Raw genomic sequence first — 60,617 nt, 5'->3', positions numbered from 1 at the left:
AACTCCCAGAATTCCCCAACCGGCATGTGCCGGCTGGGGAATTCTTGGGAGTTAAAATCCACAAGTCTTAAAAGTTGCCAAGATTGGAGAGCCTTGCTTTAATACTGTCAGAAGCCAGGACCTCCTCTCCATGTGGGAAGTAGAAAAGTGGAAAAATCATTATCAGAGTCCAGGAACGTATCCTAACAACCCGGAGGATATTGTCTTCATCTCCAAGCATGGAGAGAAAGGAAAGAATAACTTGCAAGCACATCCAGATTGGGGAAATAGCACTGGCTGATCAAGCAATGCGTTGACAGTGATTTGTTATAAAATGGATGCAAATTTCCATGAAAAACCAGTAATTATATACGGGGAGGGGGAAGGGGGGGGGTAAGCAGGCCAGGCTTCAAGTCAGTCTCAACGCATGACTTTCCACAGTTTCCTGGGCAACACGTTTGGAAACTGTTTGCCGTTGCCTTTTTCCTGGGGCTGAGAGAGATGGACCAACTTTGTGCCAAGATCCCGGATTGTGATCAGGTGATTGCAAGCTGTTGTGAATGACACAAGTATGAGGACTTTGTCCTAACTACTTGTGCAGCATTGTTGTAATTCTGAATGGTCACTGAACAAGTGCTAGTTAAACAAGTGGCAGGAGAAGGAGAAAAAAAAAACCACCTGTGCCTGTGCCTACGTACCATAGTTGTATACCAAGACAACAAGATACAAGCACAGTTTTTGCCATCACTCTGCTTTACACTGAATTCTTGCAGTTCTGTCTAATGTCTATGTATATTAACCCATATAGTGTAGCCCCGTGGTGGCGAACCTATGGCACGGGTGCCACAAGTGGCACACAGAGCCCTCTCTGTGGGCACGTGCGCTGTCGCCCCAGTCCTAGGCCTTCAGCGGGGTTTTAGAAAACCTTTTCGCTTTAGGCCTCCGCCGCCATGTGCAAAAAAAAAAAAAAGGTTCAATCAATTTCAACTTCTCACAGGGAAAAAAAGATCTCACAAAGTTGGAATTGATTGATTGAACTTTTTAGTCTCACCCAGTTTGCTGTTACCACCGTAGCCATGCCCACCCAATGGGCCACACCCACCCGGCACCCGATGATACATAAGTGGGTTTTGGATTGCAGTTTGGGCACTCGGTCTCTAAAAGGTTTGCCATCACTGGTGTAGCCATAGTATTATTTAACCTTGTTATATACTACTTCTCCCTTTTGTTAGTTTTATGATGGTGATTCTCTCCATTGATTTGCATGTATATTGAATGCTTCTGGAGTACCAGACACAAATTCCTTGTGTGCTTCACCACACTTGGCCAAATAAAGTATCCAATTCGATAAATGAGGATCACCTATACAACTCACATTCTTCTGTTGGTTTCTAATCTGGCACAATTAACCATTACACCTAACTAGCTCTCGATATGCTAATTATAATATTCCGTAATTTGACATTTTATCTGAATAACAAATACATAAATAGCATTAATAAATACATCTTTATACTCAATTCATTTTTTTATAGCTGAATGGAAATAGTCACTACAATTTCAAGAGTCCCTGAGGAGGTATCAGAACATAAGATGTGTCTTGCTGGATCAGATTCCTGATTCTTCCAGTCCAGCAGTCTGTTCTCACAGTGGCCAACAGCAATCACGTTCTTGCTGTTCTTAAGGGTGGAAGTGCAACTTTTGCTCTTAACATTGAGTCACTTCCACCACTATCATACTTAATCCTGCATTTAGTAGTTAATAGCATTAAACTGTTCCTGAAGTGGCAGCAGGTTTTAGTCTCCATCCAGCCAAGACACTGCTTTGTGAACAGGCCATCTATCATTCCTTTCTTTAGGTAACTGAGAGGAAGGGATGAGAATTACTCTATTGTACCTCTCTGTATGGCTACGTTCTCCCCAATATACACCCCTTCTCTCATGAAGAAAATTCTCTTTCCTGAATTCAGACATGGGAAAATAAAACCAATAAAATAAAAAATAAAAGCAAATCTGACCTAGACTTAATCCTCCCAACAAAATTTCACTTATCAACTTGTTTCTCTCTCTTGCACGAGACCTCTTGAGTACTGTTAAGTGAGAGAAGAGTGCTTGAAGTATCTTATATGCCTTCACACGAAACGCAGATTCCTTTTAATCAAACAAAATTTTGGTTTTAAAAAGTATACTATGTTTTATTTCCACAACATGCTTACCCATTCATTACTTTACTCAACCCTTACTCAATATTTACCACATTTCTAAGGCTGCTTGACTCCATAATAAACACTCAGGGCAGCACACAATATTACAAAGTAGAATACATTATAACCAGAAGAAACATATGACAAATATCCGCAAGAGCAATAAAACCCTCAAGATCACATATGTTCTCCAAAAGGTTGACCAAGGGTGGGTAAAGAGCCAGGTCCTCAAGACTTACTTAAAACCAGGGTAGCAGCTGTTTGAATCTCTCGAAGGAAACTGTTCCAGAGAGAAAGAAATGTCTATTTTCTGGGTTCTACCAGGTGACACTAATTTTCTGGGTGTGCAATGCATACAAAATAAACGATATTAAATCATCAACCAGAGGCTTGATTTCCATATCTCGTTAGGCTAAAGTGGGCTTCAATTCAGTGTTGTATAAGCAAAACTTATTAGACCCATCTTCCTTAGAAGAATTCATTCCATTCTCATCCCCATGATGATCTCTTTCCATTCATAAAGGTAAAGGTTCCCCAGCACATGTGTGCTAGTCATTTCCAACTCTAGGGGCCGGTGCTCATCTCCGTTTCAAAGCCAAAGATCCAGCGCTTGTCCGAGGACATCTTCCGTGGTCATGTGGCATGACTAGACGCCGAAGGCGCACGGAACGCTATTACCTTCCCACCGTAGTGGTCCCTATTTTTCTACTTGCATTTTTCCATTCATAACACACCCCATTATTGGAGAAAGGGAGGACAATATATCAGCCTGATATCAATTTCATCAAAACTTCCAGCCAGCATGACCAACACTGTGCACCCTTGGGACAATCAGAGTTGCATCTCATCAAAATTGGGAAGACTTAAACAATGTTGAAATACAAAGATCACATATGAGTCTTTAAAAATAAACCAAAAAGAGCAAAAAGGAAAAGAATCCAAAGATCAATCCGCATGAATCCCTTGGAAGGATTCAGAGCAAATCTTAAAATGCAAACACTATGAAAATAATGTAGTGACATCTAGATATTAGCTTAGAACAAACTCTGGCTAATCTCATTCCATTCCTTTAATCTATTAATTCCTCAGCAAATTGTGAGAAAGCTGCAGATCTACTATATCTTGACTTCAGCCAAGCACCCAATAAAACACCCATGAAATTCTCATTAGCAAGCTGGATGTACAGTTTGCAAGTTTATTAGGTGGATCCCACACCTGAATACCATAGAAAACACTTCTCCATTCAACTTAAATGAATCTTGCTCTGCCTACATGACAACATTCTATTAATACCACAGAAAAGGAATTAACTTGGTGAAGACATAGAAGCGGGTTGAAAATAAAAAAAAATCACGCAAGAAAAAAAAATGTTTAAGTCACAGAGAGAAAATAAATAAATAAACCGCATGTGCGAAAATAGTGTAGAAAGCTGATTGCTAACAAGCTGGCTAAGTGTGAAAGCACGCAACCTGGCTACTAAAAAATAAAATGGAGGTTCCAGGCTGCATAAAAGAATACTTTTGAAATCATAAAATTGTATTTTGCATTGGCAGACCCCCATTCTAGTGTGGGAGCCATTTCAGGGTAGGGGTGCAAATAAGGGTAAGTAAGAACCATGGGGGAGTCCAGAAACAATACCCTGGAGCAGTGTTTCCTAACCTTGGCAGGTTGCAGATGTGTGGACTTTGACTCCCAAAATTCCCCAGCCAGCATTGTTGAAGTCCAACTATCTTAAAGTATGCTGCTAGAGAATTCTAGGAATTGAAGTCCCAACTATCTTAAAGCATGCTGGCTGGGGAATTCTGGGAGTTGAAGTCCCAACTATCTTAAAGCATGCTGGCTGGGGAATTCTGAGAGTCAAAGCCTACACATCTTCAACCTGCCAAGATTGAGAAACGCTAGCTAGACAGACTAAACTAAGGGTGGATGGGGAATAGATTAAACACCTTCAAAGCCCCACAAGGATATAGCAACAACCTGCCATTAGAGGACTGCAGGCACAACACTGCACAACTAGGTCTCTCAACCTCAGCAAATTTCAGGTATCTGGAATCGAAGAATTCTGGGAGTTGAAGTCCACCCAACCCAAAGCTGCCGCCAAGGTTGAGACCACTGTACAATACAGGTAGTCCTCGACTTCCAACCGTTCATTTAATGACCGGTCAAAGTTACAACTGCACTGGGAAAAATGACTTAGGACTGTTTTTTCACAATTGTGACCACTGCAGCATCCCCATAGTCAAGTGATCAAAATTCAGACCCTTGGCAACTGACTTGTATTTGTGACGGTTACAGTGTCCTGGGGGCATATGATCGCCCCCCTTTGCGATCTTCTGACAAGCAAAGTCAATGGGGGGGGAAGTCGGATTCACTTAACAACCACAAGGATATAGCAACAACCTGCCATTAGAGGACCGCAGGCACAACACTGCACAACTCGGGTCTCTCAACCTCAGCAAATTTCAGGTATCTGGAAGCGGAGAATTTTGGGAATTGAAGTTGGGGAATTCTGGGAGTTGAAGTCCACCCATCCCAAAGCTGCCGCCAAGGTTGAGACCACTGTACAATACAGGTAGTCCTCAACTTCCAACCGTTCATTTAATGATCGGTCAAAGTTACAACTGCACTGGGAAAAGTGACTTAGGACCGTTTTTTCACAATTGTGACCACTGCAGCATCCCCATAGTCAAGTGATCAAAATTCAGACCCTTGGCAACTGACTTGTATTTGTGACGGTTACAGTGTCCTGGGGGCACATGATCTCCCCCCCCTTTGCGATCTTCTGACAAGCAAAGTCAATGGGGGGGGGGAAGTCGGATTCACTTAACAACCACAAGGATATATAGCAACAACCTGCCGTTAGAGGACCGCAGGCACAACACTTGCACAACTCGGGTCTCTCAACCTCAGCAAATTTCAGGTATCTGGAAGCGGAGAATTCTGGGAACTGAAGTTGGGGAATTCTGGGAGTTGAAGTCCACCCATCCCAAAGCTGCCGCCAAGGTTGAGACCACTGTACAATACAGGTAGTCCTCAACTTCCAACCGTTCATTTAATGATCGGTCAAAGTTACAACTGCACTGGGAAAAGTGACTTAGGACCGTTTTTTCACAATTGTGACCACTGCAGCATCCCCATAGTCAAGTGATCAAAATTCAGACCCTTGGCAACTGACTTGTATTTGTGACGGTTACAGTGTCCTGGGGGCACATGATCTCCCCCCCCCTTTGCGATCTTCTGACAAGCAAAGTCAATGGGGGGGGGGGAAGTCGGATTCACTTAACAACCACAAGGATATATAGCAACAACCTGCCGTTAGAGGACCGCAGGCACAACACTTGCACAACTCGGGTCTCTCAACCTCAGCAAATTTCAGGTATCTGGAAGCGGAGAATTCTGGGAACTGAAGTTGGGGAATTCTGGGAGTTGAAGTCCACCCATCCCAAAGCTGCCGCCCAGGTTGAGACCACTGTACCATACAGGTAGTCCTTGAAAACTGGACAACTGCAGCAATTCGCTTGAACAACCGTGGCAAGCAAGGTGTCCTCAAAAGGAGGGGGGAAACTCACTTAACAACCGTCTCCAACTTAGCCACAGAAATTTCGGGCTGAATTGCGGTCGTAAGCCCAAGGATGGTAGAGGACAGGAAGGCCTGGAGGAACATTGTCCATAGGGTCGCCATGGGTCGGACACGACTTCGCAACTAACAACAACAACAAGCCCAAGGACTACGTGGTCATAAAATAGGCAGGAAAGCGAACGGCAGGAACCTCCAGAGTCGGGCCTCCCTAGTGGAGATGCTGAGGGACGGGAGGGGATGTTTGTGTGTGGGGGGGTTGGACTAGATGACCTTAAAGAACCCCTCCTCCGGAATCCCGGGGTCTTGCCCAGCTCCAGGATAGGAACCTCAAAGGGACCAAGGTGGCGTCTCTTGAGGGGAGGGGAAACGGGGCCTGTATGCAGGACAACCCCCCCTTCCCCCTTCCAACCCCGGCACTCTTGACCCGAGCGGCCTTCCTCTCCTCCGTCGGAGCTCCAGAGCTGCCAACCCCGCCGCGACGTGACTCCTTACACGGCTTTTTCAGTCAGGAGGGAAAGGCCTCGGCGACCCTCACGAGCCGCGGCACAGGCCGGGAGGAGGCGGCGGCGGAGGGCCCGCTGGCTTTCCCGCCCCCTCCCCTGAGGGAAAGCGCCCAGCCCTTGGACGAGGACAAGGCTCGCCTCACCGGTCGGCAGCGGCTCCCGCGTCGCGTCGTCGCGGCCTCTCCCGACTGGCCGCTGAGGGGAGCGAAGACGACGGGTGGGGGGAGGGGCGCCTCAGAAAACAGTCGTTTCCCTCTCCTCCCGCCTCCAACGGCCGTGCGGCCCCCGCCACCGGCCGCCGATTGGCTGGCGGGCTGGCGCGGAGGGACAGCCGGGCCACCCAACCGCAGCGGGGCCCTCGGGCGTCCTCCGCCAATGGCTTTAGCCCGCGCGCCGGCCCCGCCTCCCCGCTGGTTAAAGAGCTCCTTGGGGCTCGCGTCGTCTTTCTTTTCTTCCGCTCCGGCGCTCGGCATTGGTCGGGGACGCGACCAATCAAGAGGCGCCTGAGGGAGGGAGGGAGGAGGGGGGAAAAGGCGCCCACACCCCCCAAACACCCCCGATCGGGAGGGGCCGGATGGCAGCGCCGCTCGGATTGGTGGGGGACGAGGAAGAAAAGGTGGGCCGGGCCAGGCGAGGCCCGGCCACGCCCTTTCGCCCCCCCCCCCACTTGGGAAGGGAGGGTGAAGCGACGCGGGCGGCCTACGTGAGGACGTGCACAACAGCAGCAGCCGCCGCCGCCGCCGCGCGGGGTGGGCGGGGCTTGCTGGTCCTCGCGCACCAATCGGGGGAGGGGAGGGCGGCTTCTTTCCCGCAGGCCACGCCCTCGCAAGCTTTTTTCCCCGCCTCCCCTCTTCCTTAGACCTCACGCGAGTTGTCATACACACGTTACTCGGAAACCCTGGTGGGCGGAAAAAGGAGGAGACCCTCACAGCGGGGCAGATCCTCGGGTGGGAATTGGGGCGTGCGTAGCCTTGCCCCCTTTCGGGGTCAAAGGACGGCTAGATGGGGGGGTTCAACTTCCACACCGCCCATTGGGACTCCCCTCCTTGTGAGAACAGCTGAATAGACATTCTTTTTTTAAAAAAATATATAGATTTTATTAGATTTTTATAGGGTTAGGAATAAGGTGGGGTTGGGATTTGGGTTAGGGTTGCGGTAATAATAATAAAATAATAATAATAATAATAATAATAATAATAATAATAATAATAATAATAATAATGTTGGAAGGGACCTTGGAGGTCATCTAGTCCAACCCCCTGCTCAGGCAGGAAACCTTATACCATTTCAGGCAAATGGCTGTCCAGTCTCTTCTTAAAAACTTTCCAGTGTTGGAGCATTCCCAGCTTCTGGAGGCAGGTTGTTCCACTGGTTAATTGTTCTAACTGTCAGGAAGTTTCTCCTTAGTTCTAGGTTGCTTCTCTCCTTGACTAGTTTCCATCTGTTGCTTCTTGTCCTGCCTTCAGGTGCTTTGGAGAATAGCTTGACTCCCTCTTCTTTGGGGCAGCCCCTGGGATACTGGAAGACCGTTATCATGTCACCCCTCACCCTTCTCTTCATTAAACTACACATACCCAATTCCAGCAACCGTTCCCTATATGTTTTAGCCTCCAGTCCCCCGATCATCTTTGTTGCTCTTCTCTGCACTCTTTCTAGAGTCTCGAAACAACATTCTCAATATTTAGCATACGGCGTAATGTCTGGCGTCATGTGTTTACCAAACAATAATAGATGATAGTTATTTATTTATTTATTTATTTATTTAGATTTGTATACCGCCCTTTCCCGAAGGACTCAGGGCGGTTTACAGGGTAATTAAAACAAGAAATACAAAAGTAAAAAACGATTAAAACAAAAATTACAACAGTCCCTGAAAAAGTAAAAGCCCCCAATTATTAAAATTAAAATTAAAATTCCCAGCCTGGGCCAGAGAGCTCGAAGAGCCAGGTCTTCAGGTCCCGGCGGAATGAACGGAGGTCGGGGGCAGTCCTCAGCTCCATCATACACAATATGTTAAATTAATCACTCAATATTTATTATTTATTTATTTATTTTGGGGACTTATATGCCGCCCTATCTCCCCGAAGGACTCAGGGCAGCTAACAACAATAAATACAGCAATACAAAAGTTAAAAAGAATTAAATTAACAGCCCCAATAAAATAAATTAAAATTAAAAATTAAAAACATTTTTAAATCCCTATGTCAGTCCAGGTCAGCCTGATGGAAAAGGAATAGCCGCCTTCTTGCTAATATATATTCAAAGTTACCTACCTATCCCGTTCCTTTCTCTCTTGACTCGTTTTTCTAGCCATTGATAGAAATTCTCCCGTGTTCTAAACTACACTGAACTCTTCTTTCTCTTCTGTCTTTAAAGTCAACCTATCCACTTCTGCACACTCTACAATTTTCTTAATTAGTACGTCTTCAGCTGGCAAGTTTTCATTTTTCCAATGTTGGGCAAATACAATTGTTGCCGCCATTAGTACGTGAAGTATTAGATATCTGCCATCTTACTCATAATTGGCTCCTATTACTCCTAACCAAAATAACTCTGGGTTAAAGTCTAGTAGTTGTTTTTTAGTCATTTTCTCCAACCATAAATGTATTTTAACCCAAAATAGGCACCTGCCCTATGGAATCAACTGCCAACGGAACTCCGGACTGCCCCTGACCTTCGTTCCTTTCGCCGGGACCTAAAAACCTGTCTCTTTGAGCTATCTGGCCTGGACTGAGGGGTTTTAATGATTTTAAACTGTGATTTTGATTTTTTGGGGCTATATTTAATTTTATTTTAATTTTATACTGTATTGTTTTTAAATTCTGCCCTGTAAACTTGCTAATCTCACTGGTGTCATGTGCCATCTTGTAAAACATTTTGTTTTCTTTATATGCCACTGCTTTGGTTAATTTAATGTTTCTTTCCCATAACCTTTGCCAATCTTCTAAATTATATCCAAAGTTCTTTGCCCATGTTATCACTGTTTCTTTTACTTGTTCTTCCTCCATCTTTATGTTTAACAGAAATCTAGTTTCTTAAACAACTTTTCATCTGTTTTTGGCAGTATCTGGTCAAATTCTGTCTGTTTTTTATAAAATCCCACTGTTTTAACATCTTTTTCATATCTCGTTTCAATTTGCAGATATGGCCACCATGCTGGATCAATACCTTGTTCTTGTAAATCTTGTCTTTCAATTTTCCTTCATTGTCCAAACTATCTGTTGTTTTTAGCTGGGCACATGTTTAATTCTTTTTTAACTTTTGTATTTTTGTATTTTTATATATCTGCCCTGTTCACTGCCCTGAGTCCTTCGGGAGAAGGGCGGTATATAAATAAAATTATTATTATTATTATTATTATTATTATTATTATTATTATTATTATTATTATTATTATTATTATTATTATCTTTATAAGTCACAACTTTATCGTAGTTAAATTAAATTTGGGTAACCAAAAGCTTCCATTGTTGAAAGCCATCCAGGTATCTTAATATAAATTTTTTCTTTTTCTTTTTCCCCATTCTGAAAGAAGTGCATGCCTTATAAAATGATTTTGAAAGTATCTATGTATTTTATTCTTCCCATACCACAGAAAGGCATGCCAACCAATTTGTAGGTCATGCCCCTCTAGGTACAATAGTCTTTTGTCTCTAAGCATTATCCATTCTTTAAGCCATGTTAAAATAGTTGCTTGGTAGTATAACCTCCAGTCCTGCATTCCAAATCCTCCACTGTCTTTCGCTTCTTGAGTAGACATTCTTGTATTATTTGCTACAGGTAATCCTCGACTTACAACAATTTGTTTAGTGACCGTTCAAAGTTACAAGGGCACTGACAAATGTGAATTATGACTTTTTTCAGTTAGGACCTTTGCAGCATCCCGGTGATCATGTGATCAAAATTCAGATCCCTGGCAACTGGTCTACATTTATCACCTTGCTGTGTCCCAGGGTCATGTGGCCGGCATGACTAGACGCCAAAGGCGCATGGAACGCTGTTACTGTCCCACCGTAGCGGTCCCTATTTTTCTACTTGCATTTTTACGTGCTTTCGAACTGCTAGGTGGGCAGAAGCTGGGACGAGTAACAGACGCTCACTCTGCTACGCGGCACTCGGGATTCGACCCGCCAAACTGCCGACCTTCTGATCGACAAGCTCAGCATCCTAACCTACTGAGCCACCGCGTCCCTGCTCAAGGACTATCTGCACCCAATTTGGTTCCAGTAAGCAGGTAAAGTTTAATCAGAGAGCACTTTATTTAAAGACAAGAGCACTGACAGGTTTGTAAAACTCAGGGAAAGAATTGGACAATTTTAGGTTGGAGAAATGCGGGGGATTTTTTTATTTTTATTTTTTACTTATGAACAAGCGTACACAAAACCAGTTAAAAAAGCAAACATACCAGGCACGTTGGTTTCCAGCATATGCCCCCTTTCCCCCTGCCCATCCTCCTGATTTTGCTAATTAAAGGAGGCTTCTAGTTAATTACAGATTTCCACGAAGGCAGTTACGAAGGTTGCCTGTCATTTTGTGAAGGGATCCTGTCGGTTCTATGCTTTGGGGAAAGAAAAAGAAATGCAACTTTAAAATTAAATTTCAGCCTTTTAAAAGAAAGCTCTTTGTCCCAACTTTAAAAGGCAATTGGAAGAAATCATGGTCAGAACCTGGTAAAGCTACTAAATTTTGAAGTCTCAGTGTTACCTCCATGTTTGGGGCATCAGATAGTTTCAAAGGTTCATATCCTGGCTGTGATTGTCTTATGATTTTGAATGTCTCAAAATCCTAAATCGGCCATCTCTGTTTTCATGGTTTCGACTCCTGGCAACTGCCTGGACCAGTCCCTAAAGTTTTCTGGGAAAGATTTTTGGAAATAAATTTGCCTTTGTCTTCTTCTGAGGGTGGAGAAAGAGGGACTAGTGGGACTTTCAACTCCCAGAATTCCTGAGCCAGCCATGCTGAGGGGAAAGAGAGAGGTTTCCACGCTGAGCCAGGCTGGCTCAGGAATTCTGGGAGTTGAAGTCCACCAGTCATAAAAGAGCCAAGTTTGAAGACCCCCTGCTCTAAAAGTACAAACAAGTAATTCCACCGGATATAGCAGGGGTGGGGAACCTTGGCTCTTTTGTTACTCGTGGACTTCAACTCCCAGAATTCCTGAGCCAGCGTAGCTCAGCATGGAAACCTCCCTTTTCCCTCAGCGTGGCTGGCTCAGGAATTCTGGGAGTTGAAGTCCACCAGTCATAAAGCGGCCTAGGCCTAGGCCAGGGGTAGGCAACCTTGTCTCTTTTATGACTCGTGGACTTCAACTCCCAGAACTCCTGAGCCAGCGTGGCTCAGCTTGGAAACCTCTCCCTTTCCCCTCAGCATGGCTGACTCAGGAATTCTGGGAGTTGAAGTCCACCAGTCATAAAAGAGCCAAGCTTGCCTGCCCTTGGACTAGCCTAAAGTTGCCACAGAGTTGGTGCCTCCCACTTTCTCATCTGGCCTCTTATAACTATTACACAGAACTGATTCTCCCCTAACTATCTAAGCCCATGTTTTTCAGACTGGGCAACTTTAATAAGACACATGGACTTCAATTCCCAGAATTCTTCAGGCACCGTGCTGGGGAGTTGAAGTTACCACTTTGCCAAGTTTGGAAAACACTGATCTCAGTTATATTGTGTAGGAATCTTTGGTAATTAATAGCATAAAGGTGTAGGTAGCCTTCAGCTTACGACTGGCCACTCCCGTGATTGTTCAAAGTTTTTGGCAATGGACGCCGAAAAAAAATAAGTAATCCTTGTGGTCACAACTCTGCCCAAAGTTTCTGTTGCTCTTTTGAGACAGTTGTTAAGTGAGTTTTGCCCCATTTTGCGTCCTTGCTCGCCAGTTGTGAAGTGAATCACTGCAGCCATGAACTTAGTAACCCGGTTGTTAAGCTGGCTTCGGCTTGTCAAAAAGTTGCAGAAGGTGATCACCTAACCCCGGGACACACTGCAGCCATCATAAATCAGAGCCAGTTGGCCAAGCGTCCAAATTTTGATTACGTGACCCTGGGGATACTGCAACAATTGTGTGAAAAATGGTCCTAACTGTTGTAACTTCGAACGCTCCCTAAATGAATGGTTTTAAGTCGAGGGCCACCTGTATTACATTCTTGCAAGTCATTACATTGCCCAGACCCCAGCCACTAGGGGTAGGCAACCTTGGCTCTTTTATGACTCGTGGACTTCAACTCCCAGAATTCCTGAGCCAGCCATCAAGCTGCGCCATGCTGGCTCAGGAATTTTGGGAGTTGAAGTCCACGAGTCCTAAGAGCCAGGGTTGCCTACCCCTGTACTAGATGTATGAAATGGACTTGATAGAAACAGGATGACAGACTAACGCCGAACTATTTCAGCATCCAAGAAAAGGCACGTGCTCTTTTTGATAAGAAATCTATTTTATTTTGAGAACTTCTGTTTGTACAAAATTAGCATAATTCAGAAAGGTAAAAAAAAAGTTGCTTTCTTCTGAACATTATTATATACTTATAAAAATGCAAAACAACCCAAGTACATTTGTTCCAGTCTGTTCATCGTGAAGAGTGATTTATTAAGCAACCCTGGTTTATTTATTTTCTTACGTTGAGAGGTATTCACTGTAGAGTATTGTGACTGTTGAGGTGAGAAACAACCGACCGTTGAATATATAGTCAAGGTTTTCCATTCAAAAACTAGTTACAATATCTAGTTTCCCATCCTAAGCAAAACTAGAAGATTCAGAATTAGCAGGAAAAGGAACACACATGCGGACTGCAAGATGATTATCTAAAACTAGTGATATAGAATGCTAATGTTACAGCTGATAATTCCAAGAACAAAACTTTTCCCTGGCATCTTGGGAGATGGGTCTATTTTTTTTTTCAAGGGTTCAGAGATTAGTCTGATCAGCAAAGAGGACCATTAAATTGTCCTTTTAAATGGCTTTTATATATGTTCCCGTAAAGACATGACAAAAAAGAGAAAGCAGCACCTGGCTGGCAAATAGATACAAAGGCAGAGGTAGCCATTTTGCATAAAGGCTCTTAAGACAAACAGTTGATAAGGAAGAACTTGTTTAAAACAAAACAAATACACGCAAATAAAACAATGGAGTCTCAACGCAACCGCGGGAGAATGCTGAAGCCCAAGCCGCGTTACACACGAGCACCAAAAATGCTGCCTTAAAAAAAAGAAAACAATTAAAAACAGCTCAGATTTATGGCCCTGGATCCATTGCTTCAGATTGTTCTAGCAAAAGCGAGCTACATACAAGATTTCTGTTTCACGAGAGAATGCTTTGCCCCAATTTAATAGCAGGTTTGTGACAAGCAATGGGAGGTTCCCTTCAACCTATGCTCTGATCCGTTTAATATGCTAACCGACAATGAAAATGCTACCAAAAATTATAATATAATATTATATAATATTATATTATAAAATTATAATATATAATATTATATAATATATAATATATATATATGAGCAAGTTCCTCTATTTTAGCTTTCAGGGGCTTGGGAAGGGGGAACGGAGACAGAAGTTTTTTTTCCAAAAGGTTATTTATTTAAATAAAAACCCACCCAAATCACACAAGGTTTTGGGGGTTTTTTTGTTTTTTGTTTTCCGAAGGGGCAAGACAAAAAAAACAGAACAAAACTCCAAAAAAAAACAACCCGGAAATGAGAAGTGCTTTTACAGAATCACCGTCCGCTGCCGTAACCTGGGAAGAGCTGATTTAGAAGATCTTGCAGTGGCTGGTTGACTTCCATCGTATAGTTTTTGCCGAGATCGTAGCGGCAGGCTGGGCAGCTGTACACTTTGGCTCGAAAAGATCGATCCAGGCAATCCTGGGGGGTGGGGGAGAAACAGAGAAAAGCTAATGGGACGTCTGCTTAAACAACAACTTTGATCAACCTAATTCTTCCTGGAGAAGATTTGGTCCAAAGCAGATTAAAAATGGTAAATCCAGTGGAACAAATCTCTTTAAAATTTTAATTGTGGAGGATCTGCATAAACTGAAGAAGCCGGGATGGAAAAGAGCAGGATTAGGATTCAAGTACTGCTCTGCAAAACGTTATGTATGTATGTATGTATGTATGTATGTATTTATTAATAAAAGCATAAAAATAGATATCGGGTAGAAAGTAAAAATTATATGTTTTGGGCGGAAGAGGTATAATCTAAACCTTTTTGTTGTTATGTTTGAATTCCAATACTTTCCATAACGATTTCTAATTTGGGTGTAAAATTAGTTCCATGTACAGGTAGTCCTCAGCTTACCACCATCATCGGGATGGGAACTTCCGTTGTTAAGTGAGGCAGCTGCTAGATGGGTTGGATCCCATTTTTTACAACCTGTTTTGCTCCAGTTGTAAAGTGAATCTTGCTTTCCCCATTGCCGTTGGGACCTCCTGCCTCTCACGTCTGATTGGTTTCCCAGTCGCTCTTCTTCTCATACCCCCAAATCCTCCATACATTCCATTATAGTCATTAAGCGGAACCACCACAGTCATTAAGTGAACATGGCTTCCCCCGTTGCCTTTGCTTCTTGCAAGCCCCCCCCCCCCCGGGAAGGCCGCAAAGGGCAATCATTTCATCCCAGGATCCTCTGAGTGTCGCAAATGCCGTTGCCACGCGCTCAAGATTTTGATCGCTTGACCCTGGGGACGCTGCAACGGTCCCGAGAGTGAGGACCTGTCACAATTTGAGGACTACCTGTAAAACGCGTTCAGGTTTATTCTAGCAAAACCAACCAGAACAAGAGTGTGTGTGTGTGTGTGTCTGGTGCGCGGTTGGGATTCACTGCTTGTAAGTAAGTAAAGGGATGAACGGAGCACGGGTTCAAGTTCTCTCAGGCATACCCTCAACTTAGTTGGCCTGTAGTAGCCGTTCTTCAGGGGACCCTGAAGCCAACGAGGAGCAGAGAGACAAGAAGTGTTAGCAGCCCCTCGGCCAAGCTCTCCTGCAACTCTCCTTTCAGTGAGACATGTTCATGACCGTTGATGGTGCTCAGCCATCCCAAAATAAACAGCCGTAAACCAAACCCCTGGACAACTGGTCTTTCAGCTTTATTCAGCTACTACAGTAATTTAATTCCTTAAATAAATCAAAACGGGAATAAGTAGTAGAGCTGGAGTACTTTGTGAAATGGTTCCTTTAAGCCTTTTTTATTACTTCCTGGAACACAGCTAGAACTATAAAGGGGCCCTCTCTCTCTCCTTTCCATTTTAACCCACTCAAAATCTTCCTAATCTTGAGTTCTGGTAACCAGGTACGGGATGTAAGCAATAAAATACTAGTAGTCAAAGCCAGTCGTGGTGAAGGCAGCAGCCTAGAAATTGGGGGACAGTGAATTCTAGTCTCACCCTAGGCCAGGGGTAGGCAACCTTGGCCCTTTTATGACTCGTGGACTTCAACTCCCAGAATTCCTGAGCCAGCCACGCTGAGGGGAAAGGGAGAGGTTTCCAAGCTGAACCCTGGCTGGCTTAGGAATTCTGGGACTTAAAAGTCCACAAGTCGTAAGAGCGCCCAGGTTCTCCACCCCTGCGTATAGACCAACTCTACATCCAGTGGAACTACTGGTTTGTACCTTTAGAGAAGGGGGTCTTCAAACTTGGCTCTTTTATGACTCGTGGACTTCAACTCCCAGAATTCCTGAGCCAGCCACACTGAGAGGAAAGGGAGAGGTTTCCAAGCTGCGCCACGCTAGCTCAGGAATTCTGGGAGTTGAAGTCCACAACTCATCAAAGAGCCCAGGTGGCCTAACCCTGCCCTAGGCACAAACGCCATCTGAGCTGGTCACTTTCTCTCAGCCTGAGGAAGCAGGCAATGGCAATGGCAAACCACTTCTGAACTCTTTTCAAGAAAACTGCAAGAGCTAGTCCAAGGCCAAATTTAATCTAAACATCTGGCTGATTACGTGACCGCCATATATATATTTAAAAAAAGCTACAATAGCCATCTCTGGGGAGACAGCGTAGCTAAACTGAGGGGCGGCAAGCACTCTCTCAAACCTATATTGATGAGATGTTTGACAGTGGGAACAATCAATCCAATAAGGTAATTAATTAATCTAATAATCTAACAAGGAACGATTGCTGGAATTGGGGATGTCTAATTTAATGAAGAGAAGGACGAGGGGGGACATGATAGCAGTCTTCTAGTATCTCAGGGGCTGCCCCAAAGAAGAGGGAGTCAAGCTATTCTCCAAAGCACCTGAAGGCAGGACAAGAAGCAACGGATGGAAACTAATCAAGGAGAGAAGCAACCTGGAACTAAGGAGAAACTTCCTGACAGAATAATTAACCAGTGGAACAACCTGCCTCCAGGAGCCATGAATGCTCCAACACTGGAAGTTTTTAAGAAGAGACTGGACAGCCATTTGCCTGAAATGGTATAGGGTTTCCTGCCTGAGCAGGGGGTTGGACTAGATGACCTCCAAGGTCCCTTCCAACATTATTATTATTATTATTATTATTATTATTATTATTATTATTATTATTATTATTATTATTATTATTTTTAAAGAAAAGAATAGGGGTGGCCCTAATCAACATAAAGGTAAAGGTAAAGGTTCCCCCGCACATGCGTGCTAGTCGTTTCCGACTCTAGGGGCCGGTGCTCATCTCCGTTTCAAAGCCGAAGAGCCAGCGCTTGTCCCAGGACGTCTCCGTGGTCATGTGGCCGGCATGACTAGACGCCAAAGGCGCACGGAACGCTGTTACCTTCCCACCGTAGTGGTCCCTATTTTTCTACTTGCATTTTTACGTGCTTTCGAACTGCTAGGTTGGCAGAAGCTGGGACGAGTAACAGGCGCTCACTCTGTTACGCGGCACTCGGGATTCGACCCGCCAAACTGCCGACCTTCCGATCGACAAGCTCAGCGTCCTAACCCACTGAGCCATCAACATGGATAGGTGTAATCTGGTCAGGGAGAAAAGCTTTTCTTTCCAACACCACCAGAAATGCCCTAGTGACTTTGCTTCTCCTATATCAGGGGTTGTCTTCCAACTTCGCCCTTTGACTACTCGTGGACTGGTGTTGAAGTCCACAAGTCATAAAAAGAGCCGAGGTTGCCCACCCCCTGCCCCAGGCGATCGAAGCCAAAGTGCTCCACGAATTCGGTTGACTCCTCCTTCACCCCCAATTTAGTGCTGACCGTTGGTGGATAAAGATTCTTGTGTAAAGGCTTGAGCAATGTATGGTTTTAACTGGAACTCGATGTGTGGTCACAATACTTCACACTTGACACTTCCTCTCTCATGAAGACACCAGAGGGCAGGCACATGTGCCTCCGATGGAAAAAGAACTGTGAAGGGCAGCTTTACTGTGCAGTGGAAAAGACTAGCAAACTCAACGGGGGAAGCCAGATTTGATTAACAACCCCGGGGGGGGGGGGGGAGGGAAAGAGGGAGATGATAAAATCGGTGCGACTCACTTAACGGCCACATCCCTCAGTGAGGAAAGTTGTGGGGGGAATTGTAAGTTGAGGACTGCCTGTCCTTTCCATCATCGCCCCCACCCCACTGCTGCCCTGCCTACCCGAAGCTGCTTAAGCAAAAAAAAAAAAAAAAAAAAAAAAACCTGGACCCCCTTTGCAGAACAAAACGTGAAGGACGGCAACTCGCTCACCTTACATACGTTGTGCTGGCACACCGTGGTGATTGGTCGGAAAACCACCTCTTGACAGCAAATGCACAGGAAAGTTTCCTCCACTTTGCTCAGGAATTTCTGCCAGGAGAGAGAAGGAAGGCCATTAAGAGTGCTCTCCTCAACTTCCTCCTGCCTTATCCATGGCTGGAGGTGGGGGCAGCGTGCGGTGCCAGTCGCCGGGAAGGCGGCCTTAGCTTCGGCTGAAGAACGCAGCACCTTATCCCTGAGGCAGGAACTGTTGGGTTCAGCCTCCCGGCCCTGGAGAAGCCGGCCTTTCACGTTCACCTCCATGACTGCAGAGAGAACTGCGCTGGCCGCACGGTGTAGTGTCGTCTTACGGCCATTGATTTAGGGGCCGTTCAAAGTTACGACGACACTGAAAACCGATGACTTGGTCCTCGCGCTTACAACCGGTCACAGGATTAAAATTCAGGCATTTGGGCAACCAGCCTGGAAGGTGGTCCTCAACTTAGGACCACAATTAAGCCCCAAATTTGTGTTGCTTAAGAGTACAGAGAAGAGCAGCAAAGATGATCAGGGGATTAGGAGGCTAAAACATATAAGAAACGGTTGCTGGAATTGGGTATGTCTTAGTCTAATGAAGAGAAGGACGAGGGGGGACATGATAGCAGTCTTCCAGTATCTCAGGGGCTGCCCCAAAGAAGAGGGAGTCAAGCTGTTCCCCAAAGCACCTGAAAGAAGGACAAGAAGCAACGGATGGAAACTAGTCAAGGAGAGAAGCAACCTAGAACTAAGGAGAAATTTCCTGACAGTGAGAACAATTCACCAGTGGAACTACCTGCCTCCAGAAGCTGTGAATGCTCCAACACTGGACGTTTTTACAAAGAGACTGCACAGCCATTTGTCTGAAATGGTGTAGGGTATCCTGCCTGAGCAGGGGGTTGGACTAGATGACCTCCAAGGTCCCTTCCAACATTATTGTTGTTGTTGTGAGTTTTACCCCATTTTACAATCTTTCTTGCCGTAGTTGTGAAGTGAATCGCTGCAGTTGTTAAATTAGTCCCACGGTTGTTAAGTGAATCTGGCTCCCCCCCATCCACGTTGCTCGTCAGGAGGACACAAAAGGGGACACACACACACAGACACCCCGGGAGACTGCAACCGTCATAAATATGTGCCAATGACCCAAGTGTCTGAATTTGGATCATGTGACCGTGAGGATGCTACAAGTCATTAAGCGTGAAAAATGGTCGTAAGTCACATTTTTCCCCCCAGCGCCGTAGTTAACTTCGAACAGCAACTAAACCAACGGTTGTAAATCAAGGACCGCCTGTGCTGATGCAGCCGGAGGATCCGTTCCAGAGACTTTGGGCACTTAAGGGTTTGAGTGAGTTGGAGCGGAGAGCACAAACAGCTCTTTCAACATGGCAGAAAAGGACAAGAGGAGGCAAGCAAGCAGAGCCATCTCAGTGAAGCAAAAGAGCAGCCTGAACTAAAAACGTGGCATTTTTTTTTCCTGGGGGGGGGGGGGAGAGAAATGTCCTTGCTGCTCTGTAAGTTTGTCTGTTTTCATGCGGACGTTCATTACCCAACTAGATAACAACGTCAGTGTTAGAAGGAGTGGGGTTTAGGAACTGAAAGAATTGGAGGACTTGAGGGGGACCTTGGTGCTCTCTGAGCTTAGCTGTCTTCTTGGTTCAGAGCCTAATCGTGTTCTCTCCAACAAAAGCCTAATCAAGGAAACACCAAGAACAGCCCCCACCGACTCTGGCAGGGCGAGCCGCTTGCATACAAACGGAGAGCAAACCACACCTCCTCCTAGAACTGAGGACATTGCCTAGTTGGGTCCTGAAACTTTTGCAAGAAAACCACCCAGCTCAGAGAGCACCAAGCACCCCACAGTCATTGTTCTCCTCCTCCTCCTCCTCCTCCTCCTCCTCTCCACAAACCCCATTGACTTCCTTCTAGCACTGATGTTCCCTAGTTGGGTCCTGAAACGTCTCCAAGAAAACCAGCCAGCTCAGAGATCACCAAGGACCCCACAGTCCTCCTCCTCCTCCTCTCCACAAATCCCACTCCCTTCTAGCATTGATGACATTGCCTGGTTGGGTCCTGAAACTTTTGCAAGAAAACCACCCAGTTCAGAGAGCACCAAGCGCCCCACAGTCCTTGTGCTCCTCCTCCTCCACTCCACAAACCCCACTGACTCCCTTCTAGCACTGATGATGTTACCTAGTCGGGTCCTGAAACGTCTCCAAGAAAACCAGCCAGCTCAGAGAGCACCAAGGACCTCACGGTTCAACCCTGAGCTACGAATATTCTCTTCCGTTGGTTTTTCTCCCTGCGCGGTAAATTCATTGACCGGCAGGTTCTGGTTCCGATGGGCTTTTGCAACGGTGCCTTCAAAAATCATTTCCTCCAGTCGATAACGATCCCGTCATTTCATTCCACAGCCCCCCCGAAGACCGGGCCGTTTCCCCGCCCCCCCCCCAAGCCCAACCACAACAGCCATCGGTGACCATACGTTAACGCCCTCTCTACGCACCGGTCCCTCCTTCAGGGCTTCTAGCGCTTCATTCCACAACTTGAGGTTGGCTTCGTCGTCTTTGATAAGGGCCTTCTGCTGCGGGGTGAGTTTGTAGACTTCGACTTTAGTTTTCTTTGGCGTAGCGGCAGGAGAGACGCAGAGGTCCGAATCGTTTCCTGGAAAGCGCACAAGCGTACAGGATTTACTTCACTCGTTCGTTCATTCAATTCATTCGTCAAAGAGAGACTTCCCCCCCCCCAAAAAAAAAGATGCCCGGGCAACTCCATTCAATAAGATCCCTTACCAGATTTCCTTTTCCTCTTTCCTTCTCCTGGAGTTTCTTCTTCTATTTTCTTGCTGTTTTCTTTATCTTTGTTTGCAACGGCTTCCAGGTACCCTTCGGGATACTAAATCAGGGGCGATGAAAAAGCTTTAAGTTTGTCAAAAGGGTGGATGGAGACACGGGGCCACCCATCACAAGACGCCGCTGTGTGCGTGTGTGTGTACCTGCATGGCCAGACCAAGTTTCTTCATCCTCTCCTTGCCTTCTCTGCTCCAGGGGGCTGGCTCTTCGTCATCTCTCCTGAGCATGTAACGCCAGACCAAAAAGCCAGATTTCCCCGTTTCGGGCCAATACTTAACTACCTTTACAAGGGAACAGAGAAAGAGGTTTCAGTTCTAGAAAGGCAATTTGGCAGAGCGGTTAAGGCGCCCGGCTAGAAATCAGGAGACAAGTGAGTTCTGGTTCCACCTTAGGCATGAAACCATGCGTAGTGACTTTGGGCCCATCACCAGGAGAGGGTGAGTTCTAGTCTAGTTCCGCCTTAGGCACGAAACCCGGCTGGGGGACTCTGGGCCCATCACCAGGAGAGCATGAGTTCTAGTTCCGCCTTAGGCACGAAACCCGGCTGCGTGACTCTGGGCCCATCACCAGGAAAGGGTGTGTTCTAGTTCCGCCTTAGGCACGAAACCCGGGTGGGGGACTCTGGCCCCATCACCAGGAAAGGGTCAGTTCTAGTTCCACCTTAGGCACGAAACCCGGCTGGGGGACTTTGGGCCCATCACCAGGAGAGGGTGAGTTCTAGTCCCGCCTTAGGTGTAAAAGCCGGCTGGGTGACTTTGGGCCAGTCCCTCTATCTTAGCCCAACCCCACCTCATTGGATAGTTGTTGTGGAGCAAAGAAGTAAGGAACATTAGGTTTGTGCACCGTCTTGAGTTATTTGCAAAAATAATAAAGGTGGGATATAAATAATAATAATAATGAAAAAGGAAAGGAAAGGTAAGGGTAAAGTAAAAGTAAAGTAAACAAGTAAAAGTAACCAGCCACACGGTACCTTATAGATCCCATCGTAGCGATTTCCATCTGTGGGGGCGTATTTGCTGTATCGGCCTCCCTTCATGTTCCGTACCACCCGAACGGGTTTCCCGGCTCGCCAGTCCTTGGCTTCGGCACCCTCTTTATCGTTAATTGGGGCGCTGCAGTTCAGGGCCAGGGCTCTGCCAACCGTGAAGAAACAAAGGGGGCTTTTCAGGGTCTTCCCTGACCTCCCCTTCTACAGGCAGGCCTGGAACGTGCAGTGATCCGTTTAGCAGCCGTTCAAACGTACGACGCTCAGAGAAGTGACTTACAACCAGCACCCGTCACATTATAATGTGGTATTCTCAAGTGAAAATAACGCATTATAATGTCGTGGTTAAGGCCACATGTGGAAAATCGCATGGTTTTGGTTCCCATATTAAAAAAAAGAGGTCGAGACTCGAGAAAGAGGGCAGAGAAGAGCAACTTAGGATGATTAATGTTCTGGAGACTAAAATACATAAAGAACAGTTGCTGGAATTGGGTACGTCTAGTCCACGGGTCGGCAACCTGCGGCTCCCAGCCGCCCGGTGCGCGCGCACCTCTTCGAACGGGCAGTGGTGCGCGCACACCTCTCCAAATGCAGAGTGGCACCGCCCGTTTGGAGAGGTGCGCACACACCTCTCCGAATGGGCGGAGGTGCGCGTGCACCTCCCCAAACCTTTGGAGGTGCACGTGCACCTCCGCGCGAACGGGCAGCGGCGCCGCTCTTTGAGAAAGCTGCCGCGGCACGTTTCCAGGCTGCCGAAAGCGGCAGCTCTGCAGACGGGCCGCGGCAGCTTTCCCAAGAAGCGGCGCCGCTGCCCATTCCGAGAGGTGTGCGTGCACCTCTCCGAACGACCATAGGTGCGCATGCACCTCCCCAAACCTTTGGAGAGGTGCGCGCGCACCTCCGCGCGAACGGGTAGCGGTGCCGCTCTTTCAGAAAGCTGCCGCGGCACGTTTGCAGGCTGCTGAAAGCGGCAGCTTTGCAGACGGGCCGGCGCCAGCGCGCAACCAGGAACTAGTTCCATCACACATAAAAAAATGGCAACCGCGCGCGTCCGCGCATGAAGAGACCGTTTTGCGCACACGCGTGCATGGATGCACGCACGTGGCTCCCACTTTTTTATGTGTGATGGAACCGGTTCCCAGTGGCTCTTTTCCTTTTTCAGGTTGCCGACCCCTGGTCTAGTCCAGGGGTCAGCAACCTGAAACAGTGAAAGAGCCACTCGGAACCGGTCCCCTCACAAAAGGAAAAACTGGGAGCCGCAAAAAATGTGTGCGCATGCGCATACATGCGCACATGTGCAGAACAGGGTTTGACTGAAGTGTGGAGCCAAGGCGAGATATGCACCTACCCTGCATATTTGAATTGATTGGTTGAACTTTTTTAGTCCCACTTTTTTTTTTTTGGACTGCACATGGCAGAGGACTGGGAGCCGCAGGAGACGGCTGTAAGAGCCGCATGCAGCTCCGGAGCCGCAGGTTGCAGACCTGTGGTCTAGTCTAATGAAAAGAAGGACCAGGGGTGACATGATAGCAGCCTTCCAATATCTCAGGGGCTGCCCCAAAGAAAGAGGGGGGGGGTTCAACCTAATCTGCAAAGCGCCTGAAGGCAGGACAAGCAGCAACAGGTGGAAACTAACCAAAGAGAGAAGCAGCCTAGAACTCAGGAGAAACTTCCTGATAGTTAGAACAATTAACTAGTGTTACAACCTGCCTCCAGAGGTGGTGAATGCTCCAACACTGAAAGTTTTTAAGAAGAGACTGGGCAACCATTTGTGCCTGGCTGAGGAATTCTGGAAGTTTAAGTCCACAAGTCATAAAAGGGCCACATTTGAAGACCCCTGCTATATACGGTCTCCCGCTTCTGCAGAGTTGGACTAGAAGACCTCCAAGGTCCCTATCAGTTATTCTGGAAATATGGGTGTCTGGCAACCGCTATGCATTTACAGATGTTAGTATATTCCTAAATCAGTGTTCCTCAGCCTTAGCAATTTTAAGACATGTGGACTTCCAACACCCAGAATTCCCCAGCCATCCTGGCTGGCTGGGGAATTCTGGGAGTTGAGGTCCACATGCCTTAAAAGTTGTCACGGTTGAGAGATGCTGGTTTAGTCTCAGGTGCATATTTGTAAACATTAGGTATATAATATGTCAGCTATTTGGCTAATTTCCATCCAGCTGCAGTTTTACTGGAGAGCTGTATCTAACACTGGTGGATGTTCACGAGCAAAGAACATGATTCCAAGAACACAAAACAGGTGTGCAATGGCACAGTATCAGGTATGTGAGCACAGAAGAATAATTGCATGAGAATGGAAAAGTACAAAAACGATGTCCACAAAGGTACAACAATTTAAGTGACTTCCCCTGCTGCAGACAAGCCACTGAGCAGCCACTGAATTATAAATGCGATTCTAAAAACTGCTCGGAGAGATCAAAAAAGGTTTGAGCTCTGTTCGCTTCCCACCTTTTGCGGAATTCCTCGCGGGGGTTTCTCACCTGTTCATTTTTGTCAGTTTTTGATCGCAGGACTGCTCAGCTGTCCGTTTGTTTCCCGAAAGGTCACGGCCTCCACTCCCCGTGTAAGTGAAAGAATTTCCGTGATCCTGAAATACATTCAGATGAATTCAATCCAGGGGTGGGGAAAGATTCCACTCCGCCAGTCACTCGAGCACACGAATAAATGGATTTGGGCGCTGGTTTTGGTTTGGATATTTAAAGGTTAAAGGTAAAGGTTCCCCCACACATGCGTGCTAGTCGTTTCCGACTCTAGGGGCCGGTGCTCATCTCCGTTTCAAAGCCAAAGATCCAGCGCTTGTCCGAGGACGTCTCCGTGGTCATGTGGCCGGCGTGACTAGACGCCAAAGGGGCACGGAACACTGTTACCTTCCCACCGCATTACTTGCATTTTTGCGTGCTTTTGAACTGCTAGGTTGGCAGAAGCTAGGACGAGTAACAGGCGCTCACTCTGTTACGCGGCACTCGGGATTCGACCCGCCAAACTGCCGACCTTCTGATCGACAAGCTCAGCATCCTAACCCACTGAGCCACCGCGTCCCTTTTGGATATTTGTTGGCCTGCAATTAATTGGTAGGTGATGTGTGTAGCAGGGTGCCTTGTGGAATACTGAAATATTTCTCTCCGACTCGGCATGGTTCAGGATTTGCTTGGCAAACTGCTCTGAGCTCCTCCAGTTGTGAACGTTTGCAAAGCAGGTTTTGATCCCGAGTTCTAGCTTTGCTACCCCACAGCTTCACCTCAGTCACTTCCCAGCCGTTCCAAGTTACAAAGACATCCCCAAAGCTACTTATGGCCCAGTTTCAAAGTTCTGGTGTCGGTTCCTTCCCAACGTCACCTGACCACATTTTCGATGGTCAGCAAATGGGATTGTGCCCATTTGCTCTGGCCCACGGTCACATGACTGAGATTTATGGCGCTTTTCTCGAAACCGGTTTTTACTTCTGGTTTCGGGCAAAAACAAGCCCCTAAGCAAATGACTGGTTCGTTTAACAGTTGTTGCAAAAAAAAAAAAAAGATAATAAAGTAGAGTCCAGGTCCATGGTGGTCTGCTTTACAAATGTCATGGCTTATGACAGTAATTGCCAGGCTTAATTATGGTCTTCACTCGAGGACTACCTGTATATAAAATTATTATCAATACAAATGAGTAGCCTTTGGCCTGAGCACTGGTTTATATATTTTGGGGCCAGCCCAGACGATCAATTTTATTATACACACACAAAACCAAAAAGATGCAACAGCACCACATGACACATTCCTTGCACTCAATGGCTTTAAAAAAAGAAAAAAGAAAAAAAATAAGAAATAGCACCTCTTTTCCACTTTGGAAGACTCCATGTTGCTCTGATCCAACTCCCTCAAATCAGAGCTAACTAAGCTAGATCAGCGTTTCTCACCCTCAATTTTTAAGATGTGTGGACTTCAGATCCCAGAATTCCCCAGGCAACAGCCGCAACTGTGAGGGACCGTTGTTTCAAACTTGCTCTTATTAGCAAGTAACCCAAGCCCTGCTATTCTCTTTTTAACTTCGCCATTTCTTACATTTATTTTCATTCAAATAGCGTAATCACATACGTGGACATATTTTCATTCCAATAGCGTAATCACATACGTGGACGGCTCAGAGTGGAGCAACATCTAAGCCCAGTAAACAAATAAGCCATCTTTGTCCGTGAGCAGGCAATTCTGCTTCGCCTTCGTACTAACTAGAACAGAAAAGCTGACAATTTAATTCCAACGAATGCAGAGCTGAGCAGCCCTCCCTAGCCCACCCTTAGCCTTTAGTTATGAAATCAATTTTCTTGACCCAAAGAACCAGTTTCAGAGATTGACTGTGCGCTAAGCAGAAGCTCAGGGGAAATGGCACATGTGGCTAATTTAAGAGGTGATGCAAGGGAAATGTCAGCAGAAGAACCACAGGCCAGGTTATCTTGGCAGTTACCTAAGTAAAGGGGCTCTCGAGATGGCTCGGAGGCAAATAATTCAGTTCTGGAATCACCAATTAATTATTCAAACTTAAGTAATTCAAGTCAACTAATTTAATGTCAACTTGAAACAAAAACATCTCATTTGCACTGGGACTTTGAATAACAAGGAGGGCAGACCTGAGACACAACAAGGGCACTTACTACATCGTCTTCGTATCCGCCCGCCAGGACCAAAGAATAGGCACCATCGTTGCTCCTGCCATGAATCCCTGCGACGTGAGGGCGGTGGACACCCGACTCGCTCACCTGATGGGATAAAGGCAAGGTCACAGGTCAAGGCATTACTTTTAATAGCTGAACAGTCTGTATCCCTTTAAGAGCCCGAGTATAAAAGGGAAGGCTTTTGCTGATCTCTCTCTCTCTCTCTTTCCTGCTGTAAGTGCTGTGTGTTGGAGTTTGCAGTATTACCACGTGTGTGATGACCCAGGGCACAGTAGAGGCAATGCAGTTCAGCTGACAATTCAAACCATCCTTTAATTGCTCCAAATTTTCCTCAAATGCTCCCACGTTTCTGGCAAGCCCCAGAACAAGTTAAGTTTCAGAACCTACTTCACCCACATCTTAAGAAATCAGGTGTCAATGCTGCAAACATTGACATATTTTTGCACTGACAATATAAGAGAGAGTCTGTTACTTTAATTGCTTCCCTTTGGTGGGAAAGATTAACCGGATGTTTTGAGAAGATAAGAAAAGCCCGTGTACAGAATGGGAAGTGAAACTTCATATGTAAAACTAATTGGATAATGTGATTTATGACGTGTAGATAAGGGTGGAAATTGTGTGTGTTACGATGGGTTTGGGGAGAGGAGATTTCAGATTCTGGCATCCCTCCATGAGTGCCAATAAAAAATGCCTGCATTTTGTTTGAACTATCTCATTTATCTGAACCATGACAGCAGGACTCTCGGGAGACAGTTTCTTCCAAGCAGGTACTTTTACTAAGAATAAGAGATAGCAGGCATAATAGACAGGATCTGAGAGATTCCCTTACAGATTGATATTTTTAAAGTGTCCCTAAGAAAAACCCCACCCCACAGTTCATCCGGGTAGTTCCAGACCGGCCAATCCCCATGTGGCAAGTCCATCATGGGAAAGGGAAGATAACATCAATCCGGGTTACGTTTGCAGCACCGTTTGCAGCACCGATCATTCCACAGCTCTTCACACCTTCTTTGGAGAAATAAACCAGATCCCGGAGGTTTGTGTCTCTTCCCCCACCCCTTTTCCTAGTTGCCCAGTAAGGGAGAAAAAAATTCAAAGAGATGCATACTATAGAAAGCAATTTGTTACATTGTAATAAGGTGAATAAACAAAAGGTTACATTGTAGTTCTTAGAGGAAGTGAAAGCAATAAAACCCACGTGCATATCCCCTCTCCCCTGTGGGAGCATGGCAGAATCCAAGGGAAGACCTTGCTTTAGATCAGAGACGAGAGTTAGAAATGAAATATAAACGGATTCTGACAGTAAGACACACACACACCCCTTCAGCAATCTCTGGCTGCAAGTAGTTTCACGAACAGTTAGATTAGAAGAGTAATTTACTCAAGGCCACGTAGATAACAAGGAATGAAACATACATCCAAGGCTGCTATGATGAAGCCTTAAGAACGTACAGAAGATCTTACTGGGTGTCAGTGGGTAAAGTGTTCGAATCTGAAGGAAAAGGGAATAGAAGAGGAAAACTGTTGGCCAGCACTGTAACATTTAAAGCAGGGGTCTGCAACCTTGGCAACTTTGTGGACTTCAGCTCCCAGAATTCCTCAGCCAGCTTCTCACCTGGACTCTGAATTTCCACAGGGTTCCCACTGGAACTCCAGGGATGGGCCCATAATGGTTGGATGGTACAATGGTACATTCCCTCGTGCGTCCCACACATGCCATGCCCTTAAAAAAGGGGGAGAAAAGGGGTCCACATTTTAAACATAATTAACACAAATCAGCCAAACAGTGGAATTGAGAATTGGCTAAATCTGCTTGCACTTTTCCAATCATCTAATAAAGCAACACCCCCACCCCAAATCACCAGAATTAACCCACCGGGCCGCTCAGCTGCAGTCTTTGGTGGGAGAAATGGATCTGCCCCTGTGCAGGGCATTGCATCCAGGAAACAGGCCGACCTCCATGACATCCACCACCGTTTTGTTTTATTTTTAATGTTTAGCTGAGGCTGGCGGCCTATACATTGTATTCATTAGTTAACGTGCTATAGGACTTCCTCTCAATAAAACTGCACGCAGCTTATAAGGTTGCTCTGATTAGCTACTCTCATCAGTATTATTTACATCCCACCTTAATTAATTTTAAAATGAACTCAAAGTAGTCAACATATCCAAAACATCTTCCTCCTATTTTTCCCTCCAAAGCAAGAACCCTATGAGACGGGTGGGCCTAAGAGAGAGTGGCTTCCAAAGTCATACAGCTGGCTTTTATGCCTAATGTGAAACTAGAACTCACTGTCTCCCGGTGATTGGCCCAAAGTCTCCCAGCCGGCTTTCATGCTTAAGGCAAGACTAGAGCTCACCATCTCCTAGTGATTGGCCCAGTCACTCAGCTGGCTTTCATGCCTGAGGTGGAACTAGAACTCACTGTCTCCCAGGGATTGGGCCAAAGTCTCCTAGCCAGCTTTCATGCCTGAGGTGGAACTAGAACTCACTGTCTCCCGGGGATTGAGCCAAAGTCTCCCAGCCGGCTTTCATGCTTATTGTGGAACTAGAATTCACTGTCTCCTGGTAATTGGCCCAAAGTCACCCAGCTGGCTTTCATGGCTAAGGTGGGACTAGAACTCACCATCTCCTGATGATTGGCCCAAATCACCCAGTCAGTTCTCATGCCTAAGGTGGGACTACAACTCACCGTCTCCTGATGATTGGCCCAAATCACCCACTTGCCTTTCATGGTTCAGGTGGGACTTGAACTCGCAATCTGCCACTTCTTAGTCTGGCGCCTTAGCCACTACACCCAGCAATTCCTCCTCCTCTCCATAAGCTTCCCAGTATTTTAATAAATTAGAAGCGTGTTGAGCCACGTGAGGGGTCTCTTTTGGTCGGCAACTAAACAGCACAAGCGGATTCCAGTTACCTTGCCCCAATCCCGCTGAGAAGACGAGTTGGCAGACGCCATCTTAGATTTCTTTTTGCTCTCTTTCAGCTTCTCACCGGCCAAAACCACCTCGCTCGCATCATTTCGACATTCGGGACAATACCTAAATGGAGGCATTCATTGTTTATAATTTTTTTAAAATTTGCAATACTAGAGAGGTATGTATGAAGAGCTACTTTCGCAATTCCAAACGGTGCAGTTAGAGCAGTTTACAGCTTTCCAAGACTCCCCAGACCAGGGGTGGGCAACCTCAGCTCTTTTATGGCTCGTGGACTTCAACTCCCAGAATTCCCAAGCCAGCCACGCTGAAGGGACAGGGAGAGGTTTCCAAGCTGAGCCATGCCAGCTCAGGAATTCTGGGAGTTGAAGTCTACCAGTCATAAAAGAGCCAAGGTTGCCTACCCCTGCCCCAAACCATGTCAAACAGGATTGCATCTTGAGAATCAACCTTAATTCCCAATAAAGATAACTTTCCTTTCAGGGGAAAAAATGTTTTAGTTAGTTATTTAAAACAGATACGTAGGTAGTCCTTGATTTATCACCTTAACAACAAACGGCTTAGCAACCTTTCGGACCTATGATGGACCCCCAAAAAAGGTAGTCACACCCCAGACTCCGATGGTCCGGGGGGGGGGGAGTTGTGAGGTTGCATTTCGGGCACTCGGCAACCAACCCATGTTTTGGTCATTTGCGACATCCTGCAGTCACCTTTGTTTATGAAATTTATCAGCCAGCCATCTTACCTCAGGGTAACTTTGGGAAGTTTGCAATTGATTACTGTAATGCTCTCTACATGGGGCTGCCCTTGAAGACCACCCGGAGGCTTCAGCTGGTGCAGAATGCAGCTGCACGGGTTGTGATGGGAGCTCCTCGATACTCCCATATTATACCCCTCCTGCGTGAGCTGCATTGGCTACCAGTTGCCCTCCGGGTGAGATTCAAGGTGCTGGTACTTACCTTTAAAGCCCTACATGGCTTAGGTCCGGGATACTTGCAGGACCATCTGCTGCCGGGAACAAATTCCCATCGTCCAGTACGCTCACACAGAGAAGGCCTCCTCAGGGTACCGTCAGCTAGGCAATGTCGGCTGGCGACCCCCAGGGGGAGGGCCTTCTCTGTGGGAGCGCCAGCCCTATGGAATCAGCTCCCCCCTGAGCTTCGGATGGCCCAAAACCTCCAATCCTTTCGCCGCGGCCTCAAAACACACCTGTTCCACCAGGCTGACCTAGACTGACAGGCATTTTAACTAATTTATATTTAGTATTTTTAATTCATTTTTTAAATTCTCTAATTTTAATTTATTGCACTGATGTTCTCAATTTCATTTTTATCTTGATTTCTGTACTTATTATATGTTTTGTTGTTAGCCGCCCTGAGTCCTTCGGGAGATAGGGCGGGATATAAATCCCATCAATAAATAAATAAATAAATAAATAAATAAATAAATAAATAAATAAATAAATAAATTGTAAAGATAAAAATTGTGTAAGCTAAAAATCATAAATAAACCAATGCCCAAGTTTTTACTTCCATTTCTGGTAAAAAAATAATAAAAAAATAAAAATAAAACACCCATTGGAGACCAGGTTGCTTAAAACCTTCCATGTTCACTTAACGTTAGCTGCACAAAAGTTGCAAAATCGGGTGTAAACATGTGGGGAACTACTTCATTGTCGGCGCAACTTACTACCGTAATTCCAGACTTCGTCATGCTGGTCAGTCAAGAGCTACCTATATAGCCTGCCCATTGTATACCAAACCTTAGGAAGCCACAATCTTGCCAATTTCCCATATATATTTTTTATAGACATCAACAGAGTTATAAGGAGAGATGCAACCCAGAAATTTACACCAGTAAATTAGCATTAGTAATTTACTATCAATAAATAGCTCTGTGGGACAGTCACACATCTTGAGATTCACCCATAGGGTCATTTTTCACACCCTTGGCCACTTGAAGGTGTGTGAACTTCAAACTCCCCAGAGGCTGTTTGCAGCAGGACTGGTGGGGAATCCTGGGAGCTGAAGTCCACAAAACTTTTAAAGTTGCGAAAGTGAAGAAACATCGCTTGCAGGGATTCGTTCTGACTTACCAGTCCTCATCGTCGGGTATCCGGCTCAGGGGAGGGCTAAGGCAATAAATGTGAAAGGCCATGTCACACTCGTCACACATCAGCTGTTTTTCGGGATGTTGCTTCCCGCCGCAGATGTGGCAGGCGCACATCCGGCAGGTTTTGCTCGGGTTGTCTTTGCAATGCTTGCACACGGGTCCGCTCTGCCCTGCATTGTAAGAAAAGCACGCATAACATAAAGCGCCTCCAAAAGAGCAGGCAAAAGACAAGAGAGTCAAACAGGGCGGGGGTTCTGAATCTCATCCAAGAGACGCAAATTATGACATTCGCCAATATTAATTATGCCGACGGCACTAGCTCAGAGGGTATTTTAAAAGGTGGGGGGGGGAAATGAGAAAAACAATTAACATGTATCACGTGTGATATTTAGCGATTAAGGCACCCGGCTAGAACCAGGAACCAGTGAGTTCTAGTGTCAATGCTGCTAACATCAGATGTTCTTGCTTTGACCAAAGACGAAGAAGCAGCTATTTCATATTTCTACTGGTGTGTCACTTTTAGAGCTAAAGTTAGTTGGAGAAGGGAGGGGAAGGAAGAATGTAAGAGAAATTAGTTAGACATAAGCAACAGTAGCAGAATAATTTCAAGGCTGAATGTAACAAGAGACAATACGTAAGAACGGGGGGGGGGGGCGTTACGCTAAGGATGGAGAACTAACTCTTCAAACTAATTGGAGAACGTGATTAATGACAGCAACAAAAGGAGAATTGTTTTAACTATTGTTGTGCTAAGGGAAGGGGAATTCAGATTCCAGCTTCTCTTAGCAAGATTTGCCGATGTTGTAGGGCTTTAATAAAAGACTTTTAAGGTAAACAATGCCTCAGAGTCCTTTGAACAGCTCGTCCGTCCGAAACCTGACATCTAGTCCCATAGCAGGCTGAGTGACTTTGGGCCAATCACCAGGAGACGTGAGTTCTACTCCTGCCTTAGCCAGGAAAGCCAGCTGGGTAACTTTGGCCCATTCCCTCCCTCTCTCAGCCCAACGTACCTCACAGGGTTCTTATGGTGGGGAAAAATAGGAAGAGGTCAGAGTATCAGGTATGTTCCCTGCCTTAAATTATTTATGAAAAGGGTAACGAAGATGGGATATAAATACATTTTTTTTAAATTTGATTTTTGCAGACAGCCTCTATCCACCAAGGTCCAAAGATCGTTTTGTCCTGACCCCACCCGGCCACAAATATATTTGCGGCAAAAACTACTGCTCACTGCAAAGCAGGACAAGTCAACGCGAAGGCAACTCACGTTTTAAGGGGCTTTCTGACGTCAAAGGAACAGCACAGCCCGGTTCTTCGATCTTGTAAATCTCGTCCACCAGAGCAATTCGGCAATCGGTCAAGATGTCTCCACCGTCACTGCAAAAGGGGGATTAGAAACAGCCATGCATGAGAGGCAGTAACAGTGGCGGTTTCTCTGGGCTTCCTGCCTATCCCGCAAATATTTGCATTAATGCTGCTACGTTGGATGTACACGGCAATCCTTCCCTTTCAACATCTAAGTGAGAACATTTCTGGATTTCTTCTGTTTCCTCTTTGTTAATGTACATACGTACGTATATACTTTGTGTGTGTGTGTGTGTGTGTGTGTGTGTGTGTGTGTGTGTGTGTGTGTGTATTTATAACCCATTTCACTGCTGAGCAATTCTGAGCAGCTTACAATTTCATAAAAACAACAATATAAAATATTTTAAAAATCGAAACACTGAAAGAGGACAAAAAAACCTGGGTAAAATAGGAAGCAAAACACGAACAAGGCGGATGCGGAATCTTCTCAATTCTATTAAACCAGGGGATCCCTGACTCCCGGACCTTGGCCTGTTCAGAACCGGGTGGCGCGAGCACCTGGCTGGTGCACACATGTGCACATCTTGACTTACATGAGATGGGCCAGTTCCCTTCTCTCCCCCTACCCCTAGGGGCCAAGACGTAAAGCTTGGGGACAGCTACACTAAACCACTGATCTTATCTTGCATAATAATCCAGATGGTGGGAGTGTAATGGATGTATTTCTATCATAATTATCTTTGCATTCTTCTCCTTATTTTAAAGGTAGTTTCCCCCGCACATGCGTGCTAGTCGTTTCCGTCTCTAGGGGCCGGTGCTCATCTCCGTTTCAAAGCCGAAGAGCCAGCGCTTGTCCGAGGACGTCTCCGTGGTCATGTGGCCGGCATGACTAGACGCCAAAGGCGCACGGAACGCTGTTACCTTCCCACCGTAGTGATCCCTATTTTTCTACTTGCATTTTTACGTGCTTTCGAACTGCTAGGTTGGCAGAAGCTGGGACGAGTAACAGGCGCTCACTCTGTTACGCGGCACTCGGGATTCGATCCGCCAAACTGCCAATCTTCTGATCGACAAGCTCAGCGTCTTAACCCACTGAGCCACCGCGTCCCTTTTCCTTATTTTAAAAGCAACTAACAAATGAATAAAAGGAAAGAAAAGAGATCCAGGTTACATTATCCTGAACTGCAAAAGTTGGATGAACCAGTGAAGGACAGTTTGCTTCCCCCCCCCCCCGGGGCAGGCACCTTCCAAGCAAGATCCCTTACCCAAGAACGATCTTGGCGTATAACTCTTTGTAAGTCCTCGTTTCCCGCTTCTGGAGGATCTCGGCATCATACCAGAAGCCCCTCTCTTTTGGATCATCGGGATTGTAATTCAACATGACAACATCTCCAATTTCTATGTCTTCCCATTTTAAGACCGTCCTGGCACGAGCGCGGACATTTTTGGAGCTCAACTGGATGACCCCATTCTCTGGATAGCTTTATTTGGGGGGGAAAAAATAAAACAAAATAAAACAAGCCATTCCATCTAGACCTACGACCAAAACTGAGCCCCAAACTTTTGATTAAGTGAGACAATTGATAAGTGAATTTTGCTTCATTTTACGACTTTCACTTGTAAAGTGAATCACTGTAGTTGATAGGTTAGTAGCCTAGTTGTTAAGCAAATCTGGCTTTGAACTTTGCTTGTCAGAAGGTCTCAAAAGGGGATCACGTGACCCCCAAACACTTCAACCGTCATAAATACGAGTTAGTTCCCAAGCGTCCGAATTATGATCACGTGACGGTGGGGATGCTGCAACGGTTGTGTGTGTGAGAAATGGTCATTAAGTGCCTTTTTTCAGTGGTGCTGCAACTTTGAACAGTCACTTAAATGAACTGTTGTAAGCCGAGGACTACCTATGTTATGGTTTGTTGCAATCAATCCAGTTCAGACTGGATTTGGCATTTTCATCCACCTATCAAGTCCTTCCCAGATATCTGGGACATGCAGATGGGGATGGTTGTTGAAGATATTGTTGCAGGACATGACAATATTTGAAGTCAACCCACCTTTTGAAATTAGAATAGAATAGAATAACAGAGATGGAAGGGACCTTGGAGGTCTTCTAGTCCAACCTAGATAGGGGCCTCGAGTCAAGACATGCTAAGAGGCCCCTGATAAAATTTTTAGCCGGTTATTTTAAGAGGTTAGGGAGGGGGAGGGAGGGGGGGGTAGGGAGGGAATCTTTAACCGGCACTCAGTCTGGTCCTGTTAGAGGTCCTGACGGGACGGGGTCGGTGGCTGCTGGTTCTGGGAATGTGGGGGTGGGGCTTCAAATCCCCACGGCGATAGGGAATGGCAGCAGGTGTTTGCGCGGAGGGCCATATCAACATCTGGGATCGCGCCCCCGCTATCTCCGAGCGGTGGCGCGCTCCGACCCTCCGGTTAGCACCCTCTTACCCGGGGATGAGGGTGATCAGGCCCCTGAGCTCAGGTTGGTCTATTTTAACGCTAGATCCGTAGTTAACAAAGCTCCCCTCATCCGTGATCTGATCGAGGAGGAATGTGCGGATCTAGCGTGCATCACGGAAACTTGGTTGGGTTCGGAGGGAGGGGTGCCTCTCACCGAGTTATGCCCGCCAGGTTTCCGGGTGCTGCACCAGCCACGGGCTCAGGGCAGGGGTGGTGGGGTGGCAGTGGTTATTCGGGAGACTTTGTGTCCCCGGGAGGCCACCATTGTCCAGATGGCCGGGAGTGAATCCCTCCTCTTGAGATGTGGTCCTCGGGTTCAGTTGGGCTTGTTGCTCACATACCTGGCGCCCAGCTGTGTGGCAACAGCCCTGCCTGAGCTGCTCGACACCCTCTCAGGGTTGGCGGTGGAGTTCCCCAGGCTTATAGTCCTGGGTGACTTCAACCTGCCATCACTGGGGGGGTCGTCGGAGTTAGCTCGGGAGTTCATGGCTTCCATGACAACCATGGGCCTGACCCAGGTTATTGAGGGCCCTACTCACGAGGGGGATCATACTCTCGACCTGGTGTTCCTGTCTGGACAGTGGTTGGATGATCTGGGAGGGGGTTCTCCGTCCATCACCCCTCTGTCATGGTCAGATCATTACCTCCTGAGGCTGGTTTTCCGTCATGCCATCCCCCGCCGCTGGGCGGCGGAACCGACCAGGTGGTTCCACCCCAGGCGCCTAATGGACCCGGACCGGTTCCAGAGGGCGCTTGGGCCGATACCTATCACCCTTACCCACAGCCCAGTCGATGCTCTGGTGGAGGCCTGGGAAACGGCTGCCGCCAGGGCACTCGACTGTGTTGTACCCATGCGACCTCTGACTCGGCGCAGATCCCGTTGGGCTCCATGGTTCTCGGTGGAGCTCCGGGAGATGAAGCGTCGGAGACGAGGTCTAGAGAGCGGTTGGAGATCCAGCCGATCCGAATCCGACCGATTGCAGTTAAGAACCTTTATAAGGTCTTATCTTGCGGCGATAAGGACGGCGAAGTCCAACTACTTTGCCGCCCTTGTCGCGTCCGCAGATAATCGCCCGGCCGCCCTGTTTAGGGTGACTCGCTCCCTCCTTAACCAGGAGGTGAGGGAGGATCCCTTGCAGGGACGAGCCGAGGAGTTCAGTCATCATCTGACGGACAAAATCGCTCGGATCCGGACCGGCTTGGACTCTGACTGGGCAGAGTCTGATGTGGAGGAATCAGGCGGTCTTGAGCATGTTATCTGGACTGAGTTCGACCCTGTTTCCCCTGATGATGTGGACAGGATCATGGGGAGACTGAGCTCCACCACCTGTTTGTTGGATCCGTGCCCCTCCTGGCTAGCTTATGCGGCTCGGGAGGGAACACGAGGCTGGTTCCATGCAGTAATAACTGCTTCTTTGAAGGAGGGTGTCTTCCCTGCCGCCTTGAAGGAGGCGGTGGTGAGACCCCTCCTCAAGAAGCCTGCTTTGGACCCGGCTGTTTTAAACAACTATCGTCCAGTCTCCAACCTTCGCTTTCTGGCGAAGGTTGTTGAGAGTGTGGTGGCGCGTCAGCTCCCTCTGTTCCTGGAGGAAACTGATTATCTGGACCCGTACCAATCGGGCTTCAGGCCCGGACACAGCACGGAGACGGCATTGGTCGCGCTGGTGAATGATCTCTGGAGGGCTAGGGACAGGGGTTGCTCCTCTGTCCTGGTCCTATTAGATCTCTCAGCGGCTTTCGATACCATCGACCATGGTATCCTGCTGCGGCGTCTCAGGGGGTTGGGAGTGGGAGGCACCGTTCTACGGTGGTTCTCCTCCTACCTCCAGGGCCGCTCGCAGTCGGTGTTGACAGGAGGGCAGAGATCCGCCCCGAGGTCTCTCATTTGTGGAGTCCCTCAGGGGTCGGTTCTCTCGCCTCTCCTGTTCAACATCTATATGAAGCCGCTGGGCGAGATCATTCGTGGTTTTGGGGTGGGGTATCACCAGTACGCTGATGATACCCAACTTTTTCTTTCCACCCCGAACCAACCCAGTGATGCCCTCTCCGTGATGTCCCGGTGCCTGGAGGCGGTTCAGGTCTGGATGGGGAGAAACAGGCTTCGTCTCAATCCCGCCAAGACTGAGTAGCTGTGCATATCGGCGTCTCGGGTTAACCAAGTTATTCCACCTCTAATGATGGGGGGTGAGGTGTTACCCCCCGTTGATAGGGCTCGCAACTTGGGCGTCCTCCTGGATTCACGGCTCAATTTTGAAGATCACATAGGAGCCGTGACCAGGGGGGCTTTTGCACAGGTTCGCCTGGTGCGCCAGTTGCGTCCCTATCTGGACCGAGACGCCCTACGCACAGTCACTCATGCGCTTGTGACCTCCCGTTTGGACTACTGTAACGCTCTCTACATGGGGCTGCCCTTGAAGACCACTCGGAGGCTTCAACTGGTGCAGAATGCGGCCGCGCGAGTTGTAATGGGGGTTTCCCGATACTCCCATGTAACACCTCTACTCCGCGAGCTGCATTGGCTTCCGGTTGCCCTCCGGGTGAAATTCAAGGTGCTGGTGATGACCTATAAAGCCCTACATGGCCTGGGTCCGGGTTATTTGAGGGAACACCTGCTGCCGGCATCAAACGCCCTTCGCCCAGTGCGCTCCCACAGGGAGGGTCTGCTCAGGGTTCCGCCGGTGAGAGATTGCCGGCGGGTGACACCCAGGGATAGGGCCTTCTCAGTGGGAGCGCCTGCCCTCTGGAACCAGCTGCCGGTGGAGCTGAGGACTGCTCCCGACCTCCGATCATTCCGCCGGGGCCTGAAGACCTGGCTCTTTGAGCTTTCGGGCCCAGGCTGAGGAGAAAATTTTAACTGGGGTTTTTAGTGTACAGGGTGAATTTAATGCTTTTTAACTGGTTTTAACTTTTTTATGTTTTGATTTTTAATTCCCTGTAAACCGCCCTGAGTCCTCAGGGAAAGGGCGGTATACAAATGCAACTAAATAAAAAATAAATAAAAAACCCTCTGCTCAGGCAGGAAACCCTATGCCATTTCAGACAAATGGTCGTCGAACGTTTCTTAAAAACTTCTAGTGTTGGAGGATTCACAACTTGTGGAGGCAGGTTGTTCCATTGGTTAATTGTTCTAACTGTCAGGAGGTTTCTCCTTAGTTCTAGGTTGCTTCTCTCCTTGATGAGTTTCCATCCGTTGCTTCTTGTCCTGCCTTCAGGCGCTTTGGAGAACAGCTTGACTCCCTCTTCTTTGGGGCAGCCCCTGAGATACTGGAACACTGCTATCATGTCACCCCATCGCCCTTCTCTTCATTAAACCAGAACTACCCAATTCCAGCAACCGTTCCTTCTATGTTTTATCCTCCATTCCCTTGATCATCTTTGTTGCTCTTCTCTCTACTCTTTCTAGAGTCTCAACATCTTTTTTACATCGTGGCGACCAAAACTGGATGCAGCATTCCAAGTGTGGCCCTACCAAGGCATTGTAAAGAGGTATTAATACTTCACATGAACTTGATTCTATCCCTCTGTTAATGCAGCCTAGCACTGTGTTGGCTTTTTTGGCAGTTGAAGCACACGGCTGGCTCCTCTTTAAGTGACCATCCCCTAGGACTCAGAGATCCTCTCACAGTTGATCAATTAACCAATGAAGATTTTTTATTTTAATGCCAATGGTATGCAGAAAGGACGGTGGGAGCCTGGATGAATGCAGACCCAATCAATTTCTGCAACATCCACAGCATTTTTCAAAAGTAAAGCTGCTTTCTGAACAAATGCTGCCATTCTCCAGATGCTTGGGGGCGGGGGGGGGGGGGAGCGCGGCACTAGGGAAAGAAATCAAAATCAAAATACTCACTCTTCATATTTCACGTGATACGTAATGTCCTCGTCGGGAACGGCTTCTTCCAAATTGGATTCTTCGTCACTTTCGCTCGCCTTGCTGGCCGCGTTCCCTTTCCTGGTCACATTCACAACTTGGGCTTCAAACCAGGCTCCCATGCTTGTGTCCCGAGCATCTACCAACTCGTTAATCTAAACCAGAAGCCCCAAAGCAAAATACTGATTTTTAATTAGCTAGCAATATGAAAGTCACGTCTTCAAAGTCCCACTTTCATGCGCATACAGCTTTTATATGTATGACTGACTTGTGAGACCGGTGTGTTGTGTAATTAGCTCACATGCTGTTAGAAGATGGTGGGTTGTTGTCACTGTGAGTTGTGGGGGGGCGGGGGGGCATGAAGGGAGGCTCAGCCAATCTCAATGTATACATGGTTGTATTTTGACAATAAAGGTTCATTCATTCATATATGTGCGTGTGTGCGTGCGTTTGTGTGTGTGTGTATACACACACACACACAGTCTACCTGTTTTCAGGATCTGAAAAAAAAACCTGCACAAATTTAGCCTCTTATTTATCTTCTAGGCACCAGCACTCATGAAAACATTTTATTACTGCACAGGGCTGGCTGCTAAGTATTTTTATTTTTTATTTTAATCCCATTTATATCCCGCCCTTCTCCGAAGACTCAGGGCGGCTTACAAGCTTAGCAGTAGCCTTCATTCTATGTATATGCCTGCTTATTAGGGCTTTTGGGGCCCCCCAAGCGGCATTATTACAAAGTCGAGCTTATTGCCCCCAACAATCGGTTCCTAAGGTACAAAATTTCAGACTTTATACCCAAAGATCTCTGCTGTCTAATTGAATCCCATTTTAACTGTCTAGCTTTAAGTAAGCTATGCTTTACTTTTAAGTAAGCTATGCTATTCTTGGAGTTGACGTATCCGAACCTGGATCAGTTTGTTCAGATTGATAATTTACAGTTGAAGTGGGTAAGATTCCTCACGTAGCCTTCCAGTTCCCCATCCCAATGAGTGCAAAAATGGGAGGGGCTTTCTCCCCTCCCCAAAAGAAAAAGACTGCGGTAAGAATTTAGCATCTCTCTTTGACCAGGACGCTGCTTACTTTATGCTGAACCTATGACCACGACGGAGCCTGCCCATTAAGGTCCCATGTCGTGGTGGTCGTTAAGCAAGGCACAAAGGATCGCCTTGTTTAATGATGCTCCTCTTTTGCTCTCCCTGATGTAGCCATTAAACGGAGTGTGGGTTCTCAGGGAAGGTCTGCGGGGGAGTGGGCTGTTAGGCGGAGGCCCACACTGCAGCCTGAACTCCACAGATCACATGTGGCCCATCATGGGCTTCCTCCACCTGAGTACCTTGGGTTATTTAACAGAGTAACAGAGTTGGAAGGGACCTTGGAGGTCTTCTAGGCCAGGGGTAGGCAACCTTGGCTCTTTTATGGTGGACTTCAACTCCCAGAATTCCTGAGCCAGCCTGGCTCATCATGGAAACCTCTCCCTTTCCCCTCAGCGTGGTTGGCTCAGGAATTCTGGGAGTTGAAGTCCATGAGTCATAAAAGAGCCAAGGTTGCCTACCCCTGGGCTTGGCCAACCTTGGCATCTCTATGATTCGTGGACTTCATCTCCCAGAATTCCTCAGCCAGCCTGGCTCAGCTTGGAAACCTCTCCCTTTCCCCTCAGCGTGGCTGGCTCAGGAATTCTGGGAGTTGAAGTCCACCAGTCATAAAAGAGCCGAAGTTGCCTAGCCCTGCTTTAGACCAATTTCCTGCTCAAGCAGGAGCCCCTATAGGTTTCCAACCCTGTGGATCCATTTAGGCCTTTCCCACCCCACTGCTTACCCTCAGAACTCGAGCTTTCCATCTCTCCATCCCCCCCCCGCCCCGTCACCAACTGGTCCCCTACCTTTTGGGTATTGTACATCACCCTTCTGGAAATAGCAGTTGCATTATGCCACGTTCCTACACAGTGGAGGCCACGGGGCTCCGTCCTAGAAGCAGGCACCAATTTTGGAGAGGCTACAATCGTTTGCAACTGCTCCCAAGGTGGCACCCGCTTCCAGAATAGAGCCCTGTGGCCTGCAGGCAGGCAGGGGAGAAGGGCCGGCTCTCCTTCTCCAACGTGACCCCCGAAGCTTCAGAGATCATATTAGTCCTTGACTTCCGACAACTGAGCCAAACATTTGTCCGCCGCTAAGCCAGACAGTTGCCTAGTGAATGTTGCCCAGTTTTACCATTCTTTGTTGCCAGAGCTGTTAAGCAAATCGCAGAAGCTGTTAAAAGCGAATCATGCGGTCGTTAAGCGAATCCGGTTTTCCCCACTGACTTTGTCGGAAGCCAGCTGGGGAGGTCATAAAAGGTGATCATATGACCTGCCCCCACCCCATCCCGGGACACTGCAACTGTCCTAAATGGGAGCCAAAAAATGTGAATTTTGACCATGTAGGCGTTGGGTTGCTGAAAGGGTCATTAGCGTGGGAAAAGCATGTCGCGTTTTCCAGTGCCGTTGCCGCTTCAAATGGCCGCCGCGAAATCAAGGACTACCTGTCTTAGATGGTCCACTTAGCTACGATTTCAGACAAATGGAAAGAGAAATTGCCAAACCGTCGGCTGTCTGTGGCTTGTTCTATCGCCAGGGAGGCCTTGGTTGTCAGAATCCCCTAGAGCAGGGGTCGGCAAGCTGAAACAGTGAAAGAGCCACTTGGAACTCTTTCCCTCACAAAAGGAAAAACTGGGAGCTGCAAAAAAGAGTGCGCATGCGCACGCATGCGCAAAACAAGAGGCTGATCAGCGGCCCGGTGTACGCATCCTCCCGGGAGCTCTGGCAACTCCGTAAGGCCAGCCCCGAACTTCACAAGTGGAAATCGAGGGAGATTGCCAGGAACACGAGATCAGCGTTTCTCAGCCCACGCTGATCTCGCCCTTCTTGCAGTCTCCTTCTCTCTGTTTCAGCTTGCTTTCGGCTACTTTTCTTTTGGGGGATCCAGCCTCTGCCGCCTCCTTCTCTCAACAGCTGGATGTCCCGAAAGAAAAGCAGCCGAAGGTAGCAGCTCTGCAAGTCTCCGCCAAGAGAATGGGGCGGCGGAAGCTGGATCCCCCGAAAGAAGTCTCTGCTGAGATGAGAGAACAGGGCGGCAAGCCGCCGAGAGAATGAGGCGATGGAGCGCTCCACCGAGAGAATGGGGTGGCTTGCTGTTCTCTCGGCGTGGCAGAGGCTGGATCCCCCAAAAGAAGTCTCCGCCGAGAGAATGGGCGGCAAGCCTACACCGCCCCATTCTCTCGGCGGAACGCTCCACCGCCCCATTCTCTCGTCTCAGTGGAGACTTCTTTCGGGGAATCCAGCCTCTGTCACCCCCTTCTCTCAGCTCCCCAAACCTCCGCCACCCCATTCTCTCAATGGGACTTTTTTACTCCCACTTTTTTTCCAGAATGGCGGAGGAGGACTGGGAGCCGCAGGAGACGGCTTAAAGAGCCGCATGCGGCTCCGGAGCCGCAGGGTTACCGACCCATGCCCTAGAGTGACTAAGGTTAATCCTGGCTTAAGTGTATTATACAGACATGCTAATTCTCTGCACAGTTTTCCCCAAACGTAAGCATACAGGCTCTCTCCTGCTTCAAAAGGTCTTTGCGCCACAGCCTTCCACAGCCTTCCATGTAAAGCAAGCGCACCTTATAAAATCCAAAGCCGGGATCCACCAAGTCAGTCCCGACGGCGCTGCTGCACGGGGCCTCCATCTCCACAGCCCCTTCCCCGTTATTGGAGCTTTTGTCCGATTCGCTCTGGCCTGAACAGCAGCCAGAGTCCGTGTCCGAAAGTTCAGAGTCTTTCTCCTTGTTTGCCAGGGGCAGGAGAGTGGGGCTTTGTCTCACTAACAGCTGGACGATGTCGTTCAGGTTCACGCTGTAGTCGAAGAGGGAGTGGCCGTCTTCCATCTGCAGGGTGAGAGAAGATGAGTCACAAGCAAAAGGTAACAAAAATGTTAAAAGTTACGGGGTTCCTGCGTCCTTTCCGGGCAGAAAGTTCCAAACTGGAGAACCAACTGCTCCGCATAGGAAACACCAACCAGAAACTTCGGAGTCATCAAGGGTAGTAAAATAGTGACCTGGATTTCCAAAAAGATTCCAATATTAATCCATGGAACAGCTTACTTCCAGGAGACGCGGGTGCGTCTTCCTCCCGTCCAAAGTTTTCATTGTTGCGAGCATTTCTGTTGAGGATTGACAGCAGGGGTGGGGTGGGGTGTGTTTGGTTTATATTCCCCCACACACTTTGCTGGGTGGTTGCAGCAGGTTTTGGTCACCTCGCATGACCCTGGGACACTGTGACCGTCATAAATATGAATCAGTTGCCAAGCATCTGAATGGAAATCACAAGACCCTGGAGATGCTGCAACATTCCAGCTGATCGGCGCTTCTTCTGGGCTCAGCGGAAGCGCCAGGATCAGTGCGGAGCTCCAGCTGGATCCTGGCACTGATCCTGGCGCTTCCGCTGAGCCCTGACAGCCCTGCAGCTCCAGCCGTCTCTCGCTTAGGCTTGTGCGGTGCTGCCACCGGTTCAGCTCCTTCCCCTCCCGCGCTACCACTTTCTTAGGATGGTCGCATACCAACCGCCAGGTGCCAATGTACCACAGGTGGTACCTGTACCAGTGGTTGAAAAGCCCTGTCCTAAACTAATTTGGCCCAGAACATAAGAGCTCTGTTTCTTCTTTGTAGGTTAACCACTCAAAATAGGCTATTCCATGGGAGCACTTTCGAGTTAGCTGGAGTTGGGCAGCCGATAAATTTAAATTAAAAAATAGCCCTATTTGTATTATTTGCGTAGGTGAAATCTTGCCTAACAACGGCATTTCCTGATTTCCCAATCCAATCAAATAATCTCTTACACAGCATTATTAGTTGTGGATTTGGAGCAATGAAGTCATATTTGTGGTAAAGCCAGCACTTTTCATCATGACGACTTTATCCTGAGAATATCTTCAGAGCAAACAACGCTGGAGGAACAACTGCATTGTTTGTGGGCCAGTGTTTCTCAAAATGTGCAGCAAGGCAAACAAAACCTATTATTATAATCTCTATGTATACTACTTGAACCTCTGCTGTGTAACCTTTAACTGTGCAAAAAAAAATAAAAAAATGCTGCGTGTAGGGCAATAATTTTTGAACCGAGATACCTCAAATGGGCTAACTTATAGAATATATCCAGAATCTGGGACCCATGATTCCCATAGGATTGAAATTTGTGAAATTTGATACAATATGTAATCATATAAGCCAATCATAAAACATCGTATGACTTTGTACGAAATGTGACAAAATCTCTCCTGTGATCCTGAGGCTTGACTTTACTAAACCGTTTATCATGGGCTATTTTCAAGGCAGATCCATCCCGGAATATCTTGATTTTTTTAAAAAAGAAATTTTCCAGTGAAGTACAGTAGGAGCTCAGCCATTGTTGAAAGCATGAAGGAAACTAGTAAAGAAATATCTCTGAAACAATGACCCAACAGGTCTGGTAGACTTAAAATAGTTGGGAAAAGCCACTCCAGAAACAAAAATGGTGAAAATCTTGGGGAAACCCAGTCAAACAGACGACCACATTATCTTTTTGGGTCATTGCCGTCCCCTTCACATTAAACAGCCACACATCTGGGTCAGCATGTTGGTCGTATATATCCCTAAATTAAAGGAATTACTAGGATTTCTATTCTGAGGGATATTCTAAGATACGAAGACATTTTTTATTGGACAACAGAAGCACTTACATTTTTAAGAAGCTGATGGCCAGAGTGGTAGCTTACGTTAACCTTTATTGTCTTTTTTTTCTGTGAACACACTGGCACCCATTAAAAAATGATAATTCTGATGCCCTGTCTCAAAAGAAAATAAGCCTGAATGTTGAAAATCCACCGAAGCCAAGGGCACAATCCAGGGCAGATTAGCATCTCAGTATATCACCATCTGCATTCCGTGAATCACAATTCAACGATCGTTGGTTTAAGTATAAAAAAGTTTAAGATAAAAAAGCTAGGACAATGCCTAAAAAGATCTTGAATAAAACTCAAAAGTTGAAACTTAACTTGAACTATCTTGAAAAATTGTAAATCTCAAGGTATCTGCCTCTGAAGGACCCTCTTCAATCTTCAAGTATGTTAATGGCACATAGATGGTAAAAAGTGATATCCTCAACAATAATCATTAAACAAACAAGAGCCACTCAGCCTCAAAACCGGCCCTATGAGTTCTGGCTAAGGACAACAGGAAGCCAGCAGCCATCAATATAGAGCTGACAGGTTGCATATAATCAAAAGGCAAAGTGGCTCAACACAAAGTGTAAACTGTCTCACAAGAACAAACATTTTTCTCTGCACTTTGTGCAGACAAAAACCCTCAATGTAATATTCTCTCTCTCTTACTCTCTCTCTCACACACACACACACAGACACAGAGAGAGAGAGAGAGAGAGAGAGAGAGAGAGACTGAAAAAATCCCTACCTTCCTTACTAGATTCACAGTTAATAGAAAACCACGTTAATACAAAAATTCCATTATAGTTAAATTTGGGGGAAGGGAAATTTTTTTAAAAAAAATTAAAAATAAGGACACAACTTTTTCTGGGTTCAGAAGCTAAGAAAGGCCAGGAAAACTACCAGAGAATTCAAGATGGTCGGCTAAAGTGGGAAGCTGGGGAAAAAAAAATCCACCCCCCAAATGGCACCCCCCCACACACACAATCTTAAGGAAACTGAATGAATATGGGGACATAGCTATCTTTTTGTTTACCATCAAAACGTTGTGGGAACATTCACACTAGAGGGCAGTGCAAGCATTTCCTTTTTTAAAAAAAAATTAATAACAAGCATCCTTAAGAAGCTTTTAACCAGTTCAAAAAAGCCGTTTATCTTAGAGACACCAAATTCATTCATTCAAAAAAAAAATTCAGCCAAAGAGCTAGATGAAGCAAACCATTACTTGAGAAAAGCGGTCTTATGGCATTATTACCCCTGTGTAAGAAGTAGCAGTTTCAATCCATTGGTACGTTCACTTGTAGGTAATCCTGGGGTTACGATGGCAGGACCAAGGATTGCCATTGCTAAGCCATGCAGTTGCAAAGCACAATGTTACAAAGCCACATTGCTTAGTGACGACAAGCTGACAATCCTGGTTGCTGTCATAACCCCAAGTCTTGTTGATTTTTAAGCGGGAAGTAGCAGAGTCCCGGGGGTGGGATGTGTGGAAGAGGCCGCAGAAGGACCAGACACACAGGAGATGGGGGAGGGCTTGAGAGGCCTGGCACAGGAAGATTAGAGGGAGTGGTACAACAGGGCTCAAGAGAGGGGGGGGGGAAGAAGAGGGAGAGAGAGAATACTCATTAGAGCAACTTGCAAACTTCCCTGCTGGCTTCCCCATTAGCTTTGCTTGTGGGAACCCGTAGGGAAGGCTGCAAAAGGTGAGCACATGGCTGTGGGATGCTACAACCATCTTAAAGCGCAAGTAGGTTGCCAAGCACCCGAATCGTGATCTTGTGACTGCAGGGGGGAGGCTGCAACAGCTGGAACTTCAAGGTACGGCCTAGACCAGGGGTAGGCAACCTCGGCTCTTTTACGACTCATGGACTTCCAACTCCCAGAAATACTGAGCCAGCTGGCTCAGGAATTCTGGGAGTTGAAGTCCATGAGTCGTAAAAGAGCCGAGGTTGCCTACCCCTGGCCTAGACCTAAGTATCACTCGTTCGGTACCGCTGCAGCTTTGGACGGTCAGTAAGCGGCCTGCCTGTATTGAGAAAAGCGTCTGAGGGATGCAACACACATCGGTAGCCTGGAGAGAACATCGCTGTTCACGGCAACTATTTTTGATATTGACCCAGCTTGATCAACCTTAAGATCACCGCTATATACGCAGACATGCTTTTCCTCCCAGCTTTAAAAGTCCACGTGCCTTTTTTTAAGGGCACTCTTGGAAGTCTGAACTAGCCTTGATTTAACAGCATAACAGAACAACAGAGTTGGAAGGGACCCTGGAGGTCCCCTAGTCCAACCCCCTGCTCAGGCAGGAAACCTGTATCATTCCAGACAAACGGTGGTCCAATCTCTTCTTTAAAAACTCTCCAGTGTTGGGGTACCGTTCCCTGATTAATTGTCCTCACTGTCAGGAAACTTCTTCGTTCCACGTTGCATCCCTCTCCGATTAGTTTCCCTCCGTTGCTTCTTGTCCTCGCCTTCAGGTTGCTTTGGATTTACCCAACAGAAATCCAGAAGGGGGGGGTGCTGAAGGCTCCTACAGTAGAGCCAAACTACGCAAAGGAATCTGCGGCACGTGGCCGGGGGGGGGGTTAAGCGCCAACGCGCCAATTTCCCCAAACACTCATCGCCCCAACACGACTTGGACCAACCGCTTTACTAGAGAAAAGAAGGAAAGCCACGTGCCTGTTTGCCTCGATAAAAAAGCCTTTGTCTGTCAGGTACCACCCTGAAAACTTCGTGGATCCTCTGCCGGAGCTCTTCCACTTTCGTTAGCTTGGAAAGCGAGTCCACTCGATGTGTCTCTTTCCCATCCATGGTGCGCACTTGGATCCACATTGCGGCGGTGTCTCTGTGGAGGAATCACAAGCACATGAAGAAACCCAAGGAATTGGGGGGGGGGGAGAGAGGAGGGAATCTGCGCTCCGCCCGTCAAGCCTCATTTTGCCCCAACGCGTGCCCACCCCCTTGCAAGTCCCCCTCACTCCACCTAAAGCGTCTCCATGTCTGCGCGCCGATCGTTCCCGTTTTGCATCCATTGTGCTCGTCCAGCACCCCCAGTCTACGGGACCCCCGCCCTCTGGAATTACCTCCCCACCCCCACCTACCCTGATTTTGAAAAGATGCCACTCATTTCAAGCGGCTGAAATCAACCTGATGGATTTATTGCCAATTCCTTTTTTGTTTGTTTTTTAGGGTGGGGGGAGGAGGTAGGAGAAATAATTTATCCCACCACGACCAGCCAGCTTGGATAAACCAGACGAAATTAAAAGACATCCCCCCCCTGTAGGAAGGCGGGCTTGCTTTGAATCTAAATTTCGGCTTAATTAAAAAAAAAAGCCAAAGGAGCAAATTGCAGTAACGCAGGGGGAAAACCCGCCTTCTTCCCCCCCCCAAAATAGCAATGATTACTAGTACTCGCATGGCTGTTGTTACTTCCAAATAGCCCATTTCTTAGGAAAAGTTACCCAGACGACTAATATTTATTTATTTATTTTATTTTAATTTAATTTTTATACCGCCCTTCTCCCGAAGGACTCAGGGCAATACAATAAAACACAATATATAAAAATTAAAAGGATATTAAATACAATAGCCCAATTTAATAAATTACAAAACGTTAAAAAAATATAAAAAAAATATAAACCCAGTCTCGTAACACACACACCCCCCCAATGAAAAGCAAGGTTCCCATGGCAACCATTGCCCTATTTCTCACCCCCCCAAAGACCCCCAAGTGCTCTCTCCACCCTCTTCAGGATCCCCCTCCCCAAAGTGCCCCCCACAAGCTCCCCACAAGTTTCTGCATTCCTCAGGAGCCCCTAAACTGACCAGCCCCCCCCCATATCTATAGGTAGCTGAGGCGACCCCCCCCACACACACACACACACTTCACGAACCCACACAAAGCGGTCCAGCGAAGCCCAGGCGCCCTCAAGCCTCCTTCTCCGGCTCGGCCCTCCCGTCCCTCCTCAGAGTAGCCCGTTTTTTTGTGGTGGGGTTTTTTCGCACCTCGGCGGCCGTTGCCCCCTCGGAGCCGCTCGACGACCCCCTCAGCGCGACCGCTCAACCGAACCGCCTGGATGGTTTTTTTTTTTCCCTCCGCTCCGGGCACCGCCCCCTTCCCCGCTCCTCGCGCCCCCCATTGGCCGCGCGCTCCTGAGACGAGGACGCCCATTCGCGGGAAGGAGAGGAAAAAAAAAAGCCTCCGGCTCCCTCCCTCCCTCCCGCCCCCTCCGAGCCCAGCAAGTTCGGCTGCGCTTTCCCTCGCCCTTTCCCCATCCGAGAGGACTCGCCTCGGTTGCCTCCTCGCGGAGTTCAAGGCGCGCGCCACAAATTGAAAAAAAAACCGCCCGGGCGCGAGGATTGGGAGAGGGAACTCTCGCGAGATGATGCAAAAAAAAAAAAAACCACACACACACACACACACACACACACACACGCAAGCCGAGGCCGAAAGCGCTCGAAGGGAGGGAGGGAGGGAGGGAGGGAATCCAAGCCGATGAATTTAAAGGGAGATGCCGTATTTTGCGCTCCTTTCCGTCCCTCGCAAAGATTTCCCGCGTTATTTTTTCGCAAGCGAGCGTGGGCGCTTTTCAGTTGGGTTTGCAGGCAGAAGGCAGAAGGGCAATTTGGCAGGCCAGAATTAAAGCCCTGTCACTTGTAAGGCCCTAACCTTGGCCTTTCTTTGTTCCAACTGCTAGGGCAGGGGTAGGCAACCTCGGCTCTTTTATGACTCATGGACCTCAACTCCCAGAATTCCTGAGTCAGCTACGCTGACTCAGGAATTCTGGGAGTTGAAGTCCATGAGTCATAAAAGAGCCGAGGTTGCCTACCCCTGTGCTAGGGGCTTAGGGGGGCTTGCTTAAAAGTAATTGGCTTAATTTAATCCATGGGCCATGATTTTTCCTATGCTCTTCGATCTGTTTGGTCCAGACTGTGGGGGTTGTTAATTTAACTGGGTTTTAGATTTACTCTTGGGGCTTGAATTGAATTTAATTGTTTTATTTGTTTTTAACTTTTTTGTATTCATGGTTTTAACTGCCCTGTAAACCGCCCTGAGTCCTACGGGAATAGGGCGGTATACAAATCCAATAAAATAAATAAATAAATAAATAAATAAATAAATAAATAAATAAATTTTCCAAATAAATAAATAAAAATAGGCATCTGTGGACTCGGTTTGCTTTGCAAACACGTTGCATTACCGCCTTGAAAGGGCAAACGCGTGCAAAACAATCATCGTATGCGCTTAACTCTGAGAGTAAGTTTTTACAACTCCCTGAAACTGACTCCCAAATACGGGTATTTTCCAAGGTTTATGCAGAGGCACCCGACCCTGTTTGCTGGCTGTAGCAACAACCCCATGGCATCTTTAATGCCTGGCAATTTATTGCAACAGGAATCTGCCCCTTTGTTAGGAGTTGCAATATCTATAATGCACAGCGGCGCATTTAGACGGGACTGCCAGAAGCCGCGGGGACTGGATTATTTATCCAGTATATGAGATTGCAGGATCGTGAATGATTCAAGCTGGCATATGGAAAAGATTTAAAGTTCCACCAGAAAAGGAGAGAAAAGAGTGAAAGTGTCCACCTCTGAAAACCACACACACACACACACACACACACACACACACACACACACACACACAATTTAAAAGTTCTTGTAGGTTCCCGAATTGTCCTGGTCAGATGCCTGTTGGGGAAACCAGATTTTTAAATCTTTCCTAAAGGATTGCAAAACACAGCTGCAAAGCTAATAAACGTGGAAGTTTGGAGTTATAGACAAAGAAATGCAAATGAAAAAAATGGGAGTAGGGGCAACGAAATGTGTTTGCTTACATTAAGGGGAGAGTCTTAATTTATTTTTTTGTCATTTATTTTATGTTTCATATTTCGAAACTGCCCATCTCCCTCAGAGCATGGACTTGCGAGCATCGCCTTGAAATGAATAAAGCAAAAAAAAAAAAAACAACACATGGCAAATCCTAAACAAAGTTGTCTGGAAAAAAAATATCTCTTTACTGTATCTTACAGTTTACACCTCAATGAATATTTTCCTTTCTCGCCCAGCCTTTCTCCAATACGCCTATTCCACCCACCTTCCGCCAATTCGTCACCGGTTAGGAATGTCTCCCACCCGTCCAGTCCTGATCCTCCTACTGCCTTGATCCTGTTTGAGGATCCCTTTTGTGATCCACCACGTGGCACGCGGGAAAATACAAGTGAGATTCCTAGATTTATTTCCTGTCCTTTGAGCCTCCAATCCGCTCAACTGCTTTTGTTCCCCAACTGAAAGACACAACATCAAGGCCGCCTCTGATATTTTAGAGGCACAACAGACAATGACGGCACCGGATTCTGTGGCATAGCTGCCCGTTGTGCTACGCCATAGGAAGGGTGAGGTCACCGCAAAATAATAACAGAGGTTGCAACTCAAGGCTATCAAATTTAACACTAAAGTGGTTATTTCTCAGCCTCCGGAACTTTTAAGACATGTGGTCCTCAATTCCCAGAATTCCCCAGCCAGCAGAGGTCCAAAAATGCTCTTCTATTAGTTCTGCGAACGACATTAAAAATAGTCCTCATCTTACGACTGCAACTGAGCCTCAAATTTCAGTTGCTAAGCGAGACGTTTGTTAAATGAGTTTTGCCCCATTTTACGAACCTTTCTTGCCGGTTCTTAAGTGAATAGCTGCAGTTAAATTGGTAACACGGTTGTTAAGTGCAACCGTCATAAATACAGATAATCCTCAACTTACAACTGTTTGTTTAGTGACCGTTCAAAGTTACAATGGCACAGTGAAAAGTGACTTACGATCTTTTTTCACTTACAGCTGTTGCAGCATCCCCAGGGTCAGGTGATCAACTTTCCAAAAATTCATATTTATGACGGTCGCAGTGTCCTGGGCTCACGCGATCCCCTTTTGCGACCTTCTGACCAGCAAAGCAAAGTCAACGGGGGAAGCCAGATTCACTTCCCAGTTTGACTAATTTGACCACTGCAGTTGCTTCACTCAACGACCCTATCAAGAAAAGTCGTAAAATGGGACAAACCCAGCGAACCAATGTCTCGCTTAGCCACCGAAATCCTGGGCTCAGTTGCGGCTGTACGTCGAGGACTACCTGTGCACCCCAGTTGCCAAGAGTCTGAATTTTAATCACAGGACCGCGGGAATGCTGCAACGGTGGCAAGTGTGAATCCATCTGAAGTCAACTTTTTTCACTGCTGTTGTCATTTCAAATGGTCCCTAAAGGAATATTTGTCTGTACCTGGTGGTCTCCTTTCCAAGTACCAAACACGGATAAAAAGTTAGCATTCACCCTCAGATAATTCATCCTGGTAACCACGTCCATGTTGTTTTCTGCCAGCACTGAACTGATCTATCATTACCTTTTAAACCACATACATGATGAAAAAAATTTTTAGGGGCCGTTCTTTAGGTCTTGTCCTATTACAGGTAGTCCTCGAGTTACAATGGTTTGTTTAGTGGCCGTTCGAAGTTACAACAGCACTAAAAATAGTGACACGAACGGTTTTCATGCTTACGACCATTGCAGCATCCCCATGGTTAAGGGAACAAAATCCTTGGAAGATGCTTGGCAACTGGCTCCTGTTTAGGACGGTCGCAGGGCCACACGATCCCCTTTCGTGATCTTCTGACAGGTAGTCAGCAGGGAAGCCAGTTTCATTTAACAAATGTGTGGCAAAAAGTACATGCGCCATTTTGAAGGCGCTCCTTGAAATGTGAACCAGCCATTGCCTTGATTTAACAGCGTAACAGAAGAACAGAGTGGGAAGGGCCCCTAGAGGTCGTCTAGTCCAACCCGCTGCTCAGGCAGGAAACCCTACACCATTTCAGACAAAGGGTCGTCCAATCTCTTCATAAAATTTCTCCATTGTTGGGGCACCCACAACTTCCGAAGGAAAGCTGTTCCACTGGCTAATTGTTCTGTCAGGAAATGAGGCAAAGATGGGGCAAAACTCACTGGGCAAGTGTCTCACTTAGCAACAGAAATTTGGGGCTCCACTGTGGTCGTAAGTCGAGGACTGCCTGTATTTCATGAAAGTAGTGCAGATTTTCGGAGGGGATGGATGTGCGTAAGGGCCGAAAACAGTCCCTCTGTCCTTCTTCTGGGATACGTCTTCAAATGTTCAGATTTTGCCCCTCCCAAGTATGAACCAGGCCCTATCCTGCTTAGCTTCCCAGATAAGAGAAGGTCAGCCAGATTCTCTGCCCAAACAGGAAACGGGTTTTGAAAACCTGTGATTAAGGGTTAGAAGACCAACGATAAGCAGCTCTAATCAGGTTCAGGAACCCACTGATTTCCTCACCTCAAGGATCTCATAAATTTCAAAAATGTGCTTCTGTTCTCATTTAAGCTGGCTAGTCAAAGAAAGGAATCTTCTAAAATTGTAACTTATCTGTGCATGGATACAGATGATTGTTAATTTTCCCATCCTGTATTACATCACTGCCTTCAGTCCAACATCTTGCAAGACATCAAGCTGAAGGAACAGCCAACTCTTAACAAAGGCTCAAGATCCAGAAGGATCTTTAAATGGAGTGGAACCCAGGGCCCTGTCCAACAAAATGCAATTCAGTGGTGAGAAAAGCAAGCTTTTATACTTAGGCAAGAAAAAAGAAACAAACAAATGCACAGGTATAGTATAGGTGGTACCTGGCTCAACAGTAGTAACTGTGAGAGGGATCTTGGAGTCCTAGTGGACAATCGCTTAAATAGGAGCCAGCCGTGTGCTGCAGCTGCCAAAAAAGCCAACACATTTCTAGGCTGCATTAACAGAGGGATAGAATCAAGATCACGTGAAGTGTTAATACCACTTTACAAGGCCTTGGGAAGGCCACACTTGGAATACTCCATCCAGTTATGGTCACCATGATGTAAAAAAAGATGCTGAGACTCTAGAAAGAGCGCAGAGAAGAGCAACAAAGATGATCAGGGCACTGGAGGCTAAAACATATGAAGAACGGTTGCTGGAATTGGGTATGTCTTACTTTAATGAAGAGAAGGACTTGGTGTGACATGATAGCAGTCTTCCAGTATCTCAGGGGCTGCCCCAAAGAAGAAGGAGTCAAGCTATTCTCCAAAGCACCTGAAGGCAGGACAAGAAGCAACGGATGGAAACTCATCAAGGAGAGAAGCAACCTAGAACTAAGGAGGAATTTCCCGGCAGAACAATTCACCAGTGGAACCACCTGCCTCCAGAAGCGGTGAATGCTCCAACACTGGAAGTTTTTAAGAAGAGACTGGCCAGCCATTTGTCCAGAATAGTATAGGGTTTCCTACTTGAGCAGAGGGTTGGACTAGAAGACCTCCAAGTTCCCCTTCCAACTCTGTTATGACTCTTCCTTTGAAGGCCGCTTTTATAAAGACAGAATGAATTTGGAACTTCTGCCCAGGAGTTGAAGTCCACATTTCTTAAGATTGCCATGTTTGAGAAAAACTGACCCGAAGGCTGATTTTTGTTGTTGTTAGATTTCAATCTTTAATGGAGTCTTTAAACACTCTGAATTTGTTTTTCTATTCTTTAAGTTTTCCTTTGGGGAAAACCGCACAGCCATCCAATGGATGTGTATTTTTAAGAAGGGTGGGACGGCTATGTCTAGATGAATCGCTAAATCTTAACTCAATCCAGCCGTTGACAACTGAATTCCAGTCTTCACTCAGTGCAGTAGAATAGATAATCAGAATTTTTTTTTCCCCTCTTGAGAGGGAAGAAAAAGTCAAAAATCATGGAATTGTCCTGCCTTGTTGAGATCAGGGCTATAGCTTTTTGGATTCAGTAAGTGTCAGACTCACACAAACAAAAAAACACACTTGTGCACACTCTAGTTAGGAACTTTAGTTTCCCCTAGTTGGAAAGTGAAATTTTTCCAGCTCTTAATTTGGAGATTTCACGTAATAGAGGTTTTTCCTACGTACAAAATTTATTCTCAGACAGGAAGATCCCAGTGTCCGTTTTTTTCTACAAGTTACAGGTAGGCCTTGACTTATGACCACTTGCTGGGGGCTACTTACACCTCGCCTCTGCAGTTGCGGGACCACACTTTGGCGCTTGGAAACATGGGTGCGGTTTTGGCAGTTTGCAGCATCCCACAGACACACAACTGAATTTTAAAATGGCTTTGCTGAAAACTGGATTTAATTCCAGTTTTCAGCATAACTATGTGGGTTAGGATGCTGAGCTTGTCGATCAGAAGGTCGGCAGTTTGGCGGGTCGAATCCCAAGTGCCGCGTAACAGAGTGAGCGCCTGTTACTCGTCCCAGCTTCTGCCAACCTAGCAGTTCGAAAGCACGTAAAAATGCAAGTAGAAAAATAGGAACCACTACGGTGGGAAGGTAACAGCGTTCCGTGCGCCTTTGGCGTCTAGTCATGCCGGCCACATGACCACGGAGACGTCCTCGGACAAGTGCTGGCTCTTCGGCTTTGAAACGGAGATGAGCACCGGCCCCTAGAGTTGGAAACGAATAGCATGCATGTGCGGGGGAACCTTTACCTTATGCCCATAACAAACCATGGGTTCGTTTAACAACCGCAGTGTTTACTTAACAACCTTGGCAGCCACTTTACGACCGCAGCATTCGCTTAATGACCGCCATGAAAAGGCTGTAAAATCGCATGACCAACCCTTTTTATGACCGCTACTACTTACAACTGCAGCTTCCATTAGTCACATTACGACCACAATTGAGTCCCAAATTTTTGTTAAGTGAGACAAGTGTTAAGTGAGTTTTGCCCCATTTTACGACCTTGCTTGCCTCGGTCATTAAGTGAATCAATGTAGCAGGTAAGTTAGGAACATGGTTAAGTGACTCTGGCTTCCCCCATTGACTTTTCTTTGTCAGAAGGGCGCAAAAGGGGATCACACAGACCCAGGACACTGTGACCGTCGTAAATGTGAGTCAGTTGCTAAGAGCCAGGGTTTTGATCACGTGATCATGGGGATGCTGGAAAGGTTGTTTACTTGTGAAAAATGGTCAGAAGTCACTTTTTTCAGCGCCATTTTCACTCTGAACGGCCATTAAACAAAGGAAAGAATTCACTTCCAAATAAAATTAAACTTTTCTGTTCGTGCTCATACTTTGAAATGAACTTTTCAAAGCTTTCTATTTTTTCCCCCCAACTCCATCTGAATATTCCAACGGAGATGAGTAATATTCTGGATTTTTAAAATATAGGCTTTGTAGTATCCAGATAACTAATTCCCGCTTGTTTTAACTGCTTTTTCGCCTTCATGCTATGCAATATTTTATTTCCTGGCTTACAATGTTCTCTCTTCAAGATGCACGACTTGTGAGCCCTTTGCAAAATAAATAACAGTGGGGGGAAAACCACCGCGGCCCTATACAGGTAGTCCTCAACTTACAACAATTCATTTAGCGACCATTTGAAGTTACAAAGTTGACTTCTGACGTGTCTTCACATTTAGGATTATCAGTAACCACACGATCACAATTCAGGCCCTTGGCAATGTGCATTTCTGAAGGTTGCGATGTCCTGGGCTCCCACGTTCACCACTTACGACCTTCTGACAAGCAAAGTCAATGGGAGAAGTCAGATTCCCTTAACAACTAGGTGATTCATTTAACAACTGCAGTGATTCCTTTAACCATGGCAAAAAAAAAGGTTGTAAAATCGGGCACAATTCCCTTAATAACCATCCTGCTTGCTTAGTAATGGAAAATGTGGTCGTAAGTCGAGCAGAGTCATTCTCCACTGCTCCAGAAGGATTGGTATCAGCCGTAAAGGGGAAGGTTCAAAATCTGAGGAAACTTGGTAACTATATTTATTTATTAAATGCGTATGCTGTCCATCTTACTCCCAGGTGATTCTGTCTCTATGGGCTATATAACTGTATGGGTTGTCAGCTTGTGGAACAGGCTGCCACATGAGAGGTAGGCAACCTTGGCTCTTTCATGACTGGTGGACTTCAACTCCCAGAATTCCTGAGCCAGCATGGCAACCTCTCCCTTTCCCCTCAGCATGGCTGGCTCAGGAATTCTGGGAGTTGAAGTCCACAAGTCATAAAAGAGCCAAGGTGGCCTACCCCTGAGAGGATGGAACAGTTAATCTGTCAGAAATTTAGGGGGGGAGGTCACACTGGATGACCTCTAAGCTTCCTTCCCAGTCTTTCAAACCAATAGTCGACTTACAACTGTTCGTTTAGCGACCATTCAAAGTTACAACGGCTTGACCAGTTTTCCACACTGCGATCATGGCACGCTCCGCTTCCTGCGGTCGCGTGATCAAAATTGGGACACTTGGCAACCGGTTTGCGTGAGGGTTGCGGTGTCTCATTAGGGCGATCCCCTTTTTGCGACCTTCTGACAACAAGAAATCAATGGGAAAGTCAGGTACACTTAACAACCGTGTGACTCATTGAAGAACTGCAGCGATTCACTTAGCAGCTGGGGCAAGAAAGCTCCTAAAAACGGGGTAAAACTCACTCAGCAACCGTCACGCTCAGCAGTGGAAATGTTGGGCTCAATTTGTTGTCCTAAGTCGAGGACTACCTGGATATGGGCTGTCGGCCTGTGGAACAGGCTGCCACATGACATCAATAAGCGCAGCTTCAAGGTTGCACCGGTCATCTGTCAAATGGTCCGCACCCAGAGCAAGAGGGGGTCAGACTGGATGACCTCTTAAGACCCCATCTCCTTCAAGTTTTTCCAAGCAAAATTAACCCTACCTGATGGGAACTCCATCATTCCTTGCAAAAGACTACCAGATTGGGTCGCACCTTCAATCTCCCGTCTCCTGCAGTTTTCCCGGGATGGCTCTAAGCCAGCTGCACCCACGTTGATCCTCTTTTGAGACGGCCATAATTGTCAAGATGAAAATTACGCAGCGGGACAGGACTGGCAACGCCTCCAGCGGCCGTTTCCTTTTTCTACCACAAAAATCCAGGGCAGACCGTGGGCCAGCCCACGTGGCCTGCCAAGTTTCATTTGTTCTTCTCAAGCTGGTTTTGGTAAAACTTCAGTTTTTAATCTCCCTGGAGAAATTCCCAAAGGGAAGCTCCTGGGATCGTTTTTTTTTTTTTTGGAACAGGCCATTATCACCTTGGCTGTTGTTTCTACTTAATTTGTTCTGCAAATGTTTGTTGTTGTTTTTTAAGGTTGTAATGTCTTTTTTTTTTAGATTGTTTTAGTTGTTTGGCTGTTTTAGAATGGTAAGCCGCCCAGAATCGCTAGGTCGAACCCAGTGACTATAAAAATCCGGTTGAAAATAAAATAAAACATAAAAGAAATAAATAAAAGGGGGCAAAAATGAAATGAAATAAAATAAAATAAAACAGTGAATTAAAAATAAATCAAAGGTGACAAACGATCATAAAACGTAACAAGAAATTAAAAATAAACGACCGTAAAATGTAATAAAAATAAAATAATACCGTACCTTAAAACAAAAACAGAACAAAATACAGTAAGATAAAAAAAGATAAAAAAGAGAACACCGTACCATAAAATAAAAATAGAAAAAAACCCACAGTAAAACAAAAGATAAAACGTCACGCTGTACCGTGACATAAAAATAGAAAATAATAATAGAATAAAACACAGTAAAATAAAATGCTTTGCAATAAAATAAAACTAGAATAAAATAAAACACGGTAAAATAAAGTAAGATAAAATAAAATAGAGAGAGCCCTTGATGGACCGTAAGGGCAGAAACTTGCAACTGTTTTAAGCAATGCAAAGGCACCAGTTGTTTGAAGCACTCCAAATAACTTACATTTTTAAAGACAAGCTTACCTGGCAATCGGGTCCATTGACTGCAACGGGATTTACTTTATGAGTAGAGATGCTTTTGATTGCACCGTGAGGAGGTAACGGAAAGGCTGGATCTACACCTACCTATCCGGACCTGAACTCTTGTTTCTTTGGGTGTTGTAATTTTGCACACCCAGCCACCCACCACATGTAGCTTTTAGCTAGAGGACACGCAGGTCCAGATGCACCCCAGACTCTGCAGTTTTAAAAGCAGAGGGGGGGGGGAGGAAACCCAGGGGCCCTTCGCCACCTCCAGGAACCGAGATCGCGCATTCCCACGTGCAAAAACACTTGACCCGGGAGTAAGCGAAACCGCATCCCGCGAAGCGTGACGTGCCGGTGGCAGCCTTGGGAGGGCTTGTTTAAAAAAGAATACTCACTGTGCCAAGCGGATCCCTCTTTCTCCTCTTTTGCCCCAGGTCCTCTTGCCAGATCCAAAGGTTGGCGCCTTTTTTTCTTCTTCTTCTTTTTTTTTTTACAAAAAAAAGGCAAAACTTAAAAACGAACAAAATTGCAATCGGTCCGTTCCAATCTGATCAAATGCAAAGGGCAAAGGGCACGAGAAAAGAGCCGGGGATCTCTAACCCAACGAAGCTGGAAAGGAGCGGGGAAAGCTGCAGCCGCGCCAAAAAAAATCTGCTTTTTCTCTCTCTCTTTTTTTTTTAAACAACTCCCGGCTTTGGAGTTTGGCGGGGAAATTCGCCCTGAGCCGTTCGGAGCCTCCTGATTGGTCGGCGGTGGCGGGAATCTGAGAAAAGAGGCGCGGCCTGAAGAGGAACGCCTTCCCCGTCTTGGTCTCCCGCTTCCCTACGGGTGGCTTGACTGCGCAGGCGCAAAAGTCTGCTGATTTTTATTTTTTTTTATTTGAGACTGGAATAGAATGACAAAAGAGTTGGAAGGGAACCTTAGAGGTCTTCTAGTCCAACCCCCTGCTCAAGCAGGAAACTATATACCATTTCAGTCAAATGGCTCTCCAATCTCCTTAAAAACTTCCAGTGTTAGGTCATTCACAGCTTCTGGAGGCAGGTCGTTCCACTGGTTAATTTTTTCTAACTGTCAGGAAATTTCTTCTAAGTTCTAGGTTGCTTTCTCTCCTCGATTAGTTTTATTTATAAATAGTTTTATTTATTTTTGGAGTTGTAACTTGGGGATTGGGTCGAAATCTTTGGACAGTCCTGCTCTGGCTTTGTCTTTCCATTCTGGAAAAAAAATCCTCATTTCCTCCAGTGTCAACTTGTATGCTCAGAGGCACTCTTGTTCTGGAATAGAATAGAATAGAATAGAATAGAATAGAATAGAATAGAATAGAATAGAATAGAATAGAATAGAAGGGACCTTGGAGGTCTTCCAGTCCAGCCCCCTGCTCAAGCAGGAGAAGTCTTAGCACTATCATTGCCAAGCGTATCCCTGAGCATCGTCTTCTCCTCTGCCTAGATAGAACGTTAAAAATTAATTAACAATTAATATTTAATTAAAAAATTAAAATCAAAGTGTGGTTAAGGCCACCTTTTCCCAAGTATCTTGGACATGAAGTCCCATAATCAACAATGGCCGGTCTGGGAATCACGGAATTTGCCATCTCACACAGCTGAGAAAGCCAGGTTGCAAAAAAATAAAATAAAAATGACTTGATATTGCTGGAAGTGTTATAATTTAGTTTAAGAATCAGAACTTCATCCATCGAACCTCCTGGCTATATTCAGACTTTACAGTCAGCCAGGTCAGGTAAGAATTTTGTTTCTGTATTTACACAATGGGGGTCTTCAAACTGGGCCCTTTTATGACTTGTGGACTTCAACTCCCAGAATTCCTCAGCCAGGCATGCCTGGCTGAGGAATTCTGGCAGCTGAAGTCCACAAGTCATGAAAGGGCCACCACGTTTGAAGACCCCTGACTTAGAACCACCATTGAGCCCAAAATGTATTGCTAAGCGAGACAGTTGTTAAGGGGGTTAGGGTTAGGGTTCCTCCATTTTGCAACCTTTCTTGCCACAATTG

The 60,617-nt window shown here is 46.6% G+C and overlaps 2 protein-coding genes across 10 annotated transcripts in view; both read right to left on the bottom strand.

Annotated features, from left to right (window-relative positions):
• KDM4B (lysine demethylase 4B) overlaps positions 1 to 6,598 on the bottom strand; it is a 275,813-nt gene extending 269,215 nt beyond the window's left edge. For all 9 annotated transcript variants that reach the window (XR_014025553.1, XM_081320789.1, XM_081320792.1 and 6 more), the window contains exon 1: positions 6,409 to 6,598. The gene's annotated coding sequence lies outside the window, so the exon portion shown is untranslated. The remainder of the gene's footprint in view (positions 1 to 6,408) is intronic.
• A 7,240-nt stretch (positions 6,599 to 13,838) lies between these two features.
• On the bottom strand, positions 13,839 to 59,128 carry UHRF1 (ubiquitin like with PHD and ring finger domains 1). Its single transcript, XM_081321028.1, has 17 exons — positions 59,001 to 59,128; positions 47,507 to 47,672; positions 42,753 to 43,016; positions 39,084 to 39,259; positions 34,042 to 34,257; positions 32,739 to 32,848; positions 31,455 to 31,641; positions 29,341 to 29,464; positions 28,039 to 28,146; positions 26,403 to 26,507; positions 24,253 to 24,359; positions 21,743 to 21,905; positions 20,916 to 21,053; positions 20,713 to 20,815; positions 20,427 to 20,584; positions 17,900 to 17,998; positions 13,839 to 14,115 (listed from the first exon to the last, which is right to left on the bottom strand). Exons 2-17 carry the CDS (start codon positions 47,657 to 47,659, stop codon positions 13,969 to 13,971), a joined length of 2,358 nt encoding a protein of 785 aa, XP_081177154.1. The 5' UTR covers positions 47,660 to 47,672; positions 59,001 to 59,128; the 3' UTR covers positions 13,839 to 13,968.
• Positions 59,129 to 60,617: the final 1,489 nt, after the last annotated feature.

The sequence above is a fragment of the Vipera berus genome (assembly GCF_964194415.1).
Source record: "Vipera berus genome assembly, chromosome: 1".
NCBI classification, from domain to species: domain Eukaryota; kingdom Metazoa; phylum Chordata; class Lepidosauria; order Squamata; family Viperidae; genus Vipera; species Vipera berus.
This window is presented reverse-complemented; position numbering and strand designations above follow the sequence as displayed.

What these genes read in the sequence shown, in the direction of transcription:
- UHRF1 (XM_081321028.1), bottom strand. Translation starts at nt 47,659, where the DNA reads ATGTGGATCCAAGTGCGCACCATGGATGGGAAAGAGACACATCGAGTG. An exon ending in TATCACGTGAAATATGAAGA is followed by an intron (nt 34,258 to 39,083) that starts GTGAGTATTTTG and finishes CCCCAAATAAAG; the next exon opens with CTATCCAGAGAATGGGGTCA. An exon ending in GCCAGCACAACGTATGTAAG is followed by an intron (nt 14,116 to 17,899) that starts GTGAGCGAGTTG and finishes CCCACCCCCCAG; the next exon opens with GATTGCCTGGATCGATCTTT.